Source organism: Lissotriton helveticus, chromosome 1_2, assembly GCF_964261635.1.
Source record: "Lissotriton helveticus chromosome 1_2, aLisHel1.1, whole genome shotgun sequence".
NCBI classification, from domain to species: domain Eukaryota; kingdom Metazoa; phylum Chordata; class Amphibia; order Caudata; family Salamandridae; genus Lissotriton; species Lissotriton helveticus.
This window is the reverse complement of record NC_136058.1, coordinates 266,520,077-266,592,165: the sequence shown is the minus strand read 5'-3', so window position 1 is coordinate 266,592,165 and position 72,089 is coordinate 266,520,077. Positions and strand designations below refer to the sequence as shown.

The window sequence follows — 72,089 nt, the reverse complement described above, 5'->3', positions numbered from 1 at the left end:
GTGCCCTTGTGTATCGTCCCATGGACCTTCTTCTAATTTATATTTCAAACTTGCCAGCTTCATAGTCCCTCAGCCCAGTAGGACGAACTGCAGATTACTTTACAAACCGTTCCCTTTACATGTAGCACCCATATTGGTATCTCCTACCCTTCTTTGTATTTGCCTTGCTTCTTTGCCTGCGGTCATTCCACCAAATATAATGAATCAAGGCTGGTCAGACATTACCTCCTCTAACTTTTTTGAACCCTAGATTCCCTATGACCTCATTTTGATATATGATTTATTCAAGCAATGTTTCTCTCTCCTTTCCACCTGGGATTTTCTTCAGGTCTCTTTATTTATTTATTTATTTATTTATGGGTTTCTATAGCGCTGGAATCGACTCCAAACGGAGTATCTCTGCGCTTTAATTCTTCTTTATTTTCTACCTTTCGATATCTTTCTTTACAACAGTTTAATTATATTATACCATTTCAATATATTTAGCAAACCACTTTGGTTAAACGTGCAGTACTAAACTTCAGTAAATAGTCTCCACGAAATCACTCTTTCATGTCCCTTAAGGCTAACAAAACTTAAGAGATCCACTCGCTCATTCCTATTTTGCCACCAGAATCCTTCCAGCTTGTAACTCCTCCTGAGAATTGTTTAACAGACTCCAGCTTGCTTCACTGCCATTTCCCCCTCAGATGATCCTTATAATTCCCTTGGGATTTTTTTTTTAATTAGATCAAAAAGATTTGTTAGTCTTTCAACTTTTACTTCTGGATTTTCTCCTATAGATGTTGGCATCACATTCCCTCCTATGCATGAATGTATTCCTTTCTGCTTCAAACCACATGTTCTCTGGTTTGCTTTACTTAATCTAGACTACCTTTTGATTGGTGCAAGGCACTTATCTTGGGTCCTGATTCCATCAGACTTATGCGTACCTTCTGTAACACTTCTGTCAGTCCTGTCTATGTTCCAGAGTGCTGGAAAAATGCAGACCGCAAGCCACAGCAGCCACTGACAGTGGTTAGTGATGAGACCCAGTCCTTATGCCTCTCAGGGCTCTCAAACCTCTGTGGCGTCAGAGAGCAGGGGGCAGTAGCCCAAGGTGCTTGGCACCCTTTGTCCACTCTCCCTCCTGTCAGGTATGACATCCTGACACTGACCCACCAGCCCCAGGCCTGTACCCGGCGGCTGGACTGGGGTGGGGTGGTGTGGGCTCTCCCATACCCGGTCCTCCTCCTTGGGGCTCTGTACCCTCCTATCTGGAGCCGTACCCACTTCCTGAATTGTCAGGGTGCCTGTAGCAGGTGTGCTGCACAATTCGCCCACCAGTTCAGGGGTTCTATCCTGCGACTGGGCTTCCAGGTCAAGGGGGGGGCACCCTGAACCTGCCCCCCCCCCCCCCAACCTAGGGTGTGAACCTTCAGTTGAACCGGGGCCAGAGGCGAAGACTCACTTCCTCCCTATGCCCCTCCAGAGTACTACACCCTCCCATCAGGGGTGGTAGCCCTAGAAGACCAACCGGTCAGGACACTGTTTACAGTTGTCCCACCCTCCAGGTCAGACACCTAAACCTGGCTTCCAAACCCAGGGACCGACACCTGCTGTTGAACACTTGCCCAGCACACCAGGACTTGGGAGCACATATGACCCCCCCCCCCCCCGAGGGTGACACACAACTCTTGTGTCATGTGACAGTCTGCTTGGCGCAGATCTCCCGACCCCTGTCCATCTGACGTGAAGAACCCCTGGACAGAAGTGGTGTCACCATCGTCATTCAGTGGTGACTCAGCCCTTCTGGCTGGCCCCTGGCCCACTGGTTCTTCCACTGGGGGCTCTTTCCCCCTCTCACCCCTCAGTCTGGACTTCTGCACCCTCCATTTAGGAGTGGTACTGCCAGACACTAGAAGTGAGGGAGGCCTGCTTACAGACACTCCCAGTTCACCAGACACTAGAAGTGAGGGAGGCCTGCTTACAGACACTCCCAGTTCACCAGACACTAGGGGATCCCCCTCAATGGGCGGCCCATCCGGACAGCTACGCTCCCCACCTGGTCCCTTAAAGAACCGTCCAGACTGGGTTTCGGGCACCTTGGGACTCCAAGCCCCACACTCGCTCCATCTCCACTGAGACAGAAGGAGAGCCCCTACACCCCTCACACTACAACGGGACCTAGCTGGGCTACTCTGAACCACTTCCACCGCTCTGGGTTGAAAGATACCTGCGCCACTCCCCTCAGGGTCACACCCCAATGCCTCTTGAGACCCTCTGGAATCTACCAAAAGGTCTGCCTCCAATGTGAGCTCCCTGGGGTCAGGGAACTCACTCTCCAACAGGTGTTGGCATAGCTCTGGAAAACAGGGACTTACCATATGCTCTCCCACAATTGGATCACACAGCCCCCTACAAGGTTTAACCAAATTATCCTTCACCTCTCCATCCAGTGCCTCGCACACGTACTCCACACCACTCTCTTGAGATTGGCAAAACCATATCTGACTGTCTCTGTCCCACATCCCACACTTTTCTGAGCGGTCTTCACACTAGCATACCAGGACTTCAACCTTGGGGGAACAACTCTCCCCGCACCTCTCATCTAGGGTCTGTAGGGTGTCTCTCCACCACTAGGACCATGAACCCCTCTGTCAGTTTCCCCATTTACCTCAGAGACACTGCACACTACTGGAGCTACCTCATGTCCTTGAACCTCCTGGTGTATGTTAACCCCCTCCTTCAAGTCAGGTGCCACATCTCGGGGTGTATGTACTGCTCCCTCAGCACTAGATAACTAAATTTCTTTTACACCATCTGAGCTGGACTCCACCTCCTACTCAGAAAAGCTCACTTCCTAAGCTACACACTTTTCTGGTTGCTGGACTGAGACACTCATGGCCTCCTGGACTCCACCTCCTACTCAGAAAAGCTAACTTCCTAAGCTACACACTTTTCTGGTTGCTGGACTGAGACACTCATGGCCTCAAGACTCTTGAGCTCCAAATCAAGCTCCATCATTTTCAAATCATGCTCAAACTGCATTCCCTTTCCCTCTAGCGCCAATTTCCTATTCTCTAACTCCAATTGCCCACCCAACTTGAGCTTGGCAAGCTCCAATTAGTGCATCCTGTTTTCCTTCCTGTCCTCCAACTACTCTGAGGACAGGCCTTTGGCAGAAACACTGCTACCTGCTGGGGAGGTTGATCTCCTCCCCTTTGGACCCACTGACCCATCCAGCTGCTCATCCTCATTCTCAACCCAGCCCTCATTCTCAGAGGTATTCCTTGCTTTGACCCAGGCCCTCAGCGCCATTTGGAACTCATCCTTCTTCAAGAGACTGCTCATTACAACTTTAAATTTCCTGCAGAAGTGCTTTAGCTGTTGCCCACATTGTAGCATTCCAGTTTATCCTCTTCCCAATCAAAATCAACAGATACTATGGATGCTGCTTTCTTCATGGTAGTTAAACTTGGCAGTTAGCAAAAATAGAAAATCCCAGGAAAAACAATCTACCAAAAGTATGTGGTCGCGTTTGGTCTGCACTCACCAGTAGTGTTCACCAGTCACTTTATATGAGTCACAAATGCAAGTCCAGAATCCTCACAGCTGACCACCATTGTTAGATTTGGGGGTCTCTAGTTGGCATAGGTAGGTACCTGTGACAAATAGGGACCCTTGCGTCTAGTCAGGGTAAGGGGGTACACTCCTAAAATAACCCCGCTCACCCCCTTGGTAGCTTGGCACAAGCAGACAGGCTTATCTCAGAGGCAGTGTGTAAAACATTTGTGAACACATACAGTAACCCAGTGACAACACTACAGATGGACACCACACAAGTTGTAGTACAAAAATAAGTATTTTTATATTGACTTAACACAAGACCAGAAACGACAAAAATCCACAATACTGTACTTTAAAAAATGGTAGAAATAGCTTAGTTCTCTTTAGATGGTAAATGTGACACTTTGAGTTCAATGTACCTTTGGATGTGTAACGCTATACAACGAAAGTGTTGCAGGAAAGGTGATGCGTCTGTTCCTGACACGCAGGAACGGCAATACGTCGGATTCTTACTGCGCTTCCATGGCGGTGCGGCTCGCCGCGATGAACATCCGGTGCGATGAAAACAAAGATGGCATCTTCTACTTGACGAGACAGGATGCGTGCACGCCGGACTGCCGTGCAACAACTCAGCGATTCTTCTGAGCCGCGACATGCGTCTCCGTTGATGCGAGATGCTTCGGAGAGGCGAGGCGATGCGACAACTGCAGCAGTGACACCCTTGTTCAGTGATGCGACAACAGCGGCTGCAACACTCTTCTCCGGTGATGCGAGACGCTTCTACGATGCGGCAGCTACAGAGGCGACCCTTCTTCAGTGATGTGACAACAGCGGCTGCGGCAGTGACACGCTTCTCCGGTGTTGCGAGACGCTTCTGCGATTTGACAGCTGCAGCGATGACACCCTCCAGTGATGCGCCGACAGCGGTGTGTCTGCGATGGCTACAGCGGTGACACCCTACTTCAGTGATGCAACGACAGCAGCACGCTTCTTCGTGAGTCGCGCTACCAGCTCCTTGAGACACGCAGTCCCTCAGAAAGCCCAACACAAATGCAGGCACTTCCAAAGAACTCTGGGGGAGCTGGTGGTTGAAGTCTGTTGTCCCGGAGCGTTCAGCAGGAGGCAAGCTCTTTCTCAAGCCAGTGGAGATCCTTCACAAGTTGATGAAAGTACACACAAAGTTCCTCTCTCCTCTCTTTGACAGTCAGGCAACCACTGCAGGCCAACCCCCCAAGCAGCACTTCAGCTTAGGGATAGTCTCTCCTCAGTCTCTCTGGTTCCTCTCCTTAGCAAAGGTTTCTTCTTGTTTCCCAAAAGTGATCTAAAATTCTGGGGTCTGAGTCCCCTTTTGATACACAGTTTATCTTTCTTCTCTTAAGGCAGAGAGGCGTTTGCCTAGTCCAAACCAGTTCTGGTAAGTCCTGGAGCACTCCGTTTACATGACTCCTTCCTTCCTTTCACAGGGCAGGGACATCAGATGTACCACAGGAGGTGGGGCCAGCACTGTGGGGGGGTGGAGGGGAGGGTGAGGGAGGCACAGCCCTATTTAGGTCCCAGGTGCAACTCCTCCCTCCCATCCGCATGGAGATCTCTCTATTCAGCCCTGTTCTGACTCTCTATTCAGCCCTGTGCTGACTCACCCTGTCTCCTGAAATCCCTCAGCCCCCGTCAGTCAAACAAGGAATACTCAACCTAGCAGAGGCAGGCTTGGATAGTAAGAGAAGAAAATACCCAACTTCACTAAAAGATGTATTTTATCATTCTGAGTTCAGGCATGCTAAACTTGAACTTCTACTTAGTTCTCCGAGTCAGTTAGGATTATAAGATGTAATAATCAAACTGCCGAGTCTGGCCTATGGGAACAAGTAGCCGTGCAATAGTGAAAAACGTAAATGGCTGTAATTCACTATTAGGACATGCCACACACATCAGGGCTTGTCCTACCTTTTACCTACAATGCACCCTGCCCTTGGGCCTACCATAGGGGTGACTAATATGCAGAAAATGGAAGGTTTAGGGACTAGCAAGTGGGTGCACGTGCCCAGTCAACACAGCAGTACCATCTGCACACAGGCTCTGCAATGGCAGACCCGAGAGACACTTTACAAGGCTGCTTCTGTAGGTGGCACAACCAGTGCTGCAAGCCCACTAGCAGTATTTGGCTTTACAAACCCTGGCACACTCAGTGCACTGTACTAGGGTCTGACAAGTAAACCAAATCAGCCAATCATGGAGTCACTAATCCTTACATCAATTTACAATAGGGAGCGCATATGCACTTGAGCACTGATCAGCCGTGGTAAAGTGCCCCGAGTAAAAAAAAAATTAAAAAAAACAGGTCAGACAAAATACAGGAGGAAGGCAAAAAGTTCAGGGATGACCCTGCTAAAGGGCCAAGTCCAACAGGGAGGCACTGTAATCATAAACCTTCCACATCTGTCAACAACCTTTGATGCAGTATCCCTTTGTATCCTCATTAAGTGCCTGGTTTAAGTCGGTATTTAGACGCTAGCCCTAGCCTGGTTTGTATCTTTTCTTGCAAACGGGTCAAAACTGTGCATCCCCTCCTCCTCTCTGCTTCTCTTCTAGACCTCTTCAAGGAGTTCCTAAGGAATCCTCACTTAGTCCCAACTTGTTTGATAGCTACAAAACCCCATTTGCACTGCTTAGGTGATGTTTTGGATTGACTCCCAGTGCCTATGAGAACGCATGTTCAGCACTCTTCAAGACTACCATGTTCAGCACAATCTAATTTGTGCACCTTCTCTACAGTAGCACATTGGATGAAATCCAGCTTCTTCCAACTGATCTCTGACAAGGCATCTTTGTGGTCAGCCTCCTGCTGAAAACGGAGCAGCATTTTTCTTTTTAGTGAACCATCGAAATCTGCTATACGCAACAGCTTTGGTTTGAGGACTCTCAGTCCTCCACTTACTACAAGCAGAAGAAAACTTCATGATAATATTTACTGTATAAGAGAAGCTGAAAGTTATATGTTTCCTCATTTGAAATTCTACTTTCTTTTCGGGGTATATTTGAGGAGTCTGGTTGATGCTACAGGTCAAGTAACCACTTTCGTAAAGTCCTCATTTTTCCAAGGTCTGCATCCTAAGCTTGGGTACGTGGTCATCATTTTCCCCACATATCTATTGAAATGGGCAAGAGTTTTAGCAACTGAAGTGGAGACATGAAAGCATGTAACAAGAAAAGCAGATTGTGGGGACATGTGGAATCTGAAGTGCACGTAGTATGTCAATATTTCTCTTCTTTGCCATGTTAAAATACTTCTTTCCTCATCATGGCTGGGGTTTACACCCAATAGCCTAACTTTAATACAAAGGGCTTCACATAGAAGTAGAATGCATGGGTAATGGCAGTATAGAAGAAATCAAGGACAGTGATTGTCATAGATTGTCCAACTCTAAATATGTTTCAATGGAAATAAGCATAAGAGGAAGATTGCATTAATGCAGAAGAGTCACTCAATGAAGACTTGTATTATTTCACTGTGATATAATACAATGCACATTGGGTCTACTTCCAATAGTGATGAGGGCACAATTTGGACTGAGTAAGAGGACTTTCATTCATTATCTCCTCAGGAGATAGAAAGTTTACCCCAGGAGATAGAAAGTTTAAGTATAGCTTTAACATATACATGCGTGTCTCAAGGAAATCAAAATGTCACTTTTGTCTTGGATGTGTAAAAGGAACAATGAAGTTTTCAGTTACACAATAAAATTGAAATCATCTTAAAAAAAAGTTGTCAAGCAAGAGGACTTATTTGCATCATCCATTTGCACAGGAAGTGACATCACTGAATGATCTATTATCCATCTGCACAGGAAGGGAGAATACTTCTATGCATCGCAGGCCTGACTTTACGGCAGTCATAGTGCAGACACGCGCAGTGGGCAAGCCTGTCTGAGCCAAACGCCAGAAACCCTGGTCCTCCCAACTCCATCCACTACCCGCTGTAACTCTGTGCCATCATTCCTGGCCGCTGCTCCACAACCTCCTGCCTTGCCACGCCACACCCTGAGTGTTATTCTGTGCACCCTGCAAGTTTCCTTGCATTTGCCCACACCAAACACTCACTGCACCTCACCGACCGCACCCAACACCCCACACACAGTCCTTTAACAACCCACACACCTCCATGCTTGAATGTGTGTCCCTCAACACCTGCATACTCACCAATCACACCACAAATGTCTGGGACCTGCTGCACAACAACAACGCATACCTACTTTTCTTCCTAGAAACCTGGCTTAACTCTGCATTGGTACCGGACATCGCCACAGCCATCTACCTGACCTACAAAATCGCCAGGGAAAACAGATTTTTTCAAGCGTTTAGGCAGAATCACCATCATCTGCACACCTGCACAGACATGTCACCTTCCAACATGGAACACCTGTCTTTCAAGCTCCATGTCACTCGAAGTCTCACTTTTATATACAGACCACCAGGCCCATAAACCAACTTCACAACACCATCACAGACTACGTTGCACCACTTTACCTTGATGCTAGTAGTTACATCCTACTCAGAACTTCGACCTGGAAGATCACACTGACCCAGACTCAAAAGCATTCATCTAAGATCTTGGAGGATTGGCCCCCACCCAGTGAGCAAATGGGCCTACCCACGTCAGCAGACACCTGCTGGACCCTATTTCCACCACCTTTGACAGCATCCAAGTCGACAAACCCACACCAGTCTTCTGGACAGACCACGTCTGTCAGGTTTAGCAACTCCATCCTGTTCCAATGCCAAGCACCACCACCAGATCAGCGCACCGAAACTGGAACAGCATGAATGACATGAACTGGAGCACTACTCTCAGCACCCACAGAAACAGCCTTCCCAAAGCCATCAAGAATTTGTATATCTGGATCAGCACCTGCACAGACTTCCTGGCCCCTTCTCAAATACAGCAATATCTTTCCCCGGCCAGTTTTTACACTGAGGAACTCTGTGATGCAATGCCACTACAAACAACTGTATCGTAAATGGAGAATGAGCCAGGACAAAGCAGTCAGGAACAAGTACAAACCTGCCCCAAGATGCTTTAAACAGTTCAGACCACATTGATGTCAGCAACAGAAGCAAAGAAATCTTCACCATTATGAAGGATTTCACATCACCAGCAGCCCCCCTCCAAACCTGCCCCAAGATGCTTTAAACAGTTCAGACCACATTGATGTCAGCAACAGAAGCAAAGAAATCTTCACCATTATGAAGGATTTCACATCACCAGCAGCCCCCCTCCAACTCAACAACCCACTCACAAGACCCCTGCAACAATCTCTCTCAATTATTCAGCAACAAAAGCACCACCATTTAGAGCAACTTCACCCCACAACTGGATCCAAAAGATCTCACCTTGATCTTTTCAAAAGAACCAATGGTATCCACATGACCCATCACCCCAGAAGACAACTCCATCACCATGAAGTCCATTCACTCAGGGGCTCAATTAGACCACTGCCCCACCATGCCTACTCCAGAAGACAGTAACCATTCAGTGCCTTGCTCAAACCCATTCTGAAGGCCTTCATCTGTTCTGCGCTCTTCCCAGATGCTTGAAAACATGCAACTGTCCTCCCATTGCTGAAGAAACCCCATGCTGACCCTTCTACACTCGCCAACTACCAACCAATCCCCCTGCTACTGTTCCCAGCCAAGTTCTTTGAGAAAATCGACACCTCACCAAATACCTTAACGACCACCAACTCCTCAAAACCACTAAGTCGGTTTTCAAACTCAACCATAGCACGAAAACTGTCCTAATCAACGCTACGGATGAAATTGGTATGACTCTGGATAGAGGCAACACCAGTCCTCATCCTTCTGGACCTCTACGCAGCATTTGACACGGTCTGCCACCCCATCCTAATACATCTACACAACATCAGAATTGAAAGACATGCACTACGAAAGATCTTCTCCTCACTGACTGAAAGGACCCAGTCAGTCAGCCTGGCACCGTACACCATGGATGCCTGCAAACTCATCTGCGAAGATCCACAAGGACCCTCCCTGAGACCAACCCTCTTAAATGCATATGATCCCTCTAGCCAGCATCATCTCCTCTCACTGTAATGTCCTCTCCTCCGCTTACAACACCCAACTCTACCTCACAAACAATACACCAAGTACCCAGCTCAAGACCAATGCAATGCCTGCATGACAACTTTCCCACTGGATGAAGGCCAGCTGTGTACAGCTGAACAGAGAATGCCAAAATCAAAATCATGAAGAGCACTTCACCATGGGACTCTATCATATGGCCAACAGAGCTGAGAGCGACACCCACCCAACTCCCTCCACCCAAGAACCTCAGGATGGTCATAGAAAGCAAACTCAACATGACTGCCAAAGTCAATGCCTCCTGCTTCCATACCCTGAAGATGCAGAGGGAGATTTTCAAATGGCTCTCATTCAACATTTGGAAAACCCTTGCGCTCCCGTTGGTCTCAAGCAAGCTAGACTACGGGAACATACTCAGGTACAACAACAAAAAATTCAGAGGATGCAATCCATTTAGAACTCAGCAGCCAGAATCACTTTCAACCACTGTTCCCAATAACCTGCGCGCCCGGGCGCGCGCTCATTGAAGGATCCCCAAGCGCGCAGTGCTCATTATTTAGCGCGCACATCCTGAGACCGTTCGCGCCGCCGCTTTTATAATGCGAGCGGCACGAAAACCCGGCATTTTCTGTTTGCTGGAGACAAGAAGATCACGATGGAGTGGCAGATAAGTGGGTTTTGGGAGGGCGTGCGTTCACGTGCAAATGGCCCTTGCACTTGCTGCATTCCTTTCCTTACAGTGCATCGCTGCGGGGCTGATTGGTGAGCCATTGAGTTAGTATTCAATGTTAATTGCAGCGCACACGGGCTGCAATTAACATTGAATACTAACTCAAAGGCCCACAATCAGCCCCGCAGTGGTGCACTGTTAGGAAAAGAAAAACCGAGTTTCAAAAACGACGTGTGCTTTAGCACAGGCTGTGTTTGACACTGTGCTTTTCTTTCCTTAACAGTGCACCACTGCGGGGCTGATTTTGAGCCACTGAGTTAGTATTCAATGTTAATTGCAGCCCGTGTGCGCTGCAATTAACATTGAATACTAACTCAATGGCTCACAATCAGCCCCGCAGCGGTGCACTGTTGAGAAAGCTCCATTTTTTTTATTTTTTTTTAAATAAAGCCAAATTGCAAACTATTGAACTTCACGACTTTGCACAGCTCCACTTTCACATTGTCAGATTACATTATCCTTTTATGTCACCATGACGCACTCAGTAGGACTTCTATGGTTGGAGCACATTACAGTTGCCCAGAAACTACTTGAGGAAATGTAGGGGCCGAAATTAACAATTACGGCAGGTATCTCTCCATCAATGTCAGTAAATTGGCATTTTTAGTCTGTGGATTTGAGAATAAACTAGAGGGCATGCAACTATCGCATCAAAGCTGCAGGTTTTCCCCAATATATTGTGCTCACATATACTGCCTGCAATTAGCAGGCATTAAATGCGAGCGAGGAAGTGCGAAGTCAGGAGAGTAGGGACAGGCTCAGGGGCTGCTAGAGTGAGCGTTTCATACACCCCAGACCCTCTGACCTTACACTCCATTCTGAACAGCCAGTGGTTTCACAAGGTGCATTCCCGCACACAGTAGAATCGGCCTCGGTATTCTCCCACCTGGGCATTTGGGGTGCACTGAATACTGGGCCATGTGAAGTCAGTCAAAGCCATACTCCACAGGTTTTTAGTTTTAACTAGAGACATTTGACACTATATTTTGTAGCATGTCCACAACAGTGTGTCTTTCAGAGCACATACACCAGGTCATACGATTATAAATGTGTATGTACATGCCAGTACAGATGCATGTGCCATTCGTACACATCTCAAGGATCAATATGATAGATCATGATATGGAAAGGCAATAATGTTAAAGGTTAACTCAGGGAGCCCATTAAATCTAAACACGTATCTGAAAATACATTTTATAATGTTATGCAATGGCAAAGTATCCTCGGTGTTCAGGCATGCAGAGGAACACACATGACCACTCGAGAACAGTAGAAGTAAATTTACAGATAACCCTGTGACAGAAAAAAGATAAGATAACACGTGAATAAAGACTAACATTCAACAGACTTTTGTTATCCTGTACTTTGGCATCATCAGTTCATTAATGGACTCACCCTAAGCTGCTCAGGCCCTGGCGGACGCCCTGGACACCCTGTCTGACCGACTGCAGCTGCATTTGCCCTAGAAGCATTGCGATTCAGAAAAGGGGGTGGTGATGGTGATGAACAGAGTGTCTGAATTAAGCAGACCACTCTTACCCAGTCCAAAGATCAGGGCTTGATTCATCACCGTTATTTAGCTCACTGCCCCATCCCAGCTCAGAACCTGGCTATATGCAAATGAGTCTGTCCCTGGCCCAGTGCATCACGGGACCAGGGCAGACCAAACTACCAAGCCAATTCTTCACCAGAAAGGATACAAGCTTCCGGGGACCGGTTTCTGGCATTTCAGCCTCGTCGGCCCGGCTTGCTTGAATCCTGATGGAGCAGTGAGCAAGGGACTCATGTCCGAGTATACCCTGCCACACCTATAGTGGCCAAAAACGATTCAGAAAAGGGGGTGGTGATGAACAGAGTGTCTGAATTAAGCAGACCACTCTTACCCAGTCCAAAGATCAGGGCTTGATCCATCACCGTTATTTAGCTCACTGCCCCATCCCAGCTCAGAACCTGGCTATATGCAAATTAGTCGGTCCCTGGCCCAGTGCATCATGGGAACAGGGCAGACCAAACTATCAAGCCAATTCTTCACCAGAAAGGATACAAGCTTCCGGGGACCGGTTTCTGGCATTTCAGCCTCGTCGGCCCGGCTTGCTTGAATCCTGATGGAGCAGTGAACAAGGGACTCATGTCTGAGTATACCCTGCCACACCTATAGTGGCCAAAAACGATTCAGAAAAGGGGGTGGTGGGAACAGACTAATTTGCATATAGCCAAGTTCTGAGCTGGGATGGTGCAGTGAGCTAAAAAACGGTGATGGATCAAGCCCTGATCTTTGGACTGGGTAAGAGTGGTCTGCTTAATTCAGGCACTCTGTTCATCACCACCCACTTTTCCTAGAAGCATTGCAGCAGCGACGGGGTGGTGTGCAGCCTTACAGACTGAAGGTCGACGCGGATAGAGAACAGCAGTGGGGGCAAGCAGCTGAGGTGCTCCAGCCCTGAAGACTGTGGGCAGAGGCTCCAGAGGTGCGGATAACGGAGTGGACCTGCTGTGGGGTGGTTCTGCCCCCGGAAGGTGCACTGCCTTGCCTACCTTCCCTGCCCGAAGCTGGTGGAGACGCCTGGGGGGGTGACTTGGAGGCGTGATGGGGCACCAGAGAGCTCCTGTCGAGAGGTGAGCAGGGGCTAGCAATAAGCCAAGCCGTAACCTACATAATGTTTGAGCTGCCACCGGACGTTATTTCGTGGCCGATGGAGGGCCGGGCTGAAGGGGCCGGGGATGGCCCGGTCACGGGAGTTGCTGAGCTCTTGATGGAGGCACTGACCTGCCTGACTCTGCCAGCGGAGCATACTTCGATGGGCAAGTGAATGGCGGCGCTACTCCGGTGGCTGGGGACAGTTCCCTAACTTGCCTTGTGAGATCGGGCTGCGGTGTGTCTGCAGTGTCTTCTCCCTCTGGGCTACAGCCACGCCAGGGGAACAAGGCTTGTTCCTACAGGACAATCCCTGGTCTGGGTTGCCCAGAGATTTGGAGACCGCACTCTTGGGGGCCCGGGAGTGGCAGAGAGCCAGCCATTAGAAAAACCAGCGCATAGCTGTAAGGAAGGCGGGAAAAAAAAAAAGCCTGTGAGTGGTGCACGTACGCGCGCCATGGCCTATTGAAGCTCATAATAGACACCAATAGGCCATGGGTGGAGCAATGCGCCCGCTTGTGGCCTATTGCATGTAGTCTTTAATTAAAAGATGCACACAAAGGCCAATAGCTGCCTAGAAAAGGAAAAGCACACGCACAAGCGTGTGCGATTCCTAGGGCAGCTATCCAAATCCTGTTTTTCCCCCCCTTACTAGAGGTCTCTCGACCTGCACGGGCACTGCTGCGGAGTGCAACGCAGGTCGCGAGACCTAAAAAAGGGGTATGTGAGAAGCCAGTAAGAGAAGGCACTTACAAAAGATAAAAGTTTGGAGGGTTATTTGGTGCTGCACACACGCGCGGTCTGGTTTCTGGCACACATAGCCATGGCTGCAGCGCACAGAGACCCTAAACTGCCGCACACAGAGGAAAAAAATTAGAGGGAACATTGCTTTCAACCTTCCATGCCTGTTACATTCCAGCACACTTGGAGCTCTACTAGCTTCCTTTACACAAAGTAGCACAATTCAAACTCCTTACCCACACTTTCAAGGCTCTACATAACACTGTCCCGGCAAACCTCAATTGCATCTACTTTCCCAAATCTCCTGGACACCTCCGGTAGTCTTGACTCCTACTTGCATACATCCCACACATATGGAGAACCAGGTCTGCTGGTCAAACCTTCTCCTACACATCTCACTTCTTGAACTACACAAAAAGCTAAATATGTGGCTTTTTGAGTAATCCCACTAGGCCCTAGCTTTGGGTAGTCTAACACCTGCTCAGGGCCAGGATACCCGTTAGTGTGAAATCATAATTTTCATGAAGCAGATCATGCAATTCTGGAGGTGCTATTTCCACAGATAGAACGAGGAACATGTGTAGCGGAATATACAAATTCAGCAAAGAAAAAAAAAAATCAAAACCATTCTAGACATGTGAAGTCAGAGTAGAGCCACACTAAAGGCTGAGTGTCCTGAAAGCCTTCTGTGACGTCAGGACTTTTACAATCTGTTTGGGACCGGACAAGCAGTACAACAACAAACAACAAAAAGCAGTTAAAAGTACTCCAAACTTTCCTCCACAACCCTAAGAATGGTTTAAAGGTTCTACAACTTTGACTATGGAAGATTCCATATGGCTAAAATATAACTTCAAGGAAATCTCTTCAAAACTTCCAATTGGTTTTAATATGTGCAAGTGACAGGAACTTTTTTTTTTAAACCCTAGGGAAAAGTATGGCAGCAGATCACCAATCAATTTAGTGATATTTTACAAAGCTAGGTTAAATAAAAGTGATTGAGGCGGAGGGGGAAACAATTTAAGAGTGACAATGATAGCACAGCGTGGTACTGGATTGTGTTTCCAATAAGAACATCAACGCGCACGAAAATACCAACTAGTGCAATACAGCGGTCTACTAATTTTGGGCTAAAGCACACGTTCTAGTACAGACAGGACAATAAAACATTATAGAATCTGAGCAGAAAAGGTAACAACATGGAGAAAACTGTTTGAGGTTCCCGTCATCGTATTGTCACATAACTTTATTTTAGATAAAGTATCACACACCAAGATCAAGAAAATATGGTTTAATTCTTCAAGACAGACAAGTATGGAGTCATGAAAACTACATACACTGGTCTCCATATAATGGAAGCCACACAGCCGCTACAAATTATTATTGAACTGGATGCGACTGCACCTGCAACAATAGTGAACCATAATACCAAGCTGATAGCAGTTATTGAAAAAAATGTTGTCACCAAGATTACTTGTCAACAGGTGTGCATTTGAGCCAACTCTTTTCTCTCAATAAGAAAATAGGACAATAATTCACGGGACCCGCACCAACGGATTTAATTTACAAATAATAAAATGTTATTCCAGACATGATTTCAAAAGAAACGATTTTGGGTCCCATCACGAAAATGATTAGCAATTCCAGAGTATTTTATATTTTTACCTCGGTTTCAGCACAGGGGCAAATGAAATTGAGAGAACATTTGAAGGTTTTACAGGGCATTCAGACACCAGTCATACAATGATTATGGTAAAGTCTACTACTTGTAAAAATATTTTCCTCTTTTTCATTTTTTTTTAAGAAATGAGGAAAAAATATTGAGAAATTGCTGTATGCCCAACAATTCTGCCTGAAATTAGGTAAGCATGAATAGATACATTTCTTTTAGTTCCATGCATCTCCTTATGAAGCAATACAACAATATGTTTATTTTAGCCTATGACTGGAGTACATATTGATACAATATAATGATCTTGTTGATGGGGTACAAATTAAAGAAATAGCTAAACCCAAGTATGCATGCTTTCTAAATCAACGGGAGAGGCGTTATTACATCCTTCCAAAGAATAACATATTCGATGTATTTTATTGCAGATTTATTCCATTTTATTTATGTGCTAATTGCGTAATTTGCGATTTGTACGAGCTTATGCGTGTACCCGTTGTTTTCCATCAAACAACTCATACGTTCAAAACACATCTGGTGACAAGTATCACTTTGTGATTCACTGGTCTAAAATCTACAGTATGATTTGTCTGAAACATTAATGCACAACTTTAGTTTCCGTGTGAAGCAGATCTTATAGTTAGCTACATGAATTCTTTTGACTACACTTAAAGACAGAAGAACATGGTTTACACAGTTTACAGTTAAAGAGTACCAAAGTTACATGCTGGGGTTCTCAAAACCCTAAAAAAAAGAAATTTCTTGAGAACCAGATTTTTATAAGAGATATGCTACTCAACAAAGAAAGGTTCAGATCAATGAAAATGTGATGAGTACCAGAGGCCATTGTATAGAGCGGTGCGTTTGAGCTCCTTAAATCGAAGTCCACTTCATTTTGTTTATGTCTTTGCACCAAAGTGAAGTTCGCTTTCCTCAAGTTTAGAAGAGTGCAATAGCTTACTGCATCTTTACAATCGATTCACCTGTGCTTTAGACACATTTTAATGCCTTCCGACCCGCAGAATACAACATAAGTCACTTAAAAAAAATTCTTTGTTATTAAAGGACAATTTCAAGATGCTGATAAACAATTTGAACTACAATAAAACCATATACCTCAGCAAGAAAGTATATTTAAAAACAAGTGCAAGAAAACATTTTAAAGGGGCAGTGTCATGGTTGGATTTCTGATGAAAAAAATTGCAGATGTGTACAATCCAGTACACGTGCATACCTTTGTTTAAAGGTGAAGCAAAATTTTACCACGGTTCGGCCAGACATTAGAAGCATGCAAAACCAAATAAGCAATCGACACCGAGTCACAATAGAAGCATTAAGCTGCTACATAATGCAAAACAAGCAAATTCATCTTGTTGAGCAATTAAATAGTTCTGAAAAATATTAAGACACAGGAACGTCAATTGTGTTTAGGCTATTTTGTGGTCAACCGACAATTAAGAGCACATGGGATACAAGCAAACAAAAGAATGACGTGAGGGGAAAATGACTACTTTTTTCAATTTTTCTTTGCCATCGGGATATAATGACACTCAACTAGAAATGTATCCAATTTGATAAGGGTTAATTTACATATTAACTTTAGTCTTTGTAAAATACGATTTAAATGCAAATACGAACTTGCATTAAGTAGAAGTGTTTAGGAATGGTTGGAGAGCACAGTAGGCAAAGTTAAAAATGTTGTGTAATGTGAAGGGTTTTTGGTTATGTGATTTACATGTTAAATGTGATTTATGCATCACTTTCTCTTTAGCTTGGTTGAAAGTGAAGTAGGCCAGGCAGCATGGGGACAAGACAACTTTATGAACTGATGCAAGAACATTGATGTCTTTATTTCTGAGGTGATACGTGAGAAGATTTATTTCTTCTTGGCCGATGAACTTAAAGAGAGGAAAGGATTGGGATAACATTTAAAAGCCAGTGCTAAAATACAGAGAAAACATTTTACTCACAGAAGTGGCCTAACCTCATGAGCATTAAGCAGATGTATTCATCAAGGACATATCAATCAAGGATCAGGTCAAGATGGCTGGAAGTTAACGAGGTACAGGCCTCAAGTTATCAAATCCCCATGAGGTTTATACAAAGCACCTTAAATAATTGAGAGCCAATAGAAGACAGCACCACAGAGGCATGGTTGTATTTTCTAAGGCCCAGGTGGTAGCTGAAAATCTGATTGTGCATTTCAGGTGGCTAAGGCACCAGAGGAAGAAATTATGAATCACATCATTACATTTCCTGATCTCAGCTACACTGAATCAGACTTTCAATCTTCTGAGGTTCACATTGCGCCATTCATAACCAACGGTCTACAGAACGGAAGTATTTTAATTATTTTTAACTGACAAATGCACAGTTCGGTTTAAGTCACCAAGAACTAGGGAGCTAATGCAAGCCACGGGGCTCAGATTAAGGTCAACTAGGGTCCAATTGTGGCCACTAGCTATGAATTACTCACTAAGGTGAAAGGAATGCCTTTGCAACTAATCAAGTTAAATTTGTGGTTAAATAAATACTCATTGCAACATCAAGTCTTGAATAGGGACACATCTGTAAAATGTAAAGTATACAGCTTCATTGTTCACTTCTATTTGCTGAGAGCCCGAGGTCTATAACTGGGCTCAAACATCACCTTTGTGTCTGAGGAAGCTATGATTTCAAGTCGAAGCCAAGATTAATTGAAGACTAATAGTACTGAACGTAACTTGCAAGTAAGAGTACTCTGCAACAGGACGTTTGGATTCTGCTTGCCTTCTTGTGGGTTTCCAGGCCACTCCACAACTATTCCTATTGGACTGCTCTAAAGCATGCAAGCATTATTGAGACCACACTCCCCCCCCCCCCCGCTCCCCCTACTTTAAGAAAATGAATCTATCCATAGGCATCTGGTGCAATGAGAGAATGAGTATCCATGCCCAACAAGGAACTTGGTATTGAATGAGACATACTCGTTCTAGGTTGTCTGAACCATTACAAACCTTCCAGAACAGCATGAAGACACCTACATTACAAACAAGTACAAGATAATGACTTGCACATTAAACGGCACGGTAGATGATAGGTTTAGGAACACACTTCTAAGGTAAATACAAAAACCAGTCTGTAGACAATATCCTTAAAAAAAAATACCTAGGGAAGTTCTTCTGCCATTTGTGAAGGAAAACATGCACTACATGTTTTGAAAAATGTTCAGTCTTAAAGGAACACGTAGCTTATTGGGCATCTGCATTACAATCAATTATCGCTAAAAGACCAGCAGTTCGGAAAGGGATGAAAAGCTTCTGTCCTTTGTCACGATGTAAACTTTTTCATAGAATCACATATTCAGTTGATTCTGCTAGGCCCGTATGGCAACAAGATGACAATATTGTAAAATAATCAAGAATTCAAAATACAATTCATGATTAAATACTTGGTTATATATGCCTTACAGAGAGTATCAAAGAAAACCACAGATTCAAGCTGGGTCTACAGCGTTTTATGATCGTGCAAAGTCAGTAATTGTGTCATCCCATGGCCTTTCGCTTGGAGTCTATGCATATCAGGACTCCAGAGTCTTGAAAAGTTTGCATTCCGACTGCTGCTGGGCTGATCCTAAATACTGCAGAGGATGCTCCAGTTCATTGATCTTAAAATGTTTCTGTAATTAAGGACTAAAATCAATTCCAACACATCCTGCATGACAAGAATACACCTGAGCAGTTTGAGATTCATTAATAGCCATATATGGGAGCTTTACTGAGACTATTTTCTGATGCACTACTATTTAATTGCACTACTGCGAAACACTTGTTTTTCAAACCTCACTGAATTAAAAATGAGACCTTAAGGGAAAACTCAGTTAACCTATTCAGTCCTAAAGAGACCTGCCACAATAAATTGCTGTGCTTGCTCTGTCCTACAACCGAAAATAATATTTATTCGCTTCTGAAGGGTGAAGCACATGTTCTTGAAGTAAAATTCACACAGCAATTTAAGAATTAGCTTGCTATATTCTCTTGAATCGTTAAAAGGCAATCATTTTATGCCTTAAAAACTCTCCTGAAATGTTTATGGCGGTTGCAATAAATCAATTAAAAAAAAGTTTGAGGAAAAGCTTAATTAAAAACAAAATTGTAGCTCCCTCTTTAATGAAACAGGTTCCATTAGTGTATTGTACAAAATAAAAAAATAAGAACACCTTGAAACAACCACTTTAAAAAACACGCACACATTGGCAACATTTTAGAAAGCCTAACATTTAAAAAACTTTACCAACAGTTGCAAAATAAGACACATTCAGACAATTACATGTTCAAGTACAAGACAAGGGGCTTATAAAATATTTCCAACACAACACTAATCTGGCGGTGCTGCCCCTTTAAAAAGTCACTGCAGTTAAAGTTTCTGGACAAGCAACTGACCTCAGTTTCTGAGCCAGCAGGCATGGACATCAATACTTTATTACCTTGAAACAAAAGCAACAGAAAAGCCTAAACCAACGTCCACAGTCTCAATTGACCCTACTCAAATGTCAACATTACATAGTGAGTTTGATTTTTCAGTTCACACCTTCATTTAATTCAAATCAGCAAACCTATTAGGCCAGCACTTCAGTCAAGATACTTCAGCCACTTGGCCAAACGTTATTGGTGTAGTTTACGTGCCAGATGCTGTAACGCACTTAAAGTTAGATTTTTAAGAAAACCAATTCCTTCTAAGCCCTTTCACTTAAACACCGCATCACATGTGCGCGCACACAGATATTGCAATTTGGACAATTAGGTTATTAAGCGTAGTCTGCCTTTAATCACGTTTTATATAGGAGGTGTTTACAAGAAAACGTTTTTACGGACTGGTCCCACCTCAAAATTTTCAATTCTGTCTTGATAATTCATTGCTGAGGAGCCCAATCAGGAGATAGAGGTTTTAGTCAAAATTAAGTGCTGTAAACGTTACGTTGTGGGGGGTGGGAAGAATCAAAAGATATTCACCTATGCGAATTCAATAAAGTTTTTTGAGGAGGAATTTGAAAAACTAGGATTGCTTTGCTATCGAGTTTAAAAATCAACTATTTTTGCCAAAATGGGAATCCATCAATTCTTTCTGTTGGGCAAAGCTAGTGACGCTGTGGCCGATAGATCTACTCCGTCCATGGAAGCAGTGGAGAATGTAAAAAAGGCCGACAGACTGTGGAAGTAGATTTAGCCACTTCTGGCCTGCACAGAAAACAAAGTAATACTGACTTGCTCCCTGAAAGTACAGTTGAGACTGGAAATTAGTGCGCGTTTCAAGTGATACTCCACGCCTCCATCAGTCACAAAAGCTTTTTTTAGGCAAGTCTACTTGTATTTATACAACACGAGTCGCTGTGCAGCGGCAACTCTAGCTACAGTCAGATAAACATCTGCTTAGATAAAGTGACGAAACCATTCTGTTCTGACCCGTGGAATCAGATTTCGTTTTAGCATTCACTCAGTATACACTCTGCAACCTCAGCATTTCCCATTCGTAATTTGCATGATCTGTTTTGCATTTGTCTTAGGCTTATTTACAGCTGGTTTTTAGGAGTACTAGTGCATTTGCTCCGACCAGCTTTGTACATCTCGCCTCGAACCCATTTCGCACCTCTGGTCGGATGAGTGCAAAAACGGTGAAAAAAAGGTGTGCAATGGCCAGAGAGTGCAAAATGGGCCGCTGGGATCTTAAAACAAAACCAAGTGCCGTTCAATTTCAAAGCAAAACAGAAACAGTTGGGAGCAAAGACTATGTCCCAAAATTATTTTCAACCATAAAAATCAAACACTGCAGTATATAAATGCTTCTAGATGGCTTTGTGTTAATCCAGTTAAAAACAATGAATAGATGGGACTCTACTAAATGGAAGAGGTTTGCTTTCAGAGATGGCAGTGTGCAAATGAGGCCTTGCCCGTCTGGCAGCATAGAAGAAAAAAAAAAAAAAAAAAAAAAGGTTGTTTAAAGGTCGTTTTCCTTGGTGCTAGATACTAACTAGTATATGGAGTGTCAACCTCCTTAATAAAGCATAATAATTTTTATATTTTTTTAAACTGTTGTCTTAACTGCCACTCTAACAATTTCTCTGAAGACATTTCTACTTGCGGGTGGACGATAGGATGTATTCTGACATTCTACACATGTAAATGGTGCAGCGGGAATCAAAGTGATAATGGAATGACCTACCCCTTCCACAGAACTTAATTCACAATCAAAAAACACAAAGGACGCGATTCAGAAAACTTTGTTATACAAGTAGATTTGACTTAATCCAGGGTTACACCTACCCAACTAACGGGATTCTTTGATTTGAATATGGGTCTCTTTGTGGCAGCCCTTTTAAATTGGTGCACTGCTAATTCTTTCACTACCATGCTGCATATTACTTTGTGACTGTACCAAGCAAACCTCGTGTAATAAAACCCGCTCAAACAGCAGCGCTTACAGACAAATTACCAAAATGGCAGGCAAAACAAAAGGAAATAACGTTGGAAATGATTATTGCAAATCACATTATTAGTAAGCTATTAGCTTCTAATAAACAGGCCTGGGATGGCCGAGTGAATCCAATTTTTTCATTTCTGTAGGCTCTTCAATACTTGCTGCTAGACGGGTCATTCACCACAAAAAGCTCACTTTACTAGTACTGTGTATAACTAGCAATTGCTTACCTTATAGCAAGCGCCAAAACATGAAGAGAATGATAAGCACTTAAAATGTAACAGAATTATATACTTATGAGAATAGGTTCTAAAATGTGTTGCACAACAAAAGTTCGTCTTCTGATTAATCTGATTTTACAAAGAAAAGACCACTGCAATTTACATACAAGAGATCTGGAAAATAGTTATTTTCTATAAATCCGCATGTTTATAATTCTGGAATCTGCCTACTTTCAGAAGCACCATTGTGGATCTGCTGAACAGGAGAGTTTGCTAGATCACAACAGTCACTATTGCTATATTTTCATCCTAACATTTCCTGCTCACAAGGCAATTTTAACTGAATGCAGCTGCGCGGGCAGGGATTAAGATACAATAATGGACAACCATGGTGAAGACAAACACGATGGCAAGATTTCATAAAGCAGCTTTGGACCTCGTGTTTTAGAGACGAATAGAGAAATGTAGCTTATGGCAAAACCACCAAAACGATAATGGTATTCGATTTACCTATATAATTAAGAATGGCATTGTAAAGAGATTGTCATAGATCATATATGAGTTCCTATTAGCACTTTTCTTCAGATACCTTATCTTCCAAGTAAAATTCAAGTATTTTACAGCTCTACGGTGGAGAGAATGCACTTTAATGAGGGCGGGCGCTTCTCAATCAATTACACATATTTAAATCGACTGCTTATGTGACTATCCTACCCGCCCATGGCAGCAAAAGCAAGATAACCCAGGCTGTTAAGGGGCCCTTTAATCTTCCCAACTACCAAGCTTGAATAACACTAAAAAGGGAGCGGGAGCAAGGAAAGTATATATTTGCATTGGTGTGGGACGGCGCTCCTTCGCAATCATTCTTCATTTGGTTTGTCTGCTTTCTCTTTCATCATAGCACTAGAGAGAACTGGAAGAATAGCGAACAAATAATTGTTCTGGAAAACAAGATTTATGAAAAATTATCAGTTTAATTTCTTTTTTTTTTTTGGTATAACAAGCCATCTAGAAGCATTGGATTGCACCCTTTTTGGACGTTTAATACAAAGTGACATGGGTTTCAACAGATCTATTTCACTTCCTTAAAAATCAAGGAACTCATTAGAGCCCCTAAACAATTTCAATGTACATTCCAAAGCCAAAATGTCCATTTGTAAATTCAACTTTGGAAAGAAGAAAACGCGGTCAAAAAGTAAAAAAAAATAAAAAATAAAAAATAAACAAAGGTTGTTAAACGGACAGGTTGGTGTCGATTTTAAAACACGCAAAGTTTGTTTCTTTTTTATTTCTTTCAAGTTTTGGTGTAGGAATATGTGCAGATGCGAATGCAATCTTTTTCTCATAAGTGCTTAGTCCAGCAACAAAGTTTTGGTGAATTCAATTTGGTTCAAAACAATATTCTTTAGGTGACGATTCATAGTGCTGTTGAAACCAAACTGCCGTCTATTGTTGGAAAAATGAAAATCAACTTCCATCTCGAGAGTCACTGCTTCTCAAACAATATTAAAAAAAACATGTTGAAGCTTTCCCATATTTCCTTTGGTCGTCCTGGTCACCAAATTCTGTGCCAACGCACATCACATACATACATACATACATACACATCCATCCATCCATCCATACATACATACATACATACACACACACACAACACAATCACACTGTCCTTGTTTGGAAGTTCTGCTGAATTTCAGTGAAGATGCTAATCTTAGCGAGAAATGTCTGCGGCAAAGTTTTTTCTTCTTTTTTTTTTTAGTTCCGTGGAGTTTTAAGACTCAGACAATATTAGGGACACCTTCTGGAGAAGCTTCAAACGGTCTCTACAAGATTCGGGAAAAACAAATCCCAGATATTTCAGAGCTTTACTGTAGGTGCCCCTCGGAAATTTCTTCACAAAAAAAGGGCATACGCTTCCAGTTTGCTTTCATTTCCCGACAAGGAAACACCAGCGTCAGTGTAAGAGCACATGGTGGCACAATAGGTAGCACCAGGACACCTACACCCAACTTGTCGTCTTGTTGCTGCTAGGCCTCTTAAGATTCACATTCACAATATCACGTCTTGTGCAAAACAAGCAGTCTAAGTAGAAAGAATGCCCTCATGTTCTAATAAAAACTGTAGAAAAGGTCAGCCAACACCTTTTTGCCGTCCCATATTTATCTGCAGAGTGAGGGCATCTGTGCGTAGACAGGATAGGCGAGCCTGACGTTTAGGGAATCGTTATGTTGGACAAGCGACGTATGCTGGTAGTGAAGGACTAACTCCTTAAGTGTGCTGTACAGGTTATAGGGTTCAGCAAATCCATATCCCCGTGTAGTGCTGTAGATTACACAGTGCTTGACCTCCCCATCAGCCCTGCACAAAACAAAAGAGAAGAAAGTATGAGTAACATCTGGGTGGAACAAACAGAACACCTCATTTAAAGTCACACGTGACAAACTCAAACAAAAACCACTTCAATGAGGCAGTGAATAAAACAAGCAACAAATAATGCCTCGGTGAGAATCCAGTTCATTATATCAATGGTACGCTATAATAGTCACCGTTTCTGTTCAGGCAAAACAATAGTTTAAGAACTTTAAGAGCCTGGTGCGAAACAGACTTCGAGTGTGAGTGAAATTAATTCCCTGGTCTTATTCCAGTTTAGTTTCTTGTTAATGTATATTTATTTTTTTCCACCCACATAAGAGTAAAACACAGCAAAAAACGCAAACTTATAGTAAAGGTCGTATTCAAATTTTAACTGGCAAGTAAATGTCACATTCTGATTCTGCGGGAAAATGCGCAGCACGCACGGAGTTAAATAGGTATGCCTACAATGTTTTTTTCTTACTCGTTGACAGACGAGTTAAGGAGGGAAGCAACATCACAGAAGACATCTGGAAAGCATTAGACATGTTCTTCTAGGTGTTTGTGATGGTCTGTAATGTTTAGGTTCCAAAAATAAATAAAATGTTAGAGACATTATATAGGGCAAAAGTGAAGTTTTCCCTCTCATCCTAAAATTGAAAATGTTTTTGGAAAAACGTATCCAAATGCTAATGCCACTGTTCGATTGTATAGCTTATAATGCATTTCACTGTACAGTTAATTTGAAATGCATTCCTTTGTAATGCTTTTTATAGGTAGGAACCCTTCAGTAAGCGTGGTAAAAAGCTATTTACATATATCAGAGTTGTGATCCTTTTTTGGTCAAAGCCTACCAGACAACACAACTGCCTGGTTTGCTTACAACTTCTTCTGGGAATTCAGAAAACGTCCCTGGGAATGCATTTCTCCCATTGCTTACTAATGGCTTTGTAACTCATATTTGCTGGCTTTCTATTTGCTCTCTTTATTCGCTTCAGGCTTACCAGCTTGAGTTCATCCCTTCAAAGAGCATTCTTATATACTCTATCCTTCAGAGTATTCATTTTCGGTAAACATGCCTTTACATCAAATCTTGTCACATTTACTGTGCCTTAAAAGACAGCAGTCACATTTCAGACTCAGCCTTCTTAGGGAACTTGGTGTTTACTTTTCTTTCTTTGACTTCAAAGTGAGAGAATTTATGCCCCAATCCTGAGGAGTAGCCATGTGAGAAGGGAGGGTGTAGGATGTTATTTTTTCTAGCACAACAAAAATTAACTGAGCTGATATTTCAGAATAGATCAGAATTATGAAACTAGAAATGAAGCACATTTTTTTTTAATTCTGCAGAGTGGTGGAAACAAATATTTGTATACAATCAAAACATCAATATATTCGGCTATGACATCCGCACATTATCGTTTGTGTGCAGTAAAACCATGTATTTGCAAATATAATGGTCATTTCAATTGAAAATGTATTGGTGATGGCAGTGCGCTACCACGCCATGCACACTACACATCACATCACAACACTCAACTCCACTCTATACCCTTCCACAGTATGCCACAACATTCCACTGTACTCTACTATTATCCACTCTAAAAAAAGTTGACACGCCATTTGATTCCACAGCACAACAAGCCACTCCACTCTACGCCCCTCCGATCTTTCACACTCATTTCCAGTCTACCTAAATCTACCCATTCCACTTCACTACAATCTACAACAACCTACTCCACTCAATCTACCCCACTCCACAATCTAAACCAATCCAACCAAATCCACCGTACACCACCCCAATCTACCACTCTACTCAAACCTACTACACACCACTACAATCCAATAAACAAGGTTCCAACCGAATCTAGCCTACCCCACTCCAATCTACCCGTCACCACCCCAATCTACCCCACTTCAATCTATCCTACTCTAATCTACCCAATTTACCCCCAATTCCACTCAAACTAGCCCCTATACCCTAATTCACCCCACTCCATGCTATACTACTTCAATCCACCGCACTCCATTCTAATCCACCCCAATCTATCTCACTCCACCCCAATCCACTCCAACCTACCCAATCCACTTCAAGCCAATCTACCCCACTCCACCCCATCAATCCACCCCACTCACATCTACTTCACTGAACTCCAATCAACACCACTCCAACTCAATCTACCCCACCACAATCTACCCCACTTTACCCCAACCTACCCCACACCACTAACTCCTAGCCATGCTGAACAGCAGCCACAGTGGTGTACAACATGGCTAAAACACATTGCGAAAGCCAATACCTCTTGCATATGTGAGACTTACTGGCTTTGCCAATGCTTGTTCCTCAATGGTGTGTAGGCTACCTCTTCAGTTACATCATCTAGTTTTACAGTACTGTCAAGTTTCAATGGTGTTATTGGATTGTGTACAATTGGGTGGGCAATAATAGACCTTTTCACTTTTTTATGCTACTAGAAGGGTCAGAGGTGGACAATAGGGATGACAAAATAACAGGGTTTGAAACTACCAAGGAATTCAAATATCTCCCGGAAATCAGCATAATTTCTGTTCTTCCCCCAACCAAAAGTGAAATATTTCAGGTTTGCAGCACAAATCGTGACCTAGTCTGTCACAGATTGCTCATGGTAATAATGTTAGATGATTGATAAGGAACAGTCAGTGGAGCTTGTAAGTGTCTTGTTAGAACTGGCATTTACAGAGTGAACACCGAGTTGAGAAGTGGTATGCTCAGGAGATTAGGGAGAAAGTCTGTGCAGAACAGCGGGCGCTTGAAAACAGTAACAAAAACGCAAAAGCAGTTGGTCAAGCTATTAAGTTAAAACGTGAGGTTACAATAGGATATGAACTTACACCACAGAGCAGGCATAACATCCTTTTTTGCTACTTTCTCGTATTAAAAACGCCCCATCTGGTTTTCCCTGAAGCAAGTCTTCTGCTTGCGTGCGATTGAGGTCTCCAACAAACCATGTTTTTTCATCGTAATGTGGGATATTTTCTTCTTCCTCGTTTATAATATAGGTACTGCAAAAGAAAGAGCAATAGTCTCAAAGAATTTGAAAAGCACATCACTCTTATATTGAGAACAACAGTTTAAAAACCACAAATTACCAATGAATAGCCAATGCGCTTAGCAAAAAATGCAAAGACTGGCTCCAATCTCCCCTCGTCATCTTACGTGCTTTTAAGCACTACACTGGCACATTTTGTTCAGAAAACAAAAACTAGTAGGAAAATACTGTTCGCTAGAGCCCTCTTGCTGCCATGAAGGATGTGCTGATAAAGTACAAATAGTGTATAAATATTGGGCAGAAGTTTCTATTTTTCATTTGGCCAATTACACGGTTTTTTAATTTGCATATAAATAGCTTCACTGAGCAAACAACGTTTGAACGTTATTTAGTATTTGCAGACTTCGAGACCAGAAACTAGACGTCCTATGTGCCCTGTGCTTTGGATGCAGCTTATGTTAAGTGTATATTCAGTGGAAATCAGAATTTAGCAAGATAAAAAACGAGAAATTCACCTATGAAACAAATCATCTTAATATTGGGCAAGTAAACTCACAAAATTGCAAGAAAGCGAATCCACCTAGTTTGCATTTTGACTGGAGTAATGAAGAGAAAATCATTTTTAAATTAAATTATACATGAAAAGAAGGGGGCTGTTGGAAACAGGCAAAATGTAAGAATTAAGTTAATTGCCTGTAACTGTGGTTTGCCAACACTAGATCTTTATGAAATTAACATGCCTGAATCAGGGTCGAAGTCCTTAAGGGAATGACTCTGGAACGAGTGTTATGAAAGATCCAGTCAATGCTGGAGAAGAACTACAACCGTGGGCTGCTTCACCGATGTATATCATTTCGTTTGTACTCCTGCTAGGTTTCAAAATTACAAGACTTGGGATGACCAACATGCACATGATCTACATTCCTAGACCTTTCCTTTTGTACACCCTTCTGTTCATCAACTTGTTTCCCTTCATGCTCCCTTACCCAGCTGCATCTCCCTTCCTTTACCTCCTCTTTTCTGCTATCTACACCACCTCTTTTCGCCTTACCCTTCTCTTCCTTTTTCACTCGCTACTCCCCTCCTCAGCTCTAACTCCCCACTCCTCCCCTCCATCTTATGCCCTACACTCTTTCCCAGATCTTCCTCCATTTCCTCGACAGCCCTTTCCGTGCCCTGCCCAACCTTTGCTCACTCCTGCACCCATTCTTTCCTTCCTTCCCTTGTTCTTGATACCCTTCTATGAGGTCCCATCTACATAACCTTTGTTGCGGTCCCTTCTCTTTTATTCCCAACTTTCTTACCGTTGTCACTCCCCAATTCTCCCCTACCAATCACTCGCTGTACTTCCACTCGGTTGTATGACCTTATAACGCATTCTGTTGCAACGCATGCCTTTTCCACGCATGCGTTACAACGGAATGCCATTAGCACGCATATGGTTTACCTTTAAAATGCCTTTATCACGCATACCTTTACAACAATTTTCATTGTAGAACTATGCACGATAATGACATTTTCATGGTAAACCGACTGCAGGTCTGATTTTTTTGTTCAAATCTATAAATATATTTTTAATTATGCCTAACCTAATAATTTAGAATACCCCCCAAAAAATACTCACGGTGTCTTTGGACGGAATTCTCCTTCTAACACTGTTTTTAGTGGTCCCTTTTCTATTTTTTTTAATGCAGTACGTAGACGCACGTACGTAATCACGCCATTAGGGAGGCTCATCCCATGGACAAGAGGCCCAGAAGAGCGTTTTTTAGGTAAGTTTTCTTTTTTTTGTTAAAACCCACTCTTTTTTTGGGGGGGGGCACCCTACAGCCCCCTATTTTAATTCGATCTTTAACTCACATTCCTTTATTACGTAATTCGTACTAAAGGAATGCGTGGTAAAGGTTATACGTGGTAACCACGCATGCGTTGTAAAGCATGCGTGGTTAGTGTATTCATGGAAATGGCCACGTTGTAGTGGCTGTTTCCGCTTCCACTCTTTTCCTCACCATCCCCACACGCCCTTTGTTCGTTCATGTTTAAGCGACTGAGATTTTGCGTCGTAGTTACTGTTACTATGTAAAGGCAGACTATACTTTTGGTGTTCATGTGCTGTATAAAACTGTATCCATATATGAATGTAAAGCACAAGAGTAAATGTACTCACTCATCAATAGTCTCATTGCTGATGCCCAGCCAGTCATTTATCCGCTTCTGCCTCACTCCCTTATGATTAAGCCACCTGCCACAAGAGAAGAAAACAGATAAGGGTTTCATGAACAGCTTGGATACAAATCACTCGGATTGCACTAAATGCGACATCTTGTTAACTTGAGGGCAGGACCAAGAGAAACACCAGTAAGAAGTAAAAATGTTGCACAATCGGGAAAACTGAAATACATCGTAGAGCTGGTATTTTTCCAGTTAAAATAATAATACATCCAAAATCATAAAACTTGGATGTAAAGGTGTACGAATATGATAGAAAAATGGCCATGTTGGCAGTTTACCATACAAGGTACAATTTGTGGAAGCACCACATTTCAAATAATTCCCTGTAAATTCTGCATTTTTTTCCTCATGATAAAGAATGTATATATGTATTAAACAAGTCTGCAATCATTTGGCTACATAGAAAATGCAGCGGTATACCTTTTAGAGTTCCCGACTGCAACTTTGAAGATTGCATAAACATATGTATTCACTAAAATATGTCTAGGAATGTCACAAGCAGATATAAGTTACAAAAATATCAGTTTAAAAGCTTCAGTTGAACGCCGTTATGGTTAAGATCAAAAATTGAAAGACTACTCAAAGACAACGTTCCCCAGTACACGGTCCACAACATGAAATGCTCAGTACACCTGTCCAGAGAACCAGCTGGGGACTGTCTATGGGCAGTGATTTTCGCATTCTTACTTCAAAGTATTTCTGTTGGGAAGAACAGTGGAACACCAAATTGAGTACCCAACTTTAACTTTCTATGCTCCTGCCTTGACCAGTCTGAATACAACTTTCCAAAATAAAACATGTGCGGGTGTATACTGTTTCAGAAAGTTTTGTTCAGAATAGTGCTATAATGCGCAAGTTGAAAACAATAAATTGTCCCCCCTGCCCCCCAACTGATTTGCTAGGATCAGTTCACGTAGCCCAGCCAACCAGTACTAGGAACAGTTAACTGCCTACCGTGCCCTGTAGACAAAATATGCTGGCCACAGTGCAGGACCTAAAATAGATTTCGGGTAGAGGGGAGACAAAATAAGCTCTTGTCTCACTCAAAGAGTGAGATGGAGTTGAAAATGTGCCTATTGAATCTGCAGACCCCACGGAAATATGCCTACGGAATGCGCATTTCCATCCTTCTATGAATCACCATACCTGAGCTAGCATGTGCTCACCCCAGCGCATATGACCGCCACACAAATGTTTATCACAAAAGGAATTAGGGACTTTGTGGTCCTACAGTACAGACCTCATCATAGTTACTTCGTTTGCATTTACAATCCTCAAATTCTAGACCCTCAACTAAAAGTCAGAGGCCCCCTAATAATACAGAACAGAACAAAACATTCAGCTTTTTACAGCCTACTAGTTTTTGAGTTAAAATCGTAAAATTCTCAAACTCTCAAGACTCAAATTATCAATAGATCACTGACAAAAAATGCCTCCGTTTTTTGGGAAATTTACCAAAAGTTGTTTTTCAAATTTACAACAAATTACACATATTAAACTGTTGGCAGTGGTATCTTTCTTAGTGCTAAGTTTGGTGGTGTTCTCTCAAGCACTTTTCTGCAGTGGCCACTAAAACGTCTCTGTGCAAAGTGCAACTTTTCGAACCCGGCCATGTATTCCCATCACCTTTCTTGAACAATCTTAACAAAACTTTAAAGATCAACCAAAAGTGAAGTTTTCCTATGTAAAAACTAAACAAAGAGAACTACAATCCACCTTTGGCCAACTCTGACAAATACTGCAAATCTATTTGGCTTAGATTAGAACCTGCAATGCAACAAGTGGTGTGGTTAGCCATGGAGATTTTAATTGTTGGTGCACATACTTACACCAGGTACTGATCTCGGATCTTGCGCAACTGAATCAGGTCAGGCTTGATACTGTTCATTTTTTTGTCTATTTCTCGGTTGTCCAAAGCTTGCTTCTTTAAGTCCAACTCTAGCCGCATTTTGCTATCATGGATCTCACCGAGCCGAGACTTCAGCTTCTCAAAATTGAGCATAATTCTAAAAGAAATTAAAAATAAACATTTAGAAAAGAAAAGTGTACTGCATGTTGAACTGCATTGCATAGACATTCAGCTACTGTATTTATAGGCTGAACTTCAATTATATTGATCAGATAAGTGGACCTGAAAGAACTTTACGGATAGAGCATGATTTGAGAATCTGAAACAGAAGCTACAGCTATTTATAAGAAACTAGCAGACCCTAGTTTCCAGTAATAGAGCAGGGAATGATAGCATAGCTCATGATAATATAGTATACATTTATGCACTCTAGTTATTGAAAATGCTCAAACTATGGTTCTTGTGAGGAAAATCGTCTAAAAATGTGCATGCTTTTTGGGGCATTCTGGTCGCAGACTGCCAAAAGTACTGCTAACAGGAAATTCCCCATTATATCACCAATCCCATGAGTAAAATAATACGATACAACCAAGGTGGATTAATGTGGTGCAGAAAAGAATCTGTGAGGCCTACCGTTCAATTTCAATGTCTGTTCCATCCTTGTGTGATCGTTCCGTGTACTCCTTGCTGTATCGTTCCTGAGTGTTACACTGCTCCTCGAATATTTTAATTGTTTCATTAAAGGCTTCGATCGCAGTCCTCTTCATCTGAATTTCCTGAATGGAGACACGGCAGGGTCAATAAAAATGACTAATACAGTAAATATTTTCAACAGGAAGGAATAACCTTCTTTGACCAAAAGACTAAAGCTACATCCATGCAGAGTGTGGTCTCTTTAGTTTTCTCACCCAAAACCAACTCAGAGAAAATCCTGAGCTGGTAATGGACAAAGGTCCAGGAGGGCAGGATCCAGGCAAGACTTTCATTATATCAGCACAGGATAAATGTGCACGTAACCGACTGAAGTAGAAATCACTCATATAGTCAGTGGTTATGCTGAAAGTCTGGTATGAAACTGGCCTCCTGGGCCTATGTTAAACATTGACCAAGAATACAGGTGTTATTATATAACTTGTCCTTAAGCTCGTGGCTGGCTTCCGGACATTTCCCTGCTCGGGTCAACTAACTGTTTCTTTTATGTGCACAATGCTTTAACCAAAGCTCTGCCCACGTAGAAGAAGTGCACTTCAATTTAAAGCTGCACATAATACAGACCTAATAAGCACTGAAGACTGAATTATACTAGTCATGAAAATGGTCAATGTACAGTTATGCCACAGAATCAGATTTACAAACAAAGTCCGTGATTACACGTTCTGCTAGCCATGTTCCTAGGTTTGATCAGCAAGCTTTGAAAATTGGTAGCAATATAGTGCAAGACCGGCATGCAAAGCATTAAAGACTATTGGATTTAGCACCAACCCAATTTTGTCACCCTTTTCTAGATTCTCGCGTGGGGTTATTAAGCGGTGCAGCACAAAAAGGATAGGGACCTGTGGAAATGGTAAAGATGACTACTGTCTGATGAGGGAGTAGGCAAGTCACGAAGACCAAGCAGACATATGAAGTAGTGGGATCCTTTCAACAAATATTCAGTGGGGGCTGACTGACCTAACAGGAAGTCTTCTACACTTAACTAACCTGTGATGTTCTGGTGTATTCCTCGTAGAGCCCATCATAGTTTTTGCTCTTCTCCTGATATTGGCAATGATATTCCTGCAGCTTTTTACCAACTGCGTCTATGTTATCTTCTTTTATCAGCTGATCCTGAAAGAGAACAACATTATTTGAGCACAGATATGAAATAAGGTGAAGGCACTAAAAGTGTTCAAATGGTTTAAAGTACAGCTCAAACAACATTAAACCAACAAGAATGAAGCAACATTTGTAGAACACAAGCGTGTGAAAGCACAAAATCACTGCTCTCGACAACTGTTAGAATGCTCTGATGAATAATTAGAAGAGCCCAGGAAACCCCTATGCCAGGAGACAGAGTTGAAAACTAGTAGAACAGCCTTCAAAATAGTCATGTGCGAGACATCAAGGTACCGAAATAACGCAAAACTCCAATTATCTGAATTTTGGGTGATTCTAGGTATGTCGTACCGTCCCAAAAAATGTGCAGAGGGTTCATGACTTGCAACAAAGGCGTGCACTGACAATTCCATTTTTTGGGAAGGAGGAGAGGGAGTTCTGCAGAGAAGGCGAGGCCCTCCATTTATCTGTGGTTCTTTTAATATTTGTTGTTTTTTTGAAGCCATTAAAAATATTGTACACTGTTGAACCGGGACCTGTTCTCACACCAATAATGTTTGAAAATCTATGTCGCTAATCCCAGGGGATCAGAAAAAAAATGTGTGGAGATCTCCAGGAATATTTGCCCTTCTGCTGAAGCTGACAGAAGGTAGAATCTTAGAGCATTTCAGGCAAACCATTTTAATCAACTTGGATTATTTGATGGGTCACTAGGCCAGATTACAAAAGACACAGCTGCAACTATCATTAAGGAACCTTTTAAATAAAGTACAGCAGAATTAACTAATGCTTCCGTTTTAATGAACACTGTGTGGCATGCCATTTAATATACAATGTTGAAAGCCATTCTGTGCCATGAGTTATCAGGCACAGATTTGGGTGCGCGTGCATGACTAAGTTGCAAAAGCGTATGCATAAAAAAGGCCAATATGGTTAAATACAAAAAAGGTCCAAAAATAACCAATTTTGTTGTGCTCGGCAAAGAAAGAGCCTCATGTCACAGTCTTCCAACCTCTCCTGTCTAGGGAAAGGAAAATAAGTGAAGCACTGGGGCAAGAGGGAAAAACACCCACAACGACAAAAAGGCAGGTAAAAGAATAAGACAGGTCACATATTAAAACCTACAGAAGACCTTAACAGATCAAAATTGCTCATCCAGTCACAGCTTGCTACTTGGAAACCACTATGCCCTGGAGTGAAATGAGCAGATCATGGTGGGTTGAGGGGAGAGAGGCAGGGGTATCGGGTGTGGCTGCAGAGCAATAAATCAAAACCAGACATGTCAGTAAGCAGAAACTGTTGCATGTATTCCGAGACTTTAACCGGGAGACCACACACAGTGCTGAAGGGACATTTTGACAGCATTTGGAATGAGTTACTTGAATGGAATGAATTTGTTTCCGAACAAGATTATGTGGCAGACAGGGACAGTGATCAGCCGAACTGCCCTTCTGTAGACAGCACAGCCTCCAAAGAGCATGTTTTTTTTACAGCAACTGGCCCCTTGTATTGGGCCCTCAAAAGGTGGAACGTTCACTTTGGCTAAAATGCTGGGCAGGTTGTACAGGTCAATGCAATAAGCTTAATTCACAAGGCAAGTGACAGGTTCTGGTAATAAATATATCCCCTTTCTCCGACTAACTTAAACCTCCTTGCTGAGAAAGTGGAGTATGCTGGACATAAGATCTTTACTGCAGCAGTTAGACCAATTGTCTCTGGACTTGTGTCTAGGTCCAACATATATAAACCTTTTGGAAGGACGCAAAGCAGCCAAATCAAGATACTGAGAAAAAAACCACTGATGCTAATCCATATGTACACCAACAACATGAATCTGAAGGTTAGTGCACCCTCCTTCGCACATCGCAGTGCTGTTGGACCACAAAGGATGAATGGTACGTGCCACGCTTACTGTGGAATCTTTACGGATCTTACCTGTTGGAACCTGGACACTGGATACAGCAGCTTCAAGTCCAGCTTCGGGTTATACTGGGCAAGGGACTCATGACGGTAGTGGTTAACCAGCTCCACGACAGAACTAAAGGTCAAAGGCTCCGAAAAACCGTATTTGCCATCTCGATGATAAATCTTGATTAGCTTATTATTGCCACCCTTTCTGCAAAATAAAAATGCCAACTTTAGAGCCTGTGCTGTACATTTCATTACAGCCTGTGTAAACATAACAAACCCAGTTATAAGACCGCGCTGTGCACGTCATACCATAAGGGTAGGCTGATACAGCATTAGAATCACCAAAGCATCTCTCAATGCAGACACTGCACAGACTATTACAGCACTTTGGGTTGAGATACCCGACGGAAAACGGATTTGTTGGCTGGAAAATGGACTGATGACAACTCAAAAAGCATCAGTTAAAGTAATAGCGGAGGTAACATGTTCTCTTATTTTTCAAGGGGCTTCGGGAGCAAGAGCATTTTGAGTTCATGGGCTCTATTAAATTATGCTTGTTCGTTTAAATGACACCAAAAAAAAGTACAGTACTGTATTGACGAAAGTAACTCTATTCTAATATCCACGTCATTTTCTGTAATTTCCACACTTCAATCTTTCAGTTTGTCACATTAACCAAGCCCTTGGTTTTAATGATTGTGAAATACAAACCCGTCCCTGGCCAGCGTTCCAGAGTATTGTCACAGTACACAGATGATAAAAAATGTCTTGCCCCCCAAAAATATTGTATTTCACACTAGTTTACTACTTTGTTTTTGCTTTGACAATTCTTCTTTGCGTTTCGTTGTTCTCTCGCTAGCACACTATGAAAAGTTTACAATATTTCCTTTAAGCTTCCCTGTGCCTTTCTTTACCTTCCTCCCACCACACACGAAGCCGCTCTAAAATAGTTTCCTCTGCATTCCAGTTTCATTTTCTAGGACGTGCTGACATGTGTCGGGTCCTCGCTGCTGCAATCATTCTTATCCCCTGTGCGCCATTCCTCATATCAAGACACATTCTTCCTTCAGATTATTTTTCGTGCCAATTCAAACTCATAGTGCATCACGTGCCTTTACTGACTGTGCCCACAGCAATCCTACAAAGTGGAAGCCTTTCCTCTAAGATAGTCACTCTCCATCTATTCATTTTCTCTAGTTCGCCTTCGGCTTCTATGGGTCTTAGTTTTTCTTCAAAATTAATTATAGAAAAGAGAAGCACCATTTTTGCAAACTAACATACAGAGCTGTAGCAGAGTACTGCATAAATTAAAACAAAGTAAAATAAGTCGAAATAATTAATCAACTCATAAAAGAATGTTGAGGAGAACAGCAATCTTCAAAGAGGAATTAGATCTTCATTTTGGCCTCTATTAACCCAAACACAATGTAGTCACGAATGCTGGACTCAAACGTAAAAGCTCTCGGTCTAGACTCTAAAACATGTTTAGAAACAGATTTTATACTTGCTCAAAGCAATGCTTAAGAGAACGGCTTTACTTTCGAGGAGTGTGGAATCAGCATCACCCACTACCAATGTCAAAAAGCTCAAAATCTATACCCCGACCAACAGTTTATACAAACTCTCAGTGCGTGTTAGTGGAGAAGTGTGGCTCACTGGTTAGAGGAGGCAGACCTGGAAGCAGAGGTCAGCCTGGGACCAGGGTTCAATTCCCGGCTCTGCGGGGTCTTGAGTCCTAAAATGTCCATGGACTCGACAATTCTCGCTCCGGTGCCTACTCGATTCACGGGTTCACACTCTGCGACTCTGGGCAATAGCTTGCTTAATCTCCACAACGGCCCCTCGCGGTGGGATGCCTGGCTTTCACCTTGTGGATACCCTGCCGGGGTTATCTCACAGGGGAATACCAGGACGGGTTCCCTAAGCAAGCGCTTAGAGACCGCTTGGTGATTTGCGCTATATAAATTCCTGTACATTTACATTTACATTTGTGTATAACTGTATTACATTATTATAACTAGAATGCAGGTTCAATGGTTTCAAGCATCAGATGACTTTGAGAACCTCATGAAGTAGACACCAGTGAGAAATCTCAACTGTACGTACCTCAAAGTTAACGTAAAGTCTCCATGCATCTTGGTTGATGCGTCGCGCACCAGAAATGTTCCATCAGGCATGTCCCGCAATTTATCGTTTACCTCTTCCCTGGAGAAAAAAGCGAGGAAGTGACTTAGAAAGGATCTACCTGAACCTCGATACATACATAAAAACATTAAAACGGGAGTGTGCCAGTTACCACTGCTTTATTTCAGGTAAAAGAGAGCAAAAGAGACAGTAATGTATAAGTGTGACTGTTCTCCATTCACACGGTTAAGTATGATGGGGATGAGAGGGAGTGCGTAGCTATTGAGGAACTAGGGTTTCTTTGGCCAAATTTGAACTTCTTCAGTTTAGCAAAAAAATTATATACTTTACGATTCAGAAAATAACAGGTTCTATTTAGGCCCGGTAACATTAGCAGCTGTGTGATGAGGGAAATCATGGAGTTCACAACCTTCTTTCACTGAGTGTTTAGGTCCGAGTCAGACCAACACAGGCGGCCTTTAATGGGAAAGGACGAAGCACACCCCTTTAAGCCACCTGGCCTATCTGAACCTAAGTGTGCTCTACATCACACTGCTCCCCGGTGCGTTATAGTGGCTCACAAATCACTAGGAGGCAGATGAGCCTTTTAGCTACATAAAAAGGCATTTACTGAAAAATACAGTTTCCACCCATCTATCTGCCAGTGCTCCAACTATTAATTAAATTCCCAAATAAATATTCAGGGTGCACAGCTTCTACAGCACAAAAAGGCAACAAAGGTGAGAACAGGTTCAACTTTGACAGTTCACTTTACAATAGGTCACTACGTGGACGTGCAGCTTGCTCTGTAGTGTAAGCTGTGCGGTGAAGGAAACTGCCTGGCATGATGCAGTTTCCCTATTATAACAAGCTCATGTATTGTAGCACCAACATGAAGATCACTAAATGTGTATATACTTCAGGTTTTCAAACGGGGTGAGGGGTGGACTTATTGCGATGCACAAAGTACTTGCTTCAGTGAAAGGAAAGTGCTTGCAAACGCAGTAAACCGACTGGGATTACCAGATCCTCGAAATGCACTGAGCCTTCTCCATTATAGGCTCAAAGGTATGCAACACTCGCTTGTCCCACGGTGTAAATTAGTAATTACGTAACTGGGCCATTTCACAAACGATGTGCCTAGCTAGATATAACGGTCTAAAAGGACATCAAATATCGATTTAGGTCCATGCTGATTTGACAGTTCTCGGTTGTGAGTGCCTGTGCTTTTTAGAATATTCATGAAATACCCTGCACTGCATTGGCAAATCACGAAGAGAGCCTGGAATGAAGTTCAGTGCATACCCCTGTACTCTTACCTTGAAATGTCTCCCCAGTACCACTCTGCCTCTTGGAGAGAAGTGGGGCTGTCCTTCAGTTCATTCGTGTTTGCTGGCATCGTTGATTTAGAAGGTTTAGGAGGAAGAGCTGCAAAACAGAAACAGTAGAAATCGGTTTTAATCTCTCTCAAATGTTTGTGCAAACTGCTTCTTAGCTCTGTGCTGTAGCAAAGACTTAACCATGCACAAGAACCTCACTCCCATAAAAAGCATTGCTAACATCTCAGACGCGGAGCTTTGTAACTACCATATTTGCGGTCTATCCGTTAAGAATAAACAAGTGGTAGAAATCTTTTGTTTAGGACTTACTTGTATTTTTGGCAAAATGAAAATATTAAACCAAATATTACATTCTGGCTGCCTATTCTGTGCTGGCATCAGGCACTCACGGGGGTTTCCAAAGTCACTGGAGTTTATATGCAGAAAGTACATCCACGACTGATTTCTTATACCAAAGAAAGCTTAGCACATGCCCATTTTCAGAAAATGGTCTTGCTTAAGGTAATCATGCAATCTTAGTCTCTAAATAACCTAAACCCCTTTTGCCACTAATAACAAAATAGACCTCGCCTATGAAGTGAATAATGGTCATTACTGCAGCTTAACCAAAGACATAACAGAGTACACAAAACAGACCTGCAACTTAACTACACAAACTATGGACCTGCAGATTCAAGTTAGATAATAATACCAGAGGAGCGTGAGAGCATCCAGCCGGATTTTACACCTCATGATATAGCTGAAGCTGCTATTAACCATCAGACACATGTGCTCCACTTCTCACACTCGCACGAATCCCCTTATCCACAGAAGCTAGGCAGGAGGCCACACTTGCTTTGGATGAGTGTGGGAGAAAGTGGGATTTGATGAAATGATTTTGATTTATAAATTCTTGTGACCCATTGTATATTTATAATCTATGTTCGATCAACTATAAATAAAATATATCTATTTTTCATAGAGAATTGCTTGGACCTTGTGTCATTCTAGGTCTGCTCTGATATGGTTACCCTTGTCACCTCTCATTTAACATGAGGATTCTCGAGTAGGACCTTACAATTTAGCCCTGGCAGGGTTCTGTCCTTTTCTATTTTGCTGCACACTTTCTCCTATGTCATCATAGCCAAAAGCTGTATTTTTTTATTTATTTTTTTATTAATTTATAAAGCGCCTGACTCACCCCAAATGGGGTATCTCCGCGCTAAGGACCAATATTACAACAGCACAGGAGAGAGAAAGGTTAAAACAGCTGAGTCTTAAGTTTTTTCCGAAAGGACAAATAGTTAATTTCCTGCCGAAGATCTAATGGCAGTTGATTCCACAATTTGGGGGCCAAATAGGAGAAGGATTCCCCTCCTAATCTGGTCTGTTTAATACGAGGAATAGCGAGCAGGCTTTTGCCTTCAGATCGAAGTGAGCGCATCGGGGAATATCCAACTAGTTTTTCTGTCAGATATGTTGGGCCCATAGAATTAAGGCCTTTAAACACCAGGCAGCACACTTTGAAATGAATTTTCTTGCGGACAGGAAGCCAATGTAGGCTGTGCAAGAGAGGGAGGGAAGAAGCACGATAGGGAGCACTGGTCACCAGGCGGGCCGCAGTATTTTGCACCACCTGCAAGCTCTGTAGGTTAGAGTCCTTAGCGGATATCAGCAAAGCATTGCTAAAATCCAATTCACTCAAGGCCAGAGCGTGAATTAGCGTTTTGAGTGTTCTCATCGGCAGAAAATGAAAGATCTTCCGCAGCAGACTCAAAGCATAGAAACAAGATCTTTTGAGTTCTGTACCGAACTCCCTCTACATACCCGGACAGCACTCCACTCCTCAACTTCTGCAAGAAGCTGAAGACCTTGATGCTCAACTAAGAGCAACTCCAAGCTTATGCTCCTGGATACCCTCGCGGGTGATAAGCTGCGCCAAACAAATCTACATAACATCCTATTTGGTATCTATCCATAATCACATCCTGTTTAACTTGGCTTGCTCGCTCATCCGTGCCAACCTCTACTTCAAATTATTGTACTATTTCTCTTAGGTTTAGCAGTAGGTCATGGGAATCACTGATATAAGAGTGGGTATGACGCTCCCAAATTGTACATCAAAGTTACCATACCATTGAATATGGTCTGGGCTATGAAATACAGTACACCTAATGCTAGCCTGGCATAGGAATACCAGTGAGGAGGGCGGTAGTAGTGAGAATCGCCTTAAGGAACCACTGAAGGTGCGGTGTGACCTAGGCTGGGGAGTAAAGGGCAAGCGCAGTAAATTTATAGTTGAATAATGAGATACCGATATTGGGGTCAAGATCTACTAACATGAACCGATTGATATCGGATGGTAAGTACATGGGCTGCTATACATGTTATTTGAGAATTATTCAAAATAACCTAAAACCTTGAACAAGCCAATAGTGACAAATATCAGACATGCACTCTGTTCTTGCAGATACCACACTGGGATTCAATAGGAAGGAGCTACTCTGGCAGTGTATGAAATGCTAACCTGTCACTTCAGGCAGGAGACACGATGTCAGCAGGCAATCTCTACCCGAAGTGGAAACAAAGCATCTGTGCATACTATGGATCAACTGCAATCGCCAAACGAAAATCAGGTTTAGACGATCAAACAAATAAAGGCCAAAAAAGGCAATTGTGCTATTCCCAATGCTTGCAAGCTTTTTGTTGACAAAATAGTATGTTGAGTTTGTCAAAAAAACTCATCTGCAGTTTTTGTGAGCGAGGATGTGGCCTAAGGCTAGAGCTACCAACTTTCGAGCTGGGAAAGCAGGTTTGAGCCGGACGTCGACTCAAAATCTGGTGATTCAAAAAATGAATATGCACTTATTAATGCTCATGTAAATCGCTCCAAGTTTGAGCTATATAAAACTGAAAAGCGAGTCTCTTTGAAGTTACATCAAAAGTAGTGCTCCTATTGCAGAGTTACTTATTTTGTTTCTCCCACCCAGAGGGTAAAAATAGAGAGCCCAATAGGGCACTGTCTCAGCAACCTGCTTTTAAGAACTGCCGGAGCACCAGCAAGACCCATCCCACTTAAAGCTCTGGGTTACACGGACTTTGATAGGAAGCATATTGAGTGCATCAGGGAACTGCCATAGAGGCTCTGTAAATCCCAAACCAAATCATATGAAGAAAAGAAAAAAAAAAACACAAAGGTGTCTGGAAGAGGAGGGGGGTAAAAATGGTCTGAAAACGAGTACTCAACATACCAGCAGTGTACTGGTGCTTTTCTTATGCAAATATCAGAACAGTGCTTTAAATGGGCACTTTCTGTCACCTAAAATGTGCCATAAGTAAATGAAATGCCCATTTAAGTGTTTTCATATTTTTTGTCTTCTTGGACTATTCTGTAATCCTAATATCAAACAACAATCAAAGCATACTATGCCCGACAGACATTACAGAATGCTCTAATTTAAGCCAGGGCCACTGCAATCAAGTGATTCTGCGGTTGCAGTGTTTTTTTGTGCAGAATTATGGATTTCCTGCAACAGTCACATATACCATCATTTGTTGCATAATTTGCAGATTTTTACAAAAAATAAGTTTCTATTGTAAACAGATCAAAAGTAATTAAAGGCATCTCAGCTCATATTTATGCTTAGTGGAAAGCCCTTTGCAAAAGGCTGACTGGTCATCTATTAACTGTGCTAGCCGGACCAATTAATGCTGTATTTTGGTCTCTAACTGGTATTAATAAAGTGAAATATTTGCACCGCCAGTTATGTGTAACAAGCATCTGCAATGCAACAGGTTACGTATTTACTAGAGTTTGAGGTACTGGCATTGTAAATGATAATGCATTTTATTTATGTTTTGGTTTTTAAAACAAAGAAAGGCATTGTCATTTACAATGCCAACAGCTTAAACTCTTGCAAATGTGAGACGTATTGCATTCCAAATGTTTGAAGGCCTCGCAGAGTTGCCCCCTTCTGTATCCAATGGCCCCTAATGAGCTCCCAGTTTGCTAAGGACAAGCCAGAGGTTACAACCGCCCACGAGAGACCCTCCTGCAGTAAGAAAACCTTGTTAAAGAAAATAGTGCTTATAGACTAAATAAAACGTACTGTGTAACAACCGGGAAAACGGCCTTTACAACGAAGCCGTTTCCACGAAATCTTTAACCACGCATGCAGTACAACGCATGCGTGGTTACCACTAATGCCTTTACCACGCATGCCTTTACTACGATGTTTGTAGTAAAGGCATATGTGGTAAAGGTAAAAAAAAAAAAAAGGGGGACTTGGGGGGGTCTCCCCCCCAAATAAAACAACTCACCAGAAATCACGTCGGCATCAGAGTCGTTTAAGAGAAATCGGGAAAAATGCTGTTTTCTCTTAACGACGTATGACGTCACCACGCAAATAGTCGAGGAAAAGTTTATGCGTGGTAAACGAATTCCGTTGTAACGCATGCGTGGTAAAGGCATGCGTTGCAACGGAATTCGTTGTATCGTCATATATTCGTAACAACCTATGTAAAAGGGTATCTCCTCAGGGGAGGTTGCAAATGAAGAGAAGGCAGTACTACGGAGGGAGAGTCTAACAAGCCTGAAAACGAATCAGAAGCTAGCATTCACGGAGGGCAATGAAACAAGCCAACAACCCAATGACAGATAAGGGCGGAGTGGGTGGGACTTGATGTACATACTACAATACAGCATGGCTCGCAGAACAGAGAATGCGCCCAGGCTAGACCTACAAATGACAAAGTAATTATTTGTCGCATAAATTGCTTTTTCTAGACGCATATTATTAGTCAGACCTGTCGCATATTTCCAGTGGCCAAGACTTGAACTCTTAAGAGTTACAAAGCTATAGTGTAAAATGTTAATGTTTTAATTAACATGTAGTTATTCGAATTATCGTGAAAGCGCTTAGGCGGCGGAGATTACTTAAAGCCGGTTTCTTACACCGCCGCCCTAAACAAAAGACAAACCATTCTTTCAGACTATAACCCCGCCAGTGCTCAGGGTGTAACTCAGAGCCAGTGAGGCCTCGGTGCTGGCTGACACAATGACAGGCTCGGCTGCGCATGCGCGGACGCAGCACCGGCTCGAGGCTTTGCTCGTTAGTAACCTCGCTAGCCCCGCCCCTCCTCCACCCTGCTCTCAGAGCCAAATCCCAAACTCAAATCAGAATTCGTTGGAAGAGTAATCTCTGAATGGAGACAGGCTGGCAGCCAATCAGCGCGCGCCGCTCGCATGGCCTGTTCCTGACGCCGCGCGGAGCAGCAGGGAGCTGCGGCCCGGCCCCCGCCGCGGGCGGAGCCGAGGACCCGGCCTCCCCCGCCGGCCACCCGAAGGCACGGACCCGGGACCGCTGCCGCCCGGCGTGCGGCCTCCGCCTCCACCAGGGCTGGGCTCGGATCTCCACCTCCGGCGGCGCAGGGCACCTAGACCTGTAGAGTGGACCCGGGCCGATGCCAGCGTGCGCTGCGACCAGCCTCTACCAGTGCTGAGCGGTCCTGGAGGGAGACGGGTGGCACCGCTCACCAGCTCCCCTGCATGCCTTGACCGGTGCAGGGCGCCTCGGCCTGCTGCTCGCCTCAGCCGATACTACCACAGAGCTCACACTCCCAGCGGGGCACGGAGCAAGCCCTGCCTGCCGCCCTCGGCCTCTACCGGCAGCGCTCACCTGCCCTGTAGGCAGCGACCCATCTGCGGCCCTTAGCCCCCGCTCCTCCTCTTCTTTTCCGTGCAGAGTCCCAGGTGGAGGCTCCGTCGAGAGGCGAGCACTGAGGAGCATCACCCACTGTACCGAGAGAGGCAGGTCGCCTACCTACCATGGACATCATCTGGTGATGGCCATGCTGGCAACATTCACACTCTAAACACTGCATACTTTCACCTGCAATAGCGAGTGATAAAATATTCTGCCTTTAAAAACTATATATTAAATATAGTCGAAAACAGACAAGATGGGCACAGTAAGGACTAGATTACACATCACCGAGAGGGATATGTTAGTTACCGGTTTAAACTGCTTTCGCTTTACTGACTACTTCCTTGGGGGTGCTTGGAAAGGTACAGTCAGATGAACGGAGAAAAAAACCTGCAACAATGCGGAATAAGACGGGCTAATAGGGGAATTGGTAGATTTTGGGACAAGACGATAAATCTCAAATGCAGGTGTTGGTGGGTTCCAGGTGATGGTGCAACAATGTTACTGCAATCGAATTCAAGCCTACTTCCACATGCCCCTCGAGATCTGCATTTCTAATGACGTCCTATCATACATTATGGAAGAAAATCCTCAAAATGTGCATTCAGATCTGTAAATACAATAACGTACACACTAAGTCAAACACAGTGCAACATGCATCTGCAGGTCTCATGACAGTCATGTCTGCGTCCCTCTAATCAACCCTGACACATGTACCTTCAGATGTGGGTTTCCAATGTTGTAATGTCTTCTCTCCAGCACTAGTCAATCCTGCCTCTACGTTGACCTTGAGATCTGGATATCAAATGTAGTAGCTTCTCTCCAGCATTAGGCAATCCCGTCTCTATGTGGACCTTGAGATGTGGATATCCAATGTTGTAATATCTTCCCTCCAGCACTAGTCAATCCGGCCTCAAAGTGTTATGTTCTAGCAACTTATTAAGCGCACATCTACCTTGGGGTTTCTTGGCACTGACTTCAACGGAGTATGGAAGGGAGCCTAATTGTTAAAAAGCCACTCACGAGATCCTTCTTGAAGGAGAGCAACATGGACATAGCTCTGATGTGAGAGGGTTGGCTATTCCAAAGCTTTGTAGTTCCTGTAATAAAACTTCTGGGTCGCCAGTTCACTATACAGAATCTGGGAACCATCATCAGTTTCGCCTCTGTCTGCTGGGGAACATACCACTCAAAAGAAGACTTCAACAACTCATGTGGACCTTGAAATCGGATATCCAAGGATGTAATATCTTGCAGCACTAGTCCATCCTGCCTCCACATATAGATTTCAAACTATGCGGAATAATAATGTCTTATACCACTGTAGTCAACTTTCCTGCCTCATGTACTATGAAATCTATGTGTCAAATATTATTCATTTTGCGCCATTATAGTCAAATCAACCCTTTGAATTTCAAATGAAACATAACCTTATACCACTTTAGTCAAACGTCCCTTCCCCATGTACCATGGGATCTATATATGTTCTAGCATAAGGTCTCAAACCACTGCATGGAATTCTACTTTCAAGAATGTTTCTTGAGTTCTGCATACCAAACATGTCTTACACCTCTAGTAAAGGCTATTGTTATATGTAACCTGAGAGCAATATTGCCAATGAGGAAATCCCTTGTACCACTGCAATCAAACACACAGCTGCACGTACCATTCGATCTATAAATACGTAGACATAACGGCTTACATCACTGTAGTCACACCCACACATGTACTATTGGATCTGTATATCCAGAGACATATGATTTTGCACCACTGTGCTCAGCCTAGCACATGTGCCTTCAGACCAGTATATCCAGTGATGTTACTTTTTACACCACTGTAGTCAAATATACCTTGTTTGTACCTTTCAGATCTGTACGTCCAATGATGTAATGCCATACACCACTGTACTCCAATCTACTGTACACGTACATTAAGAGGCACATATCCAATGTCTTAAGCCACAATAAACAAACCTACTGCTATGCATACATTGAGGCTAGTATAATCGGACTTGGTTTACACCTCTGGAGTCTAATAAACCTCTTACTTCTGCTTCCAATCACAAACCTACCTCATCTATCTTCAGATCTGTATTTATTTCTAAGGAAGTAAGGTTATACACAATGGTTATCATATCTACGTCTTCAACCCTTTCTATCGGTATTGCCAATGATGTATACTGGTAAAAAGACTGTTCTCAATGTTACTGTAGTGTGTTACTGTAGTGTGCATAGATGCAACATAACCACCGAATGAACCAAAAGTGTTCATGCAATTCTCCTCGAGATCTGCATGTTCAGTAACAAAGTCTTAAATGACTGCTGGCAGACTCAGACAAACAACTCATCACGTGTGTCCTCAAGTCACTGTTTTCAGTGGCCTGGTATCTTAAATTAGTGCCCAACATATCACCTGTACCCTCCGATCTGTATTTCTCATACTGCAGTAAGGTCTTATACGGTTTTTGTCAAACCTGCTTTCGCGCGCACCCTCAGATCCGTATTTCTAATGATGTAATGTCTTGCAAGCCGTAGACAAGCACGAGTGTAATAGAGACCACGATAATTCAGGCGGAGAAAGTAAAACGTACACGCAGGCACGTTAATGCAAATCTCTTGCATGCATTACTTTTCGAGAACGCGTTACCGGATATACAAGACCAGGGCGTCTTTCCAAGAGTATCTCAGTGCCCAGCCGGTGCCCATATACTTCACTCAGTAAATTACACTTGCAGTCTTCACTGTGTGCTTCGACTGATGCATGTGAACATGAAGGCGCGTTTCAATGATACAAGAACTACGGCTGGGAAAGAAGGATCCGCCTATCTGACGGCTAGAAAGATTGCATCACACAATGAGTCACCAATTCACACATTCTCCGGCACAGATTCTGATAGGGCAACCTTGTACCGGCAGACCGTGCACAAGAAGCCAGACTCGAGATAGCCCCTTTGTGCTTTGATTGATGGCACTTAATTGATTGTAAATGCCTCTGGTAATGCTATTAAGGGCTATGAAGACGGATTTTATTAGAGCCATGCTCATCTGCTGGGCATAAAGAATGAGTGTGCAGTGTAAAAATAGATTCAGGTTGTTGGAGCCGGCATCAGCCTTCGGGCTGCTTCTACTTCGAAGCGCTGACAGGGGCTGGTGAGTAGTGACAAGCGCCAGTCAGTAGCATAAGTACATGGAAGCGCAGACAGGTCGTGTCCAGCAACATACCATTTGTATTGCAGTTTCTACTCGTCAAAACTGTCCCATCGGGTAACTGTTAGGGGGCGGGCCAAGGGTATCTACACGCACCACAACATACTCCATCCCTTAGTAACTATGGTAGCCCATCAAACGTTGGGGCAGGCGACAGATACAGCTGCACACGTAACTCGCCTGGGTGATCTTGTATGGTTGGCGTCCTCCTCAATCACCGTCGAACGTCTCTGATTGCTGATAAAACCCAGACCTCACACCTATGGGAATTTATTGATCTCTGCATTGTGAAACGATTTCGGTAAAAGTCGCGATAAAAGCCCATAGTTTGCAGAACGTGGATTTTCCACAAGTTATTAAAGAAAGGTCCCATTATCCGCAGCGCTTAACAAAATGAGTACTCACGGAAAATCAAGTGCCTCTGAAGAAAAGCTATTTTAGAGAGACACAAAGCGCGATAAGGGTACATCTCATTTTAGAAAGCACAATCGCTGCCAGTGGGCTTGAAATAAAGCATCTCTGTGCTAGCCCGATGTCAAGGGATCCTGCGCTCGAGGTGCTGCCCCCAGCACTTATGGGGCGGGCACGGCCTTCCAAGCACAGCCCTTCATTAAGACTCAGCCTTTACCAGGACTTTAAGATATGCACAGCCTTTGGCCAATGTATACTTTCTACAGTGCAACTGCAAGCAAAGCCGGGAACTGTACTGTTACCCTGGCTACTCAAGACAAATACCGGAATACTTGGGTTAATCACGCCCATTTATTTTTGTACAATGAGACTTGAAAAACTGCACAGGTCCGGTCGCTCTGAGCTGGGAGAGCCCGGTCTTTACAAAAGAACCACCATAGCAATCTTATTGTATTCCAAATGATACTAAACCTATTTTAGTATTCAACTCCATTATAACAGCGCATCCTTGCTGACCGCTTGGCAGCGCTTTGTACTGGTATATACTGAAAGCTTGGCAGCGCTTAGGACTGGAATATCCTGAACACTTGGAAGCGATTAGGACTGGCATATACTGAAAGCTTGGCAGCGCTTAGGACTGGCATATCCTGAACACTTGGAAGCGCTTAGGACTGGCATATACTGAAAGTTTGGCAGCGCTTTGCACTGGCATATACTGAACGCTTGGCAGCACTTTGAACGCTTGGCAGCGCTTTGCACTGGCATATACTGAACGCTTTGAACGCTTGGCAGTGCTTTGCACTGGCATATACTGAACGCTTGGCAGCACTTTGACCGCTTGGCAGCGCTTTGCACTGGCATATACTGAACGCTTGGCAGTGCTTTGCACTGGCATATACTGAACGCTTGGCAGTGCTTTGCATTGGAAGCGCTTAGGACTGGCATATACTGAAAGTTTGGCAGCGCTTTGCACTGGTATATTCTGAAAGCTTGGCGGGGCTTAGGACTGGCATATCCTGGACGCTTGGCAGCGCTTTGCACTGGTATATACTGAACGCTTGGCAGCGCTTTGCACTGGCATATACTGAACGCTTTGAACGCTGCAGTGCTTTGCACTGGCATATACTGAACGCTTGGCAGTGCTTTGCATTGGAAGCGCTTAGGACTGGCATATACTGAAAGTTTGGCAGCGCTTTGCACTGGTATATTCTGAAAGCTTGGCGGGGCTTAGGACTGGCATATCCTGAACGCTTGGCAGCGCTTTGCACTGGTATATACTGAACGCTTGGCAGCACTTTGAACGCTTGGCAGCGCTTTGCACTGGCATATACTGAACGCTTTGAACGCTTGGCAGTGCTTTGCATTGGAAGCGCTTAGGACTGGCATATACTGAAAGTTTGGCAGCGCTTTGCACTGGTATATTCGGAAAGTTTGGCAGTGCTTTGCACTGGTATATTCTGAAAGTTTGGCAGTGCTTTGCACTGGCATATCCTGAACGCTTGGCAGCGCTTTGCACTATGCATATACTGAACGCTTGGCAGCGCTTTGCACTATGCATATACTGAACGCTTGGCAGCACTTTGCACTGGCATATACTGAACGCTTGGCAGCGCTTTGCACTGGCATATACTGAACGCTTGGCAGAGCTGTGGACTACCATATACTTAACACTTGGCAGCGCTTTAAACTAGCTTATACTGAACGCTTGGCAGCGCTTTAAACTAGCTTATACTGAACGCTTGGCAGCGCTTTGCACTGGCATATACTGAACGCTTGGCAGAGCTGTGGACTACCATATACTTAACACTTGGCAGCGCTTTAAACTAGCTTATACTGAACGCTTGGCAGCGCTTTAAACTAGCTTATACTGAACGCTTGGCAGCGCTTTGCACTGATACACTGAAAACTTAGCAGCGCTTTGCACTGATATATACTGAAAGCTTGGATGCGCTTTGCACTGACATATACTGAACGTTTGGCAGCGCTTAGGACTGGCATATGCATATCCTGAACGCTTGGAAGCGCTTAGGACTGGCATATCCTGAACGCTTGGAAGCGCTTTGCACTGGCACGCACTGAAAACTTGGCAGAGCTTTGCACTGGCTTCTGGGCAGCATGTAGGACAAAACCCGAAGGACGCATACATATCTTATAATTTAGATAGACCGTAAAGACGGACCTGTTTAATATCTTATAATTTCAAACTTAAGAATTACTTGAAGGAAAAAACATCAGAAAGTGGTATTAAGTGGCTGTACCTTTGATTGCCACTTAATACCACTGGATTGAATAGTAAATGTAGTCTACGTAGAAAAATATGCCACTTAAAAGCTCCACGAATGTAAGCCGTATTAAATAAATATGCAGTACCACGGGTGAGTGAAAGGCATTTCCAAGTGCAAGGTCTGTAAAATACTCTGGGGCTGAAATACTCTGAAACATCTGCCAAGTCCAGCTCTGCCTTCATACTTGGAGCATTATTACCCCTTCCTGCGCCTGCAGAGTCCACACACTGGGCGATTCAAGGAGCAGCCCTAAGCAGGCAGTGCCAACAGGAAAGGCACTGTTTGTTCACCTGCGCCGGTTCCTATTTCTAGGAGGGAAGGCAGCTCTCAGCTGAGCAGGTCCTAGAATCACCAACGCACGCTCAAAAATCCAGAAGAGCTTCTTACTTTTACTGCGTCCATGATCCAAAAGATCGAAACGGCCCAAGATATACCACGTGCACGATAGAAAGCGAAAACCAACTACACCAAATCTACAAACATTCCGCAAAGAACAAATTGTCAAAGGTTGATAGGGGGCTGAAAGACGACAGTGGGTGACAATGTTAAACAATGTTAAAAAATGCACCATGATTTAAATTACATAAAGTGAAATGAAAATAGTTCACTCAAACCTAATCGAAGAGAAAAAGGGGTCACCTATTTCCAGATCCCAAGCCCAGTGTTGTAGGATTAAACTGCCTCATTAAGCTCTTGCATAAAGAAGGACATCTCACCAGAGCATCTCAGCAGCCTCTCCAGTCTGCAGGGTCGTTGGATGTGAGCAGTGCTGACAAAAGATGGAAAGGGTGCAGAGCACTTTCAAGACTCCTTCCCCCGCCCCCTTCCAGTAAGGGCACTGGACCATGTCCAAGACTTCTAAGGCTCATCAAGGAAGGCATATATGATGGATGCGCTCATTAAATAAAGATTTCTAGCACCCGCTCAGCTCCTCCAGTCCCATACAACGAAACAAAAAAAAAAAGACCCGAACAAATGTTTTAAAGTGCAGCTATCACTAGCCACGCACAGACAAAAAAGTCTGGGAACACGATGGCAGTGTACAATCATGCAGAGTGAGTTTCTAAGAACGCATAGTGCACAGTAGAAACAGGTGGAGAGCACTGGCTCACAGCCAAGCAGGTGGGTGGCAAAGGGGCTCTGGTAAGGTGCAATAATACATCTTCCATTGGGACGGGGGTATGGAAAGCAGCAGTGCTCATTAGCTTTTCATCCCAAACGGATGCGTTATTTAACGACCATCCCTACACGATCTCATGTTTATTCAAATATACAGGTGAGCAGAGAGCATTACTGGTAGTTAGCATTGCCAAATTCGAAGCTATGGTTTTAATTGTAGGTGCATTCATCCACCAACTCTTTACTTGCACTTTTCTTAAAAGGGTGTCTGAGGGACCAGAAACTGTGTACCACACTGACACTTTTCATTCATACTAGGGGAGATGTGTCTTTGGCTGGGGATACGCACTAAAAACTCAAATGTTGCTCTTAGTTACATTTGTTAGAATGGCAAGTTGAGCTTTAGATATGTATAACGAATTGCTGCCACTATGATTTTTAACATTCTCTGCAAAAGATACCCTACCGAAGGCAAAGGCAGAAAAAATAAACTACTATTCTTTTTTTCAAGGAGTAGACTAGAGGGTCTGCACAATTTTCAGCGCAGATCTTTGAACCACACATTTAACAGTACAGAGTATGCATTCCAATCCGAACAGCGCAAGGGAACATTTTTGTATCGTCAGCATAATGGGATAGGGAGAAGTAGAATTATTGCTCAGCAGAAAGCCAGTATGCCCTTCCCTGAAAAATATACAGGACTACGTCACAGTAGGTTTAATGCTGCCGAGGGCTACTTACTGAATGTACTCTAAGTTCGTAACATACAGTAAAACGTGGTGACCTAGACCGACAGGAGGTTGTCAGAAAATGGGGATCCTTGCAGAAAGTTACTGAACGGGCGAGAGTGAATAAAGAAAAAAGGTATATACATGTTTAAATCAACAAAAAAAATGGAATGCCTTCATTAAGACAGTGCAGTGTGTTTATGGTCACATCAGCAATAAAAGTTCTCACGACTGGCGGGCTACGTTTTATAGAAATCTAGATAGTAGTGCACATTTGTCAAACAGCATGAAAGTTATCAAAATTGAAAATTCACTACCAAATGTAAAGTTAGTTGATGATCGATAAATAAATATATATAATGCATACATACATACACACACAAGCATGCAGTTCTCTTCCCTGCATTGCATTTTTCCAGCACCCTACTGAAAAGCGCCCCAACACAAGAGGACAGGGGGAAGACCCTCTGGGACGTCCATGCACAAGGGCAGCAGTACCTGGAGGGTCCATCTCGATGTAGAAGATGAGCTCGGTGGAGTAGGGCAGCATCAGCTCCCTCCAGTCGGCGTCCTCCTGCTCCATGTTCCAGACGGTGTTGTACATCTGCCCGGCTTGCCAGCCCTGCCGCAGCCGTAGGTAGGGCAGTCCTTCCTCTGCCCGCACGACGTGTGGCATATATCTGGCCTCGGCGGCTCCTCTTGTGCTTTCAAAACTCTGCTCCGAGGACTTGGTTAACAGTCTTGGGGAGGAGCGGGGGAGAATCCTTGGCAAAAAATAAACTGCTTCGGACCTCCGCTTTTTGTTCTTAAATTGATCTGTAACTATATATATATATATAATATATATGTGCTTTCTATTGCATAGGCGCTAACCAGCGACTCCACAATATGGAAATATATAATGATTAAATAATCCGACACAGAAAAGGAAGCTATCGGAGAAGATAAAAAGTCTTTTTAAAAACAAATTCTGACCTAAAAATGTAAATATTACAAAACAGTCTTGTCGTCGACGCACGCTGTATATATATATATATATATATATATCTATGCATATATTTGTGTAGCTTCTTCTTGTCAGGAGGGCATTCAGTCAGCTGCAGAGTAGATGCCAGCTCTACTCCCTGCTCCCTTCTCAGGCCCTCTCCTGACTAGAAGTCATTTTAAGAGGTCGATGAACTAACCGTCAAAACTCCTCGGGTCAGACCATTTTCGCAATGGGGGAGACGCGGTATCACAACATTTTCACAAAGTCACTCCTCAGTGCTGCCACAGTCTGTGTTCGTTTTCAGTCTTACTGTAAATATCGACAGTTGTTCCCCAACGATGATTTTGTTTAGAATCGTGCGGTGGGATGCGTGAAACTCACCCACAGACCTGTACCCCCCCCTCCAACAAGCAGGTAGAACTTGCAAGATGGTACGTTCCACAGCGGCTTTTTATCCCCGCCCCTTTAGGGGGCTCGCGCTCCGCTCGTTGGTGCGTACCAACGCACGAGCCAGCTGGAGGGGCAGGGGCGGAGGAATGAGGAGATTACTTCTTCAGTCTTTTGTCTCCGTGCAGAGTAGCTGATTGGCTATGCAAGCGGTCGAATCCAAGAGAGCCGAGGAGTACCGGCTTGACGCTGATTGGCGGAAGCTGTTTCTACGGGGGACAAAGGGAAGAAAAGGAAAAAAAAGAAAATGGCGTACGGAGCAGGGAGGAGGAGGATGGGAAAAGGGATGGTTGAGCGAGAAAAGCATTTTTCTGACAGAAGGGGCCTCTCTTTATCTATCTTTTTTTTCGCTCGAGCTTGACAAAGCCTGTCAGTGAAAGAAAAGAGGCACAGATGCTGAAGGAGGTGATGCAACCACTCGTTGCGTTTCGCAGAATAGAAAAAGACAGCCTTGCCAACTCGTGATTATAACTCGCGCTTCACGACATTTGTTAAATGTATATCTTGTCCGTGATACGCCTTTTCATGCTTTTCCGTTGATGGAGAGTTCTCAGCGTTATCGCATACTAACTTTTCCCCCTCTTATTGGGATTCGGTTTCTAATTTTTCCTGTGAAATCTGTATGGTTTGGCAATGTATGTTAGTGGGAGATTAAGAAACTCATCGACTCAGGAACCCACGTCGTTTATGGGGGCCTTTTCCTTTAGATTTACATTAGATCAAAGAGACATGATCGGGTTTAAAATAAAATGCTGAAAGCTCAACCTTATATATTTTTTTTGCATAATACTTCGGTTATCGGGCGGTCTCTGAAACCGAATTAAGGACTACCTACCATTCGATATAGGTAAACAGCCCGTGAAGCAGATTTCATTCTAATTTTTAACCGAACTGGAGAGCATTTTCGAGAGGAAGGGTATGTTGGCAATTTTACTAGATTATGGGTAACGTTTTTCATTTCGTAATAGATGTTATAAAGACTTAAGCCATAGATTAGAAATCGCTTACGCGCACCGCACCGTAAAGGTATTTGGTGAGGTGTCCGTCCATAAAGTCGTTTAAGTTTGATGTGGTTTACGGAACGACCGGGAGAGCAGGAGGTTGGTTTGCTGTTGCTTGTAACCTTTCACGTTTGTTTCCAGCAAAATAAAGATTGAAAATGCTGGTTTATAGATACGTAGAACTGTATAATACTTTGAGCGGCATGAGTTTCGGTGCTAAAAGTAACTGTGAAATAAATGTTACAAATGGGGTGTAAAAAGAATACACTGCACACAACTCGGTAATGTTTTGTATACTCGTGCTTCAAATCTTCATATTTACTCAGTTCACCCAGTGGGACTATTATATACCGTAGGGTCTTGAAAAACCCTGTTCTGTATTAAGTGAAACGATGATGACTTGCTGAAAAGCACCATCAGCAAAACGCGCAACTCCGTCTTTTAGGCTGCTTAATTTACTCTATCTCCTTTTCAAGCAGTGCATTAAAACATGGATTTGCAACTTGCGTGTCATTTTGAACAAAACATAATCTATCCCAGTTCCCACTACTGAGAAGCGGTGTATTGCACCCATCATGCAGCGACACGCATGCTCTGCAGCTCTACATCGGATCCTTCAGCTGCACATCAAATGCCATTGTCCGCCCCCGACTTGATCTCCGCCCACTGTAGATTGCCTCTACCAATCGGAGGTTGCTCAGCTATTCTGAGTCCTGGACAGCCTAGTGCTGCTTAGACAAGTTCAGCCCTCGAAGCAGGAGAACTTACCTGTCTCCGCCAGACAACAGGCCAGGCCTTTTCTGTGTGACGTCAAGAATCGACAGTAGACCTTTCGTGGTGTAAAGGTTGAACACAGCACGCCGTTCCTCTTGCTTAGACATAGGGCCTTATTTATGAAGGCCTTGTGCCGCCGGTACGCCACTTTTAAAATGGAAAAAAGTGACGCACCGGCGGCGCAAGGCCTTCATAAATAAGGCCCCAAGTTTTTATATTGCTTATGTATGGCATTTCTATGATTTAGTGTGCCTATGTGTGACGTTTTAGTGCCTTGTGAGTGACACTTTATTGATAGTAGAACGAAGCGGATATGCCCATATGAGACATTTTGGAAATTACCAACATAATGCTGCAGAGCGCCGAATGTTTAGGCTAGGTCTCAATAACACTAGAGATGTGGGTCCTAATTATCAATACACACACAAGGAGATGATGAACAAAGCGGAGCGCCAAAACTTTTCAGGCACTCCCCCCCCAGTCTCAGGATGCTCTTTTCCGAACCAGGGAAAACCTGGATTGGCAGTTCGGTCTGGATTGTTCCCATGAAGCACAGGGTCAAGACTAATTTGCATATAGCTGGGTCCGAACTGGGGTGGCGAAGTGAGCTAAAGAACCATGATGGATTCAACCCAGATCTGTGACTCGGGTGGGTATCTGAAAAGTTTCAGTGCTCCGTCCATCATCTCATTATGTTTGCATAATTAACAATAATCAAGCCATTTGGTTACTTTTTCAAATGCATGTAGACTCAATCGTTTTTTTCTTCAATTGCTGCAAATGGAAGAGTAAATGGTCGCATGTTAAAAAGCAGCAACACTCTCCATATAAGGAATTGTAAATATGATTGTGTCTCAATGGAAACAATATCTACAGAAAATTGTGCCATATCAGTATTCCTGGTATCTATGCTGAGAGCGAACTAAGCCAATATCTAACCAATAATGTTGAACTCATGGTTGAATACATGTTTATTAGGTCTCGTCCTTTTACCTTCTCGGGACATTCTTTGCACTTGTAATCATAGCAAACAAGGCAACTTTCGGATCAGCTACGGTCAGACAGCTATCTTGTTCGCTGTCCTTGTTTTCAACGTTTTATGTTCTCTTCCTAAGCCTTACATCAGTGACGGCCCTTCGCTAGCCTTGCACACCAAAGCCTGTGATGTCACTTATATATCAGGACACGAGAGGGCGCTAGTGAGCTGTGAGTGAGCAGAGAGAGAGCAGTAACGGAAAGAACGACAGCGGCAGCAAGCAAAAACGCCATCGCCATTTCACCGGCCCTGCCAAGCTGCCTAAGCCGCCCAAACTGCCTAAACTGATCGCCGCGGATAGTCGGTAACTGCTGGTGTGAGCCGGGGGGGTCGCTAGACATCACGGGGACATCGCAGGATAACCGGACAGCAGCGGGATACGGCGCTGTGGTGGTGTGACGAGGTGAGGCATATTGCACCAGCGTTTCAAGTCTTGGCGTTCGGAACGCGGAACGCGCTGCCCCATGCCTCCTGAGCCTTCTGTGCACAGATATAATTCGGACTGTCTCCAAAAACGCTGTGCCCTCCAACGGATCATCCACGCAACTCTTACACCTGCTGACAGCCTGCTACTACTGCTACTGCCGCCACGCCTCGCCGGACCCGCTCCGCGGGTCCCGCTTCGCGGTTTGTAGCGGCTTGTGAATTCTAGCAAGGGGCCTCTTCTGTTGTGACCGGCAGGGCTGCGAGCAACAGCGGCGGACTCCAAGGACCAGGAGTCCCCGCCCGCCCGTGTACAGCTGGGCTGCTCTCTCTGCCGGCCTCGCCCTCTCGGTGGCCAATTGCTTTGAACCGAAGATAGTCGCTATATAGAGGAAGTATAGCGGGGGCGCCGGGAGAAGCCCGGGACAAGGGCGGGACCGTTTGAGGCCTAGGAGGACTGGCCTGGCCCTCTCTCTTTCGCCCTTCCTACTTCACCAAGTACCCACTTAGGTCTGTGATTTACTTCTACCTGCCTATTCATAATCTCATTGTTTTCCTCACTTTTGTTACGACATGTGTTCTAGGCTAACTAGGAGTAAAACCTCTAAAGGTGGTCATCCAATCAGTGGCCCCATGGATGATTTTATTTCCCGTACCAACTTCGCCATAGATCAGGAAATATCGAAATTTCAAGCTCGTGTATCCTTAGAGTTGGTAGCGGCTAGAAGACTGTCGGAGGTTATTGCTACCTCTAAAAGATCCTCCCTAGGCCCCATAGCTGCCGCGGTCACTCCAGAGCGAACAACCATACCCCGTTGTGTAATTACTCAGGCCGAAGTTCATCCAACTCTGCTCCCACACACCCTTACTTCGCAACCTACACTATCACCTAAACCTAGCGATACGAGTGTACCTGCCATTGCCTGTCCCGAGAATCCTATTTCTAACCTTCCACCCCCAGTGATATTCAACGCCCCCAGTGTATCCCAAACCAAACCAAAACATCGTTCCCGTTCCGCTTACTCCCGGAAGAAGGCGAAGATCGTTGCTTCACACGATCTGGTATTGCCCGAAGGCCGGACCACTCTAATCCAAGGTGGTCAGGCTCCGGAGGTACAGCCTAAAATGATGGAAGGGGGGGTCGGGTCTACCGCTGTATCAGCCAATGTGACTGTAGAGGCTGAGGGCTTGCAGGCGGATGGGTTGGGTAAGAATGACAGAGAATTCATAGAGCTGGTGTGGGAAACCCTAAAACATCTCCTCTCTCCCCTAGATCTCAGACTCTCGCGGATCGAAAATAACCTACTTGAGATGGAAAAGAGCATTATTGCTCTTGCCACTCTCGGTCTGAGAAGTCTTGAGAATAAGGGCGTCCCTGACGCTGATTTAACACCTTCAGCTCCCACACCGCAAGTCCCCCAACCTCCTCCTACTATTCCACGTACTACACGCCCGGTCCCTAAACCAAGGACTGTGGCTGTGGATAAAATTTCAACCATTTCAAACCCTAGGGCCCCCAAACGTGCCCCTACACACCCTCCGGTTAACCACAAACCTGGAGCCACCACCAAACCACAACTTAGTAAACCGGCCAGCCAGCACACCCAGGACTTCTCAGTTAAGAACAACTTTAGAGGGGGTTACATTGACCTTCCACCGGAGGCCAATGATTTTGTGGTTGTCCTGACGGGAGTTCCCCAGATAGGTATCGACCAACATGAGAACCACTGGTCCCTGAACAACAAAATAATGCATTGGCTTAATGTCAATAGACCCATCCCTAATGGCCATAGAAGTAGAGTCTTGATGGTGCGCAGAACGTCATGGGTGGGCCCAACTAGGAAATCCATTCCTGGGGACTGTATAGTCGTAACATTCGATGACCCCCACACGGCGCAGTATATATGTTCATGGCCCTGTAGCGAGGGTTCCTCTGTTATCCCCAGGCCATTGTCCTTTTTTTATCCTCCACGCCCCACTCACAACCAAATTAATAATTGGTCACTAGTCCACCACCAACCAAGGAAAGGCCATTTTAAGAATGTGGATCCCTACTCACACTGGAACGGCTTCCCTACCTCTAATAGATTTGGAGGCCTAGAGGAAGTAGATTGACTCCTTAAGCACCCTGATCACCACACAGGGGGGATTGTAATATCACCACAAGCCGGAAGGCCTTGTGAATCCCCCTCTGTCTCTAAGGAATCCTTAGCCATCGAACGCCCTTCTGACTTAATAGGAACACCTAACATTCCACTGCTAGAGGGTGGGATGACAGACATGAGCAAGGTTGCATTGGCTGATTCGACCATCCTAGGTGAGCCTTGTCATTATGGTAGGGAGTCCCAGTTGGTCCCCTCCTATATTCCACTGTCTTCATTACCCCGGCTCACCCCAGCACCGGCTTACCCACTGGAGGATACTATGGCTCCTAACAACTCTAAAAATGAGCCCTTAGATAGGCCACCGTCATTGGCTGTGTCCTCTCCATTTGCACTTACCCATTCCATCAACCATTCCTCCTTAGAGGTATCACTGTTAAAGATTGTAAGCTGGAATGTGGCAGGGCTTGCTCGCAACCTCGATAACCCGGAATGGAATGCGTTCTTAGAGCCTTTTAACATCTGCATTCTGCAAGAAACCTGGTCTCAGGAACCTAAACATAGGGTAGGGTTCACAACCTACTTTGTCCCAGCTCACCAGCAAAGCGGATCTAAGGGTCGCCCATCTGGCGGCCTCTTGATATGGGTCAGTATTGCTCTGGGCCTAAAGGTGAGTCATAGGCCCACCCAATCTCCTGACCTACAGAGGATTTCAATTCATTGTGATGGGGGAAGGATGCTAGAGGTTTTTAATCTGTACTTGAGAGGTGCTAGAAATGGGTCATCCAGCTTGCCATCAACAGGCCTAAGTAAAGATCTGGCTGCTTGCAATATTAACTCCTACGTCCTCCTTGCAGGCGACTTTAACTGTTGCTTTGAACCACTGGCAAGGGAGGACATTTTGGATTCTTTCGATGAGGACACTAAAAGAGGAATACCGATTTTGACTCTCGACCCAATTCCAAAATGGACGCAAAGTGCGATAGACATCACTGCACTTTGCATGGAACACAACTTGCGCTCAACGAATGGTCGATCCAAATCGGATCCTGGGGGTGCCCACACATATAATAGGACGGGCCATACCTCCAGAATAGATTTTATCATGTTGAACTATAATCTCTGGCCTCTTCACCATGACATGGAGGTCATCACGTCTTCCGACAGCGACCACAACCCCCTCTCCCTAACCTTGTCTTCCCCGTGGCAGATGAAGAACCAGGTCAAGCCTTCCCACATCTGGAAATCATCCCATAACATTGTACCAACGAACTGTGGCAGACGATTGAAGTGGGCTAAAGTTAAAGAAGACGAGGCTAGACTGATGCAAGCTGGGACCATCTTGTCTGTGGTGGTATCCCGGCTTGACACTTTATGCCCACCGAACACTAAAGTGCTACCATTATTCATAGAGACCGTAGTATCCTTGAGTGATTTGTTTGTTATTCCTCAACCCAAGGCCAGGTCTGTAGCTAATGGTGCCAACAAAGCTAGAGCTAAATGGTATTCCGCCAAATGTAGAGCTGCTAGGGGGGATCTCATCACTGCAGTAAAGAATAGGGATCCAGTCATTATCAAATCCGCAAGGAAATTCTATAAAAAAACGGTGACTGAGGCCAAGGAGAATTATGAATATTATTTTTGGTGTGAGTTAACTGAGGCAAGTAAAAGGAAGGACTCGAAGGGTTTTTGGGATCTTTTAAGAGCAAGGGACAAGCCCATTGACCAGCAGATAACCTGCAACATTCCCGGTGACGTTTGGTTTGCTCACTTTTCCAAACTATACTCTGAGACTCAGGGGATATCCCTTGCATGCCCGGGCCCGGGCCTCTTGAACAGCCCAACAGTCTTCTCCCCTGTCATCGTTGACCCCTTCACTAACCAGGAAATTGAAAGGGCAATTGGTGGTATTGCTTCTAACAAGGCACCGGGCCCCGATGGAATCCCAGGCGACCTTTTGAAGTCCCATCCAGCAGTATGGAGCAGATTAATTGCTTCACTGCTAAACGAGGTCTTGATGGGAGGCTCCTTTCCTGACTCTTGGAGGGGCGCTGAAGTTGTGCCAATATTTAAGAAAGGCAGCAGGGACGATCCAGCCAACTACCGTCCCATCAGTTTGCTGGATTCAACCCAAAAGGTGGCAGGCAAGGTGGTTCTGGGTAGGATTCTGCAGTGGGTTGACGAGGGAAAAATTCTGTCTGATTTTCAGGCAGGATTCAGATCAGGGACAGGCACCATCGAGCAGACATTCCGTCTCCTAATGATATATTGGAAGGTGGTGGTACTGGGAGGGGGCAGTTTGTACCTAGTCTTTATAGACTTGCGTACTGCCTTCGACCTGGTCCCACGGGCACTACTTTGGAATGTCCTCGATGGACTAGGCCTACCACCCTACTTGCTGCTTTTGCTCAGAAAATTCCACGAAGACAATTTCGCCCAGATCAGATGGGGTGTCCAGGGAGAAAAAACATCTCGTATCCCAGTAGACAGGGGTGTCCGCCAGGGGTGTGTGCTTGCCCCCACTCTGTTTTCTCTTTATGTAAACGGAGTGGTGGAGCATCTCTTGGAACATCCAGCAGATGCACCCACCCTGGCGGGCAGAAAAGTTCCAACTCTCCTGTTTGCGGACGACACCCTTCTGATATCCAAAACACCTGCGGGCATTCAGAAATTGCTCACAAGTTTTAAATCTTTTTGTGACTCTAGGGGATTGGCAATAAATATAGGCAAGACTAAATTCCTTGTCCTTAACCCTCCTAAGAAATCCGTTACCCCTCCTGCCTTAGACTCTATCCCCCTTGAAAGAGTCAGGGAATTTGATTACCTCGGAATACGGCTCTGTGATACCATGAGCTGGAAGGCACACCACCAAAAGGTATTCCTGACTCACAAAAGGGCCACAGGAGCCTTGCTTAAGGAACAGCGAGCCTCATCCTTAAAACCAATCGGGGCATTGATAGATATCTACAGAGCGCGGGTTGTGAGTGCCGCCCTGTATGGGGCTGAACTGTGGGGCTTACAGAAAGTTGATACCCTGGCCCACCTTGAAAATAATTTCCACAAGGATTTGATGAGGTTGCCCCATAGTACTCCTACAATCCCACTACTGTTAGATACAGGCACTCGCCCAATCTGTGAGCAAGCTAATTTACGACCTTTGCTTCTCTGGTCCCGGATCTGGAACGTCCCCGAATTGTGTAGCTACGCTGACGCCCTAAAAGACCTTCTGTCGCTTCCAGGTTGCAGTAAGATACCCTGGTTTAGGGAAGTCAAACGCCTGCTTTATGAGCTGGATTTGGGTGACGCCTGGGTCAACAAAACCGCACCCCCCAAGCAGTTCCTGAAGAGGGTGTATTGGCTATGGGTACACAATAAGAGAATACACAATTCCAACCATTGCAAATCTGTTGCCAAGTTTTTGTTGGTCAAAGAGATCCCCTATAGGGAACCCTATCTGGACCTGATTCATAATTCTGGAGACAGATCACTGTATTTTAAATTTAGAGTGGGTGTGCTCCCCCTAGGCTCGTTTACCTCTACCTGGAAACCTCCACTTCAAACGCTTCCACATTGCCCGTTCTGTGCTTCAAGGGTTGAGTCCATCGCCCACTTACTGTTTGAGTGTAAGGCTTATGCAGCACCTAGATCGAAATGGCTAAAACCATTGTGTAGGAGCCTAGGAACAAGATCACACTCAGAAGCCCTACGCATACTATGCTCAGATGCCCGCCCATTTTTTGCATGTTGTATGGCAAAATTTTTAGGTTGGGCCTGGCGTATAAGATACTCAAGGAAGCTGCTGCTTCAGTAAAGTGCCCCTTGATGAACTATATTCCGTATGGGTGTTCAAATGTTAATGCTACCCTTATTTGCGCATCTCGCTCTTATTGCTTTTATTGCTTTTATTATCAAACCTGAAGGTATTTTATATTATGTAAATTGTATTGTTTTATTTGATGCTTTGTATTGCTTTTAGGATATGTACTGTATCGAAATAAAGCTTACTTACACTTATATCACAGTTGCTTGAACTAGATTACCTACCCATGCCACCTGAATTTGGCACACATTTTATATTCTCTTGCTGGACATCTCATGCCGTATCGTTATTTTTACTCCTCAATTTCCACACCTGGCATTAGTTTCTTTTCATGCCTTGCACCATTTTGTCATGCTTTACTCTACTCATGCCTTGCAAGCCCTGAACCTATTATCTTCCCTACCCAATCTTTCCACCTGATATCTTCACATGCCATATACCTGTATTCTCCTCCTATGCATATGCACCCGTTATCGTCTCTCACATCAGGAAGGTTTTGTTTCCCATGCCTGCTCCTTGCATCAATCTCATGCTCTGCACCTGAAATGTCACATCAAAGGCTCTGTGCCACTTTCACCCACACAGCAACACTTACAGACACACAACGCCACTCACACCCACGCAAGCCCACTATCATCCACGCAACACCACACTCACCCACGCAACGCCACTCACCCAAGCAACACCACTCACACACGCAACGCCACTCATCCACGCAACCCCACTCATACTCATCCACGCAACCCCACTCATCCATGCAACGCCACTCATCCACGCAACGCCACTCACCCAAGCAACACCACTCACACACGCAACACAACTCACCCACGCAACGCCACTCACACACGCAACGCCACTCACACACACAACGCCACTCACACACGCAACGCCACTCGCACACGCAACGCCACTCACACACGCAACGCCACTCACACACGCAACGCCACTCAGCCACGCAACGCCACTCAGCCACGCAACGCCACTCACACACGCAACGCCACTCACACACGCAACGCCACTCACACACGCAACGCCACTCACACACGCAACGCCACTGACACGCGCAACGCCACTGACACGCGCAACGCCACTGACACGCGCAACGCCACTCACACACGCAACGCCACTCACACACACAACGCCACTCACACACGCAACGCCACTCACACACGCAACGCCACTCACACACGGGTGCAGATTGTGGGTGCAGATTCAGAGAAAACTCAGCAGCACCACCACCATTGCAATGCAATAGGTCTCGTTTTAACGCAAATTTAAGCTATAGGCCTTGTAAATGGCAAAGCCTTTTATTTATGTTCCAAAAACCAGAACGCAAAAATAAAGGGCATAATCATTTACAATGCTAATAGTTCAGACTCGCGTTATTGCGAGACCTATTGCATTTTCAATGCTTGTTTAGTCTGCAATCATAGGCCCAAGGCAAGGATCATACCATGCAGCCATCACATTCTGTTAAATCAAGTCTCTGCGAGGCAGGGCTACAAATCCCCACAGACAAAATCCTATTTTATCAGAAAATGTGCCACATCTAGTCGGAGCAATTAGGTTTTTCAGACAGAAAATGTTAATTTAACCCCAAAACAGCTTGCAGGAACAAACAATTGCATTATTAGAAGCCACTCTCTCTATCCCTCGTTTTTATATCTCATATCTGATCACTGTCTTCCACTGACTGGATTCCATAAACGATTCAGAAAAGGGGGTGGTGATGGACAGAGCATCTGAATTAAACAGAACACTCATACCCAGTCAAAAGATCAGGGCTTGATCCATCACCGTTTTTTAGCTCACTGCACAATCCCAGTGCAGAACCTGGCTACATGCAAATTAGTCTGTCCCTGGCCCAGTGCATCATGGGAACAGGGCAGACCAAACTACTAAGCCAATTCTTTACTGGAAAGGAAACAAGCTTCCGGGGACCGGTTTCTGGCATTGCAGCCGTCTTCGGCCCGGCCTGCTTGAATCCTGATGGTGCAGTGAGCAAGGGACTCATGTCTGAACATACCCTGCCACTCCTATAGTGGCCAAAACGATTCAGAAAAGGGGGTGGTGGTGGACAGAGCATGTGAATTAAACAGAACACTCATACCCAGTCAAAAGATCAGAGCTTGATCCATCACCGTTTTTTAGCTCACTGCACCATCCCAGTTCAGAACCTGGCTGCATGCAAATTAGTCTGTCCCTGGCCCAGTGCATCATGGGAACAGGGCAGACCAAACTACCAAGCCAATTCTTTACTGGAAAGGAAACAAGCTTCCGGGGACCAGTTTCTGGCATTGCAGCCGTCTTCGGCCCGGCTTGCTTGAATCCTGATGGTGCAGTGAGCAAGGGACTCATGTCTGAGCATACCCTGCCACTCCTATAGTGGCCAAAACGATTCAGAAAAGGGGGTGGTGATGGACAGAGCATCTGAATTAAACAGAACACTCATACCCAGTCAAAAGATCAGGGCTTGATCCATCACCGTTTTTTAGCTCACTGCACCATCCCAGTTCAGAACCTGGCTACATGCAAATTAGTCTGTACCTGGCCCAGTGCTTCATGGGAACAGGGCAGACCAAACTACCAAGCCAATTCTTTACTGGAATGGAAACAAGCTTCCGGGGACCGGTTTCTGGCATTGCTGCCATCTTCGGCCCGGCTTGCTTGAATCCTGATGGTGCAGTGAGCCGGGCCGAAGACGGCTGTAATGCCAGAAACCGGTCCCCGGAAGCTTGTTTCCTTTCCAGTAAAGAATTGGCTTGGTAGTTTGGTCTGCCCTGTTCCCATGATGCACTGGGCCAGGGTCAGACTAATTTGCATATAGCCAGGTTCTGAGCTGGGATGGTGCAGTGAGCTAAAAAACGGTGATGGATCAAGCCCTGATCTTTTGACTGGGTATGAGTGTTCTGTTTAACTCAGATGCTCTGTCCATCACCACCCCCTTTTCTGAATCGTTTTGGCCACTATAGGAGTGGCAGGGTATGCTCAGATGTAAGTCCCTTGCTCACTGCACCATCAGGATTTAAGCACGCCGGGCCGAAGACGGCTGTAATGCCAGAAACCGGTCCCCGGAAGCTTGTTTCCTTTCCAGTAAAGAATTGGCTTGGTAGTTTGGTCTGCCCTGTTCCCATGATGCACTGGGCCAGGGTCAGACTAATTTGCATATAGCCAGGTTCTGAGCAGGGATGGTGCAGTGAGCTAAAAAACGGTGATGGATCAAGCCCTGATCTTTTGACTGGGTATGAGTGATCTGTTTAACTCAGATGCTCTGTCCATCACCACCCCCTTTTCTGAATCGTTTTGGCCGCTATAGGAGTGGCAGGGTATGCTCAGATGTGAGTCCCTTGCTCACTGCACCATCAGGATTCAAGCAAGCCGGGCCGAAGACGGCTGTAATGCCAGAAACCGGTCCCCGGAAGCTTGTTTCCTTTCCAGTAAAGAATTGGCTTGGTAGTTTGGTCTGCCCTGTTCCCATGATGCACTGGGCCAGGGCCAGACTAATTTGCATATAGCCAGGTTCTGAGCTGGGATGGTGCAGTGAGCTAAAAAACGGTGATGGATCAAGCCCTGATCTTTTGACTGGGTATGAGTGTTCTGTTTAACTCAGATGCTCTGTCCATCACCACCCCCTTTTCTGAATTGGATTCCATAAACTTCAGATAAACTGTGTTCAGTGAGATAATCTGTGAGTTAAAAGTGTCTTCAATCGGACACAGGTCTTGCTGAAACGGAGAAAGTTGGAGCCTGTGACCAAGACCACACCTCACCGTGGTCTCTCAGCAGCAGCTGAATGCTAACAGTCATGGTGGATTCTGTAATAATTTACCTGGATAGAAGGGCCGGACTGGCTGTAGTGGGCATCAGGCATTTCCCTGGGAGGCTGGAAGGGTAGGGGACTGGTTTTGAAGCAGTGGGGTCTGGGTTTGTTACAGGGGGCCAGTTTTGCTGCGGTGCTGCAATATCGACCCCAGTAACAAAAGCGCCAGCGCTTCAAACTTGCATCCTTCCACCCCCCGTTGGGGGAGGGTTTGGGGGGTGCCGTGGTCAACAAAATTGCCATTGATGCTTTGGGTACTCAGTTCAGCCCTGCTGGATAGGGTCAAGCACTTGACTTCAGCAATTTTCAAAGCGAGAGGAAAGCAGCTAAAACATGCATGACAATTTGGGCACATGTAGTGATGCAGGGAAATGACGTCATTTGCATTAGTTTAACTCCCAGTGCATTATACGTGACAGGCCTGAGAACGGGACGAGCAGAGGTCACAGGGCCAACTAAAAGTCAGGCTGTGAAGTGTCTTCAGAAAAGAGAAACATTTAATAAGAGATCAATATGACAAGCAGGAAAGTAAGACTGTAGGTGATATGAAAGTGAAGAGAGGCATCTCCTTCGACAAGACAGGAAAATGAGACATAACAGGAAACGCCAGTATATTCACACGAACAATTTAAGGGGAATGACTGGAGGGAGTGCAGATGAGTTATCCTACAAAGAGACGAGGCATAAATAAAGAGGCATGAGTCCAAGAGATGTGACAGAAAAGCGACACGAGCCAGTGATCTAACAGAAAAAAACTGAAGGCATAGATGACACAAAATTGTTTGGGTTAATTGTTAGCAAAAAAGATGAGTATTTAAAAGGCATAACTAACAAGCAATGGGAAAGACAATAGGTCTGAGTTTAATTTGCTAGCTCATGCAGTGTTATCAAGGAACAAGAAACAATGGAGGAGTTAGCAAGAGAGGTCTGTGGTTTAAGAGTTGCCCCCGTATGTAATTTAATGCAAGCATTGTAGTGGGGGGTTGAAGGATGCCTTCAGACAGCCAATAGCATTAGATACAAAATTAATACTCTACTGGGTTGATGCTCTTACAGTCTCCGTTTTGTCTTTTCAAGACCACCTTTCCTCCTTTAGCCCTGCCTCACAGGGATGGCCATCTGGCTGCTGGTCACCTCGTGTTCAGGTCCTAGTGCCCCTCTCTAGGTCGATCCTACCTTCCAAACAAGTTGCTTTAATTTGACTCATGATTATGGCGTCAAAGTAATTTATTATATGTGTTTCAAAAAAGGCTCATGTTCCATAAAGGGTGCAGCTGGTGACATGCTGGCTAGTCTTTGCTCTCTTCTCCCAAATGTTACTCAGTACGTTGAGACGGTTTAGTGCAGAGTATTATAAAAAATGGTATTTCATCATTATTTCATCAAGGTCGCTTCTGCTCCCCAGGTTGTGGTAGATACTGAGAAAAGGCCTGCAAAAGTTTGATGATACAGAAGAGAGAAAATAGTATTTCTTCTGTTATCTAAACAACTTGCTCTTCAAGCTATGTTTTGGGTCACGGTAATACGGAACTGGTTTTAATTAGAGCTCTGTCGTGGTATTGGGTTATTCCAGTAAGTTGCTGGGGAGAACTTCTCGTATCCAACTGATCTGCATCACTTAATCTCTGGGGACCATGGGGGATGCTGTATTCCTCCCTGGGCCTCCTGCTGACTCTGCAGTTTCTCAGATCCACCAACCCTTGAAATATTTAAACTATGTGTCCCTTTAAAAATGGGGGTGGGACATGGCGTGATGGGACATTAAAGCCACTGTGACCAAATACTTAAACATTTAAGGAAGGGTATTTCTTTTTCAGGGGAGAGGTGCCTGTGGGTGACACTGGTGCTGTGTTCTGTTGGAGAATACTTTGAAGAGGGAAATTACCTGTCTCCAAAATGGGAGTGTGCATGGGCAGGCTTCAAAAATGCAATCTCTACTCCCAGGACTTCAAATAATGAACCCTTCATCACTGACATCCATGTGCTGCGGAGACTGTAAAACATGAAATGGATTCAGTGCAGAGTCACAAGCTTGGCATCATACTCCAGGAAGGGGTTTCCAGCTCATCTCCAGTTGAAAACATCTTTATTGCGCTACATGGCAAGCATAGCAATTCTATGTGACACAAGTAAGCATTGTTGGAGTTGGCAGCAATAATTGCTGGGTGGTGCAAGTTATGGCGTGTGTTGTGTACACAAACTATATATATATATAATTCATAACGTGGAACTGTGTAAAATGGGCGTATATTGTCATGGGGGATCTGTGATATTCATAAACCACACAGCTGCTGTGTTGTTCCTAGGATGTTAGTGGCGCTCTCAAATGGGGGGTACTGGATTCCAGCTGAACCAAGCTGTTCGTTATCAAAACCACCCTTCTGTCACTCGATATCGTGGTCCAGTAGATCCTCACTCGTTTGGAAGATGCTCAGTGGTATATTTAATTAACAGCATAACATAAACAAACCACTGCAATTCAGCAGTTATAGTTATCTCAAGTAATTATAACTCACCCCTTAAAGTAATTATATCTTGCAACTCCTGCCATGCACAGGGTTGTCATTAATGATGTTGTTTCAGATGTTGCAGTGATGATATAAATGCTATCCTAGAACGTCATGAGCAATGTAATATGGGAGGTAATTATCAATGAATGGCGTGGGCCGCAAGTTATAGTTACTTTAGGGCACGAGTTGTAGTTACCTGAGATAACAGGAACTGGGGAATTTCTGTGGTTTTGTTAATTTAAAATGGAATGTTTTAACTGGCATTTTCTCCTGAATATAACATCCCTTTAACCTTTGTTTTTTTCTAGTGAATTTTTAAAGTTTTCTAAAATTTAACGTAAGACATAGTTCCAGCTCCTAACTACGTCATTTTAACCTTTGTTTCTTTCCATTAAATGTCTATGTTTTTGTTAATGTACGGTAAGATGCCCATTGCTGTTTGTGAGATGTTGAGTGGGTGCAGCCAACCCCCTGCTGGCATCTAACGCCCTGCAATGCACAGCGAAAGTGGGGCTAAGCGCAGTGCAGGCCTTGCCCACAAGCCCTCTAGCGCACGGCCTTGCTGCAGCCATGCACCAAACTCACCCCATTCCCCCCACAAGAACCTTACCACCCTGCAGTGAACATACATGGGACTTGACACGAGGCCTGGACCTGCACCCAGCGCTGACTATGTAATGTAACACTATAAAGGGTGTCCTTTTAAGTAAAGCAGACCTACTAACTTTATCAGTGTCAGAGCACCAAAATATAAAATCTTGGCCTATTGGCTTTATGAAGGGGTCAGCACATCATTATATATAAAACATATCTATTGTTTTTGTGGAAATGTCAGCAATAATTATAACCAAAAGAATATTTTATAAATTCACACATTGTAATGTTTAATGAAATTGATTGGCATACGTTTTTTAAATAAAGCTTTATAAAAAAACATGTCTTTGAGTCTTTTTTGTAACATTTTTCAGGCCACAAAGTGCAACCCCAAAACCCACCACAAAGGGGCCTTCCCTCCAGCAGCAGAGTATACAACTCCATCTTGGTAACCTCTCCTGGGGTCCTAGATTCAGTGACCCAGGAAATTCACTGCGTTTTTTATAATGTTTCAAGGTGGGGCGGCTGCACTCTCTGCAGTCCCCTCCCCCTTCTACGAGCACCATAAAAAACAAAACATATAATTAACAAAGTTCTAGGCCATAATGGGTACACCTTGCAATGAGCGGCTACTGCTGCTCATTCATTATTCTTTTCATTTATGGGTGCCCTGGTGCCCACCTGGGTGCTGTCTAGGTCCACCCTGGGTGCTGTCACGAGCCAGGGTCTGTGTATTTTCATGGAGCCTCAGTGCCCACCCAGAGCATACACCTTTTAAATAAGGTGGGGGTTGAGGGTGAGCCCCAGGGACCCAGCCGCCTCTCCTGGCAAAGCCGGACACTTTTCTTTTTGTAGTGGGTGCCCTGTTGCCCACCTGGGATAACCACACACCTTTAATTTGTTGGGAACTTCGAGAGGGAACCCTTTGGACCCTGCTGGCTTCCTTGGCGGGAGCTGAACACTTTTCTTTTTGTAGTGGATGCCCCGATGCTCACCTAGGGCATCAACTCACCTTTAATTCATTGGGGTCTGCAGAGAGAGCACCAGTGCACCCGCGGACCTTGCCGGATCCCCTGGCAAAAAGCAGACTTTTTTCTTTTTGCAGTGGTGAGGTTCCGTGAATTCTGAACCTCTTCCATAAAGGTCATGGTTTTGTTACAAATTTGATATTAGCGATCCGTAACTAGTTAGTGTGGCAAGTACCAGTGTTTTCATCATGTTACACCGATAGATTCACTACGTATTTAGGGATTTCGTTCTGAACCCTTGGGTTCCATTTTGTGTATGGCAGCCATTTTGTGGTTGCCCTCACATAGGCCGATGACTGTGGGTGAACTAGTCTTTTTAAGGACAAGTACACCTTAGCTCGAGTTTGTGCTGACTCCTGTTTGACCTGAGTGAACTGACCCTGTTGCCTGAAGCTGACCTTGTAAAACCAGTTCCTGCCCTTTAGCTGATCAAGATTAAGGATCAGAGCACAGGGCATCATAAAAGTTTTACTGCACACAAACATGCCTTATCCTACTCTCACCTGTTTCTGCTCTTTTCTTTATGGTCTATTTACGATTGGGTTGTGGCCTTTTTTATTATGGGTTCGTTCGACCTGTCTAAAGAAGAATGTTGAGTTTGACCGATGATTGATCATGTGCTGGGCAACTGAAAAGTGGGTTTTACCGTCATGCGATACCTTTGGTGTGAATACATGTGATTGGACAGTTTGTAAATGTTAGGTATTTGTTTGGAATGTGATTTTTGGCATAAAAAGGGAAACTTGCTTTGTAAAATTGAGCAGTCTCCTGAGAACTCATACCGTGATGATTTCTAGGACTTCTGTTACTGGCTGCAGCCAATAAATGTGATCTTTGACACCACCAAGAAGTATCCCGTGTCTCTGTATTCTAAGACAGGTGAACCCGAAGACTTTGGGCGTGCCCCTGGCGCCGCTGGGTCTTAAATAACTCGGTTCTTCAGTTGGCGCTTCCAACGTGGGGCGACTTCAGCGGTACCGGTCCAAGCCTGAAGATCGTGAGGAGCTTCGTGAGGAAATTCTGGAGGACGGCCACCACTTCATCGACCCCGGCATGTCGAATGTGGACTGAAGGTCTTTTCTGCGAGGCTTCCCGCTTTCCTGACGGCTACGAAGGACTGCTGCCCTGACTGTCGCCCTGTCTTGGACCCATTTGTGATGCTTTGTAAGACGAGACGATAGACGGGTCTTCTGGTGGCGTAACTGATACCTCAGTTAAGTATAAGTGGGTCGCTCCCAGTCCTTAGTTTTTGGTTCTTTGGTTCTTAGTTTGTTTGATCCTTAGTTTTGATTTGAAAATTGCAATTTCCAAAGCCGAGGGACTCGTATATTTGCGAGACTATCGTTGTAGATAATCCCTTGAAGTTT

At 44.3% G+C, this 72,089-nt stretch overlaps 1 protein-coding gene across 2 annotated transcripts; it reads right to left on the bottom strand.

Annotated features, from left to right (window-relative positions):
• Positions 1-23,048: 23,048 nt before the first annotated feature.
• On the bottom strand, positions 23,049-53,339 carry PIK3R3 (phosphoinositide-3-kinase regulatory subunit 3). Of its 2 annotated transcripts, none has more exons than XM_078671706.1 (10): positions 52,678-53,339; positions 38,726-38,834; positions 37,389-37,487; positions 35,307-35,487; positions 33,258-33,383; positions 32,190-32,332; positions 31,537-31,713; positions 29,643-29,717; positions 27,318-27,488; positions 23,049-24,452 (listed from the first exon to the last, which is right to left on the bottom strand). In XM_078671706.1, the coding sequence occupies exons 1-10, from the start codon at positions 52,853-52,855 to the stop codon at positions 24,254-24,256; spliced, it is 1,458 nt and encodes a 485-aa protein (XP_078527832.1). In that variant the 5' UTR covers positions 52,856-53,339; the 3' UTR covers positions 23,049-24,253. The 2 variants fall into 2 exon arrangements, with proteins under 2 accessions (XP_078527832.1, XP_078527833.1); XM_078671707.1 differs by lacking the exon at positions 52,678-53,339 and adding an exon at positions 51,049-51,102 and having other exon boundaries at positions 24,118-24,452.
• Between the last annotated feature and the right edge of the window lie 18,750 nt (positions 53,340-72,089).

Coding starts and splice junctions, on each gene's coding strand:
- PIK3R3 (XM_078671706.1), bottom strand. CDS start 52,855: ATGCCACACGTCGTGCGGGCAGAGGAAGGACTGCCCTACCTACGGCTG. Junction 35,488..37,388: donor GACTTTACGTTAACTTTGAG/GTACGTACAGTT, acceptor TTTATTTTGCAG/AAAGGGTGGCAATAATAAGC. Junction 24,453..27,317: donor TGTTATGCCTGCTCTGTGGT/GTAAGTTCATAT, acceptor TGTTTTGTGCAG/GGCTGATGGGGAGGTCAAGC.